Source organism: Desmodus rotundus, chromosome 3, assembly GCF_022682495.2.
Source record: "Desmodus rotundus isolate HL8 chromosome 3, HLdesRot8A.1, whole genome shotgun sequence".
Classification (NCBI taxonomy): Eukaryota; Metazoa; Chordata; class Mammalia; order Chiroptera; family Phyllostomidae; genus Desmodus; species Desmodus rotundus.
In genome coordinates this window covers 94,115,433-94,187,521 of record NC_071389.1, presented here as the reverse complement: position 1 = coordinate 94,187,521, position 72,089 = coordinate 94,115,433, and the positions used below count along the sequence as shown (strand labels likewise).

The following is a 72,089-nucleotide window of genomic DNA, read 5'->3' as shown; positions in this document are numbered from 1 at the left end:
AACCCACACCCCTGGTACATTGGAACAATGCTCCAACCAATTAAGCTACCTGGCCATGGCCAACAGGCAGTCTTTTAATTGAAATTTTTATTGATACAACTGTGAATTCAGGTACAGTTGTAAAAAATAATGCAGGGAAATGCATGAACCATTTTTGCAGTTTACCCCAGTGATAACATCTTGCAAAACTATAGTACATAATCTTATGATTAGGATATTTACATTGACACAACAAACTAATCTTATTCAGCTTTCCTCATTTTTACTTATATTTATTTGTGTATATGTGTGTATTTAATTTTATGAAATGTTATCACATGTGAACGTTTATGTATCTACCAATAAAATAAAGGGAAAAAAAGCCTACCTTTCTCCTTCAACCCTCAATTCAGCCAACTCCCTACCCTAAACTATAGCAACTTTTCTAATCTGTTCTCTATTTCTAAAATTCTGACACTGAAAAATGTTACAAAAATTAAATTATACCACATGTAATCTTTAATGAGTAGCTTTTTTCACTCCACACATTTTCTGGGGATTTATTCAACTTTGAGTTGCATATATTGATAGTTTATTCCTTGTTATTATTTAATAAATATCATGTGGTATTGATATAAAACAGTTGGCTTATGCATTTGTATGTTTAAAGGAATCTGGGCTATTTTCAGATTTTGATTATTTTGAATACAATAATAATAAAAATATCTGTATGGGGTTTGAGTTAACTGAAGTTTTTATTACTCTGTGATAAATTTCCAAGAGTGCAAATGTTGGGGTGTATGATAATTGCTACTTTTATGGGCCTTTTTGATTTCATCTTGATTGATACCCTCTGTGTTTCCTGGACTTACGTGACTTTTTCTCTCATCTAGTTAAGGAAGTTTTCTGTCATTACTTTTCTTTTTTTTTTTTTTTTTTAATTTATTTATTGTTATTTAATTACAGTTGTATGCCTTTTCCCCCATCCCTTCACCCCACCCCAGGTGAACCCACTTCCCTCCCCCCTCTCCACCCTCCCCCTTGGATTTGTTCATGTGTCCTTTATAGTAGTTCCTGTAATCCCCTCTACCCACTGTCCCCGCCCCCACCCCCCACCCCCGCCGTTGCTATTGTTACATTGTTCTTAACTTCAATGTCTCTGGTTATATTTTGTTTGCTTTTTCCTTCTATTGCTTATGTTCCAGTTAAAGGTGAGATCATATGGTATTTGTCCCTCACTTCCTGGCTTATTTCACTTAGCATAATGCTCTCCAGTTTCATCCATGCTGTTGCAAAGGGTATAAGCTCCTTCTTTCTCTCTGCTGCGTAGAATTCCATTGTGTAAATATACCACAGTTTTTGGATCCACTCGTTTGCTGATGGGCACTTCGGTTGCTTCCAGTATTTGGCTATTGTAAATTGTGCTGCTATGAACATTGGGGTGCACAGATTCTTTTGGATTGGTGTTTCAGTGTTCTTAGGGTATAATCCCAGCAGCGGAATTACTGGGTCAAAGGGCAGTTCCATTTTTAGTTTTCTGAGGAAATTCCATATTGTTTTCCACAGTGGCCTCACCAGTCTGCATTCCCACCAACAGTGCACGAGGGTTCCCTTTTCTCCGCATCCTCTCCAACATTTGTTTGTGGATTTGTTTATGTTGGCCATTCTGACTGGTGTGAGATGATACCTCATTGTGGTTTTAATTTGCATCTCTCTGATGGCTAGTGATGCTGAGCATCTTTTCATATGTCTCTGGGCCTTCTGTATGTCTTCCTTGGAGAAGTGTCTGTTCAAGTCCTTTGCCCATTTTTTAATTGGGTTGTTTGTCTTCCTGGAGTGGAGTCCTGTGAGTTCTTTATATATTTTGGAGATCAGGCCCTTGTCTGAGGTATCATTGGCAAATATGCTTTCCCATATTGTTGGTTCTCTTTGTAATTTGGTGCTGTTTTCTTTAGCCATGCAGAAGCTTTTTATTTTGATGAGGTCCCATTTGTTTATTCTTTCCTTTATGTCCCTTGCTTTAGGGGATGTGTCTGTGAGGATGTTGCTGCGTGGAATGTCTGAGATTTTCCTGCCAATGTTTTCCTCAAGGACTTTTATGGTGTTACGGCTTATATTTAAGTCTTTTATCCATCTTGAGTTTATTTTCGTGTATGGTGTAAGTTGGTGATCGAGTTTCATTTTTTTGCACGTAGCTGTCCAGATCTCCCAACACCATCTGTTGAAGAGACTGTTTTTGCTCCATTTTATGCTCCTGCCTCCTTTGTGGAATATTAATTGATCGTATAGATTTGAGTTTATTTCTGGGCTCTCTATCCTGTTCCATTGGTCTATGTGCCTGTTTTTATGCCAGTACCAGGCTGTTTTGATTACCGTGGCCTTGTAATACAGTTTGATATCAGGTATTGTGATACCTCCTGCTTTGTCCTTCTTTCTCAAAATTGCTGCTGCTATTCGAGGTCGTTTATGGTTCCATATGAATTTCTGCAATGTTTGTTCTATATCTGTGAAATATGTCATGGGTACTCTAATAGGGATTGCATTGAATCTATAAATTGCTTTGGGTAGTATGGCCATTTTGATGATGTTAATTCTTCCAATCCATGAACATGGTACATGCTTCCATTTGTTTGTATCTTCCTTAATTTCTTTCTTCAGTGTTGTGTAGTTTTCTGAGTACAGGTCTTTTACCTCCTTGGTTAGGTTTATTCCTAGGTACTTTATTTTTCTTGTTGCTATATCGAATGGGATTTTTTTCCTGATTTGTGTTTCTGCAGTTTCGTTGTTGGTGTACAGGAATGCCTTTGATTTCTGGGTATTGACTCTGTATCCAGCTATTTTGCCAAATTCATTTATTAGGTCGAGTAGTTTTTGAGTGGAGTCTATAGGGTTTTCCATGTACACTATCATGTCATCTGCAAACAGTGACAGTTTCATTTCCTCCTTTCCAATTTGGATGCCTTTTATTGCTTTTTCTTGTCTGATTGCTGTGGCTAGGACTTCCAATACTATGTTGAATAGGAGTGGTGAGAGAGGGCATCCTTGTCTTGTTCCTGATCTTAGTGGGAAAGCTCTAAGTTTTTGTCCATTGAATGTGATGTTGGCTGTAGGTCTCTCATATATGGCCTTAATTATGTTGAGGACTGCTCCCTTTATTCCCACTTTGCTGAGTGTTTTTATCAGAAATGGGTGCTGTATCTTATCGAATGCTTTTTCCACATCTATTGATATGATCATGTGATTTTTGTCTTTGCTGTTGTTGATGTGATGTATTATGTTTATTGATTTGCGAATATTGTACCATCCTTGCATCCCTGGGATGAATCCCACTTGGTCATGGTGGATGATCTTTTTAATATATTGCTGGATGCGGTTTGCTAATATTTTGTTGAGAATTTTAGCGTCTATGTTCATCATCGATATTGGCCTGAAGTTTTCTTTCTTCGTTGTGTCTTTATCTGGTTTTGGGATTAGGATGATGTTGGCTTCATCAAAAGAGTTTGGGAGTCTTCCATCAGTTTGGATTTTTTCGAATAGTCTGTGAAGGATAGGGGTTAGTTCTTCCTTAAATGCTTTGTAGAAATCTCCTGTGAAACCATCTGGTCCAGGGCTTTTGTGTGATGGGAGTTTCTTGATGACTGCTTCAATTTCCTTTGCTGATATTGGTCTGTTCAGGTTTTCTGTTTCTTCTTCAGTCAGTTTTGGAAGATTATATTTTTCTAGAAATGTGTCCATTTCATCTAGGTTTTCAAATTTCTTAGCATATAGGTCTTCATAGTAATTTCTTACGATCCTTTGTATTTCTGTGGTATCAGTTGTAATCTCTCCACTTTCATTTCTAATTCTGTTTATTTGGATCCTCTCTCTTTTCTTCTTGATAAGCCTACTTAAAGGCTTGTCGATTTTGTTTATCTTTTCAAAGAACCAGCTCCTGGATTCATTGATCCTTACAATTGTGCTTTTAGTCTCTATGTCATTTAGTTCTGCTCTGATCTTGGTTATTTCCTTCCTTCTGCTTGCTCTGGGCTGTCTTTGTTGTTGTTCCTCCAGTTCTTGTAGGCGTAGGGTTAGGTTGTTTGTGTGAACTGTTTCTAACTTCTTAAGGTAGGCCTGTATTGCTATGAACTTCCCTCTCAGGACTGCCTTTGCTGTGTCCCATAGGTTTTGGGTTGTTGTGAGTTCGTTTTCATTTGTTTCCAGGAAGTTTTTGATTTCTTCCCTAATCTCGTTCTTGACCCATTCATTGTTTAATAGCATGCTATTCAGTCTCCATGATTTTGAGTGTTTTGGGTTTTTACCCTTGGGGTTGGTTTCTAGTTTCAGACCCTTGTGGTCAGAGAAGATGCTTGATATGATTTCAATTTTCTTGAATTTGTTGAGGGTTGCTTTGTGTCCTATCATGTGGTCTATCTTTGAAAAAGTTCCATGGACACTTGAAAAGAATGTGTATTTTGCTTCTTTGGGATGAAAAGCTCTGTATATATCAATTAAGTCCATTTCCTCTAGGGTATTGTTAAGTGACACAATATCTTTGTTAATCTTTTGTTTGGAAGACCTGTCCATTTTTGATAGTGGGGTGTTAAAATCCCCTACTATAATTGTGTTGCTGTCAATATCTTTCTTGAACTCCTCCAAGATTTTCTTTATGTATTTGGGTGCTCCTATGTTGGGTGCATATATATTTATAATGTTTATGTCTTCTTGGTGGATTCTTCCTTTGAGTATTATGAAGTGACCTTCTGGGTCTCTCTTTATGGCCCTTCTTTGGAAGTCTATTTTGTCTGATATGAGTATTGCTACCCCTGCTTTTTTTTCCTGTCCGTTTGCTTGGAAAATTTGTTTCCAGCCCTTCACTTTCAGTCTGTGTAAGTCTTTTGTCCTGAGATGGGTTTCTTGTAGGCAGCATATTTGTGGGTCATGTTTTCTTATCCATTCAGCTGTTCTATGTCTTTTGATTGGAGCATTTAATCCATTTACATTTAAGGTTATTATCGATAGGTAGTTATTCATTGCCATTATTTCCTACCTGTGTTCCTCTGTCTTTCTCTTTTCCTTCCTTTCCTTAAAGCAGTCCCTTTAGCATCTCTTGCAGAGCTGGTTTGGTGGAGCTGTATTCTTTTAGACTTCTTTTGTCTGGGAAGCTCTTTATTTGGTCTTCTATCTTGATTGAGAGCCTTGCTGGGTAAAGTAGTCTTGGTTGGAGGCCTCTGGTTCTCATTACTTGGAATATTTTTTGCCATTCTCTTCTGGCTTGGAGCGTTTCCATTGAGAAGTCAGTTGCTAACCTTATTGGGGCTCCCTGTTATGTTACTTCCTTTTTCTCCCTTGCTGCCTTTAAGATCCTCTCTTTGTCTTGGAATTTTGCCATTTTAATTATGATGTGTCTTGCAGTGGGCCTCTTTCGGTTCCTCTTGCTTGGGACTGTCTGTGATTCCTGGATTTGGGTGACTTTTTCTCTCCTCAGATTAGGGAAATTTTCCATCATTACTTTTTCAAACAGGTTTTCTATCCCTTGCTCTTCTTCTTCTCCTTCTGGTATTCCTATTATACGGATATTGTTACGTTTCATGTTGTCCTGCATTTCCCTTATTGCCTCTTCATTCTTTCTGAGCCTCTTTTCCTTTTCTTGCTCCTTCTGGGTGTTTTTTTCTACTTTATCCTCCAGCTCGCTGATCCGATCCTCTGCTTCATCAAGTCTGCTTTTAATTCCTTCTACTGTGTTCTTCAATTCAGAAATTGTATTCTTCATTTCCTCTTGGCTCTTGTTGATATTTTCTATTTCCTTTTTCATGTTGATATAGTTTGCAGTGAGTTCATTGTAGTTTCCTTGTAGTTTCTGGTAGTTCTCTTTGAGCTCAGAGAGCTCCGTGAGCTTCCTGATGACAATTGCTTTGAACTCAGTATCTGATAGTTGACTTGCCTCTTTTTCGGTTAGTATTCTTTCTGAGACTTCCTCCTTTCCTTTCATTTGGGAATTGTTTCTTTGTCTTCCCATTGTTTGTGAGGCTCTTCTTGTTGGCCTCTGCTTCTTAAATTGCTTTGTTCTGAATCCCTGGGCTTATGATATGAACTTCTATGGTAGAATGCCAATGGGATTCGGTGGTGCTGTCTCCTTACTCTCCTGTGCTCACTGGTCTTGAGCTGACGTTTATGTGTTTAACACGGTCTAACTCTAGTCTTTTCAGCACTCCAGGTTTTGTTGTCGCACCGTCAGATCTTTCAATGTCCTCTATCTTTGGTCTCTAATCTTCGTATATGCTGGAGTACTGTTGGCTGTTCGCTCTGCTCCTCAGATCAGCTAGGTATTTCCCTGGCGCTGAGGGGAAGTGGATTCCGCTCCCACCTATGTTGCCGCCATCTTCCACTCTAGTCGTTGACCAAAAATCCTGTCATTACTTTTCAAACAGGTTTTCTATCCCTCGCTCCTCTTCTTCTCCTTCTGGTATCCCTGTGGTGTGAATATTATTATGTTTTGTATTGTCCTGCAGCTCTTATGAACTCCTTGTTCTTTTTATGTTTTTTTTTTTTTTGCTCTGTCTGGAATTTTTTCCTACCTTGTCCTCCAGCTCAGTGATTTGACCCTCTGCTTCATCTAGCCTGCTTTTAATTCCTTCTAATGAATTCTTCATGTCAGATATTGTATTCTTCATTTTCTTTTGATTCTGGTGATAGTTTATATGTCCTTTTTCATGTTGGTGTAGTTTTCAGTAAGTTTCTTGTACCTTCTTTGGAGTTCCTTGGAGTTGTCACTGAGTTCCTTGAACATCCTTATAACCATTATTTTGAACTCAATTGCTGATAGTTTGCTGGCCTCAATTTCATTAATACTCTTTCTGGGGATTGGGTTTGGTTGGGTGTTGTTTCTTTGTCTCCTCATTTTAGGTGACTCTTATTGTTGGTTTCTGCTTCTTAGATTGTTCATCTTTGACTCCCTGTCTTTGTGGTGCGTCCTTCTGTGGTAGAAAACTTGTGGGACTCAGTGGTGCCGTCTACTTGATCACCTGAACTTGATGATCTCCAAATGTTCTTTATGCTGTTTCTGTGGGCTCTCTAGTTGTAATTAGGTTTTGTTTTTTTTTAACTCTTTTCTTTGGTGGATCCTTCCTTTTGTTTGGCTGACTGACAGTCACATCATCCACCAAGTCTTCTATGCTGTTGTACAGGTGTTTCTAGGATAAAACCAAACAACCAGGGAATAAACCCATTCCTGTAAAAAAATCTACAACCACACTATCAACAGCTAATGAACAAATATTAATAGAGGTGTAAATAGATGAAGACTATTATAAGAAAGGAAAATTAACATGAGATGACTAAATGAAAGAAAAACAATTTTGAGAGGTAGATGGAGATATAATAAGAGTAAGGAATAGAAACAAGGTGAAGAAAGAAAGAAAAGGAAATTTACATCATAAAAAAGGGAGGAAAGAAGTCAGAGTGGAATAAGAGATGGGAAGCATATAGTATTAGATTTAAGCTAAAATTTTTAAAACATTATAGTGAAAAAGAAAAAATATAGGAACCACATTGAAGAAAAAGATCCACCACAGCAACATCAACAACAAATGATCCAACATTAATAGAGATGGGATGGGAATAAGAAGGAAAAATGAAAGAATGAAAGCTTAAGAGATGTCTAGAGGAAAGAAAAGTGATTTTAAAGGATAGAGGGAGAAGGAACATTAAGAGTGAGGAATGAAAACCAGAGTTAGACAGGGAAAAATTAAAATTTAAAATGAAGAAAAGGGCCAGAGGAAGGCAAAATGGAGTAGGAGAGGGCAGTGGTAAAAATTTGAACTTTGAAGTACAAAAATATTAAAGATCTAGAAATAAAATTGGAGAAATGCAACAACAAGCACCACATCCACAACCAATGAACAAAGACTGATTGAGGTGGAAAGAGAATAAAGGTATTTTAAGAAAGGGGAAAAATGTGAAATGACTAATGACAACAAAATTGGTTTTAAGAGGCTGGAGGGAGAAGAAATAGTAAGACTGCAGAATAGAAACAAGTCATAGCAAGAAAAAATATAATTTAAAACAAAAATAAGAAGAAGAAAAAAGAGGATGGAATAGAGTAAGAAAACAGGAGCAAAATATGAGATTTGAAATAAACTAAAATATAAAAAGTAGTGACATAATATGCACAAAATGAAAGGAAAAGAAATGAATGTTAAAAAGCTATGTAGGAGAGAAAATAATGCAAATCATGAAGAATACTGTGGTGGAATTCATCTTCATAGAATTCAGTGTTTACCATTGTATTTTCTTTCTGGGTCTGCCCCTGGTAATATCAGATGGTGTCCTAGTCTGGACCTAGGCATCCTGTTCAAAACTACAAGTGATCCACAATCTGGCAGTTTCTTTCAAATTTGGATGGACCCACTCTTCTGCCCTGCCCTGTTTGCATCAGCCCTGGGAGCAGAAGTGGTTCATTTAATGACCTGAGAGGAGTGACAGTACCTTCTCCACCTGCCTCCAGCATGGGGCTCTAGTACAATAGGAAAGGTGGGAACCCTGGGTCACCTCCAGGGGGCACTATTAAGTCTTTAGGGAAGATGGTGCGAGTGTTTCCCTAAGCCCTCACCACAAGTCTTGGTCTGTCCCAGATTCTTTCCAATAATGTATGGTTTCTGGATAATTAGCTCTCTATTTCCTGTGAGGGTCCAATCTGTGTAAAAGTGATAGCTGTTTCCTGCTTGGTTCAGATAGCAGCTTTGTCTAGATGCTGAGGATGGGTGGGGCCCCAAAACCCCAGTGTTGCACCTATTTCTAATCTCTCTGCTCTAATAGATTTAGTGGATCAGAGTACGAGGAACAGTGTAGCACATATTGTCTGGTGAAGGGCCCTTTCAGGGATTTTTCCTCTTTCCCCTTTGGAAATGTGCCTTGCACATTTGGGCTCCTGAACCTGGCCTCACTGATCTGCAGAGCCTGTAATCCCACAGATTGGTGTTGGGCTTGCCTGTCTCTGAGGAATCTGCCTGACTGCCGCAAATCTCAGGCATTCAGGTCCTTGCGGTCCAGTCCCCAGCTTTCCATTCTCTTGCAGAAGGCTCAGCCCAAATTCTCCACTCTGAAAAGTACTCTGCTTGCCAGCCATACTGGGTTGGGGCCCACAGTCCTTTAAGTGTTACTCTATCCCTCTGAGTTCTTGGTTCAAGTCTTGTCATTTCAATTATGACATGTCTCAATGTAGGCCTCTTTGGGTCCAATTTGTTGGGGACTCTCTGAGCTTCTTGGACTTGTGTGTCTTTATCTTTCACCAGATTAGGGAAGATTTTGGTCATTATTTTCTCAAATATGTTCTCAATCCTTTGCTTACTCTCTAGTCCTTCTGGTATTCCTCTGATGTGGATGTTGTTATGTTTCATGTTGTCCAAAATGTTTCTTAAGCTCTTCTCATTTTTTTAAATTCTTTTTTCTTTTTCTTGCTCTGCCTGGGTGTTTTTTTCTACCTTGTCTTTCACTAATTTGATCCTCTGCTACATCTATCCTCCTTTTTATTCCTTCCAGTGTATCATTTATTTCAGATATTGCATTCTTAATTTCTGACTGGTTGTTTTTTATAGTTTCTATCTCTTTTTTCATGCTGTTGAGTATCCTTACAATCATTACACTAAACTATCTGATAAATTACTTGCTTCCATTTCATTTAGTTCTTATTTTGGAGGATTCTCTTGTTCTTTCATTTTGGGTTTGTTTCTTTGTCTTTCCATTTTGTCTGCTTTTTTGCATTTTCCACCTTAGTTATTTAAAAAATCAGCTTTCAAACTGCTCCATCATTAAACTAATCAAGCTGTGATTAGCAGCCTGGCTTAAGCACCACAGGGTGGGACAGAGTAGTTCCTGCAGGTGGAGCTATTGCTTCCCCTCAGGCTGATGCCACTTTGAGGGGAGTGCTCTGCCTGAGAATGATGGGTTCTGCAGTATGGGGAATGACTCAACACAGGGATCCTGACAGCTGTTCTTCAATTCTCTCCCTAGAGCCACCAACCCCAGACTCTCCTTAAGTGTCTCTCATCAGCTCTGTCCTCCCTCTGCTGGACTCCAGGGTAAGTGGCAGTGTTGTTGCAGTGAAGTGTTTTCTTCTGTCTGTCTATGGTTGTAAGGCTTCTCTGCAGCTAGTGTTCAGTTGGCTATTCAGGATGAATCTTTACAATTTCCTCTTTTATCCTTTTAAATTGAAGTAGAACTCCAGCATCTTTTGGAACTAGATCAAGGCATTAATCTCCTTCCATTTACCAATTTCTAGAGTCCATAAACACCAACATCCAGCCCACAGCAGTTCCAATCAAATAGGAGCCATTCCTTCCCTCTCTTCTGTCCTTTCTCCCAGGGCTCCAAACCAAGAGACATGTAGTGAGAAGCACATAGCCAACATTCAATAAATTCCTCAGATTTTCCAATTGCCTTCTGAGAGGAGCACCTTTTTTTTCTTTTTTGATGTTGAGTTTTTTTTAAGTTCTTATAAATGGTGGATATTAACCCCTTGTCAGAGGTATTGGCAAATATGTTCTCCAATTCTGTGGGGTATCTTTTTATTTTATTGATGTTTTCCTTTGCTGTGCAAAAAAATTAATTCGATAGAGTCCCATTTGTATACTTTTTTAAAAATTTTCTTTCCCTTGCCTGGTGAGATACACCTGATAAAATATTGTTAGCATTTAAATGTTTAATCCATATTAAGTTTATTCTTGTGTGTAGGTTAAGAAGGTGGTCTAGTTTCTTTTTTTTTTTTTTGCATGTATCAGTCCAGTTTTCCCAACACCATTTAATGAATATATAAACTTATCCCATTTTATATTTTTGCCCCCTTTCTGAAATATTAATTGACTATAAAGGCATGGGTTTATTTCTGGGTTTTCTATTCTCTGTGGTTGATCCATATGTCTGCTTTTATGCCAGTACCATGTTGTTTTGATGACTATGGACTTATAGCATAGTTTGATATTAGGAAGCACGATTCCTCCAACTGTGTTCTTCTTTATCATGATTGCTGTTGCTCATTGGGATCTTTTATGGCTCCATGTAAATTTTTGATAAATTTGTTCTAGTTCTGTAAAATACATCATTGATATCTTGATAGGAATTGCACTGAATCTATAGATCACTTTAGCTAGTATGGACATATTAATTATGTTAAATTTTCCTGTCCATGAACATGGCATATGTTTCTACTTACATGTAACCCCTTCAATTTCTTCATTGTTTTATAATTTTTCAAGTACAGGTGTTTTACATTCTTGGTTAAATTTATTCCTAAGTATTATTCTTTTTGAAGCAATTGTGAATGGGATCATTTTCTTGATTTCCCCTTCTGATAGTTTATTTTTATGATATAAAGTGCAACTGATTTCTGGATTAATTTTGTAATCTGCTACATCACTGAATTTATTTATCAGTTCTAGTAGTTTCTTGGTGAAATCTTTAGTGTTCTCTATAAGGAGTATCATGTCATCAGAAACTTATGAGAGTTTTACTTCTTCTTTTGCAATTTGGATGCTTTTTATTTTTATTTCTTATCTGATTGCTTTGGCTAGAACTGTCAGTACTATGTTGAATAAGACTGGTGAAAAGAGACATCCTGTTTTGTTCCTAATCTTAAGGGGATAGCTTGTAGTTTTTGCCTATTGAGTATGATACTGGCAGTGCATTTGTCATGTATGGCCTTTATTATATTTAGGTATGTTCCCTCTACTTCCAATTTGCTGTAAGTTTTTATCATAAATGGTTGTTGGATTTTATCAAATGATTGTCTATTGATCTGATCATGTAGTTTTTATCCTTTATTTTGTTTATATAATGTTTATTGGTTTATAGATATTTTACCAACCTTGCATCCACAGAAAAAAAATCCCACTAGAATATATTGCATTAACTTTTTAACGTATTGCTGGTTCTGGTTTCATAATATTTTGTTGAGTATTTTAGCATCTATATCCATCAGAGTTATTGGCCTATTTTATCTCTGTAGTATTTTATCTGGTTTTTGAATTAAGATATTGCTGGTCTTTAAAATGAACTTGGGATTGTTGACTCCTTTTGCATTTTTTGAAAGAGTTTGCAAAGGAGAGGCATTAGATCTTCTTGGAATGTTTGGTAAAATTCACCTGGGGAGCCATCCTACTTGTTGAGAGTCTATTTGTTGGGAGTTTTTTTTTTTTTTTTTTTTTTATTACTGCTTCAAAATCACTATTGTAATCTGTCCATCTAGATCTCTGATTTTACTTGATCTAGTTTTGGAAGATTGTATGTTTCTAAAACTATGTCCACTTTGACCAGGTTGTCCAGGTTTCTCCCATATAGTTATTCATAATATTTTCTTACAATCCTTTGTAGTTCTTTGGTGTCAGTTGTTAGTTCTCTTCTTCCATTTCTAATTTTATTTATTTGGATCCTTTCTGTTTTTATCTTGATAAGTCTGGTTTAAGTTTTGTTAATATTGTTTATCTTTCAAGGAACCAGCTTAGACTCACTGATCTTTTGTATTGTTTTCTTAGATTCTATTTATTTATGCTCTGATCATTATTATTTCCTTCACTACTCAATTTAGGCTTTATTTGTTGGTCTTTTTCAAGTTCCTTTAAGTTTATAAGTAGATTGGATTGTTTTTGTTAGCTTTTTCTTGTTTCTCAAGATAGGACTATAATGGTATAAATTTCCCTCTTAGGAGAGCTTTCCCTGTGTTCCACAGTCTGGGTTGTTGTGTTTTCATTTTCATTTTTCAAGGTATATTTCAATTTCTTCCTTGAATTTATTGTTGACTCATTCACTGTTTAATAAAATGTTACTTATCTTCAATTTCTTTGTGTATTTTAGTTCTTTGTGATTGATATCTATTTCATAACATTATGGAGAAAATATTGGAGAAAATGCTTGATATGATTTTAATCTTTTTAACTTTATTGAGACTTGTTTTGTGTCCTAACATATGGCTTATCCAAGAACACTTTCCATGTGCAATTAAAAAGTTTGTATATTTTGCCACTTTGTGGTAAAATGCTTTGAAGACATCAATTAAATTGAGTTGCTCTGATGTGTAATTTAAGGCTGCTTTCTCCTTGTTGATTTTCCGTCTAGAAAATCTATCAAATGATGTCAGTGTGGTAAATCTACCACTCTGGCTGTATTTCTGTAAATCTTTCCATTTATGTTCATCATGATTTGTTTACATATTTTGGTGCTCCTATGGTGGGTATATAAATGTTTACTAAGCTATATTCTCTTGTTTAATGATTCCCATAGTCATTATGTAGTGTTCTTCTTTGTCTCTTACTCTAGTCTTGGTTTTAAAGTCAATTTTGTCAAATATAAGTATTGCTTTCCTAGGTTTTCTTTTCCTTTCCATTTACATGAAATATCTTTTCACATCCTTTTATTTTTAGTTGGTGTGTATCTTTTATTCTGAAGTGGATCTTTAGAAGGACCACATATATATGGATCTTGTTTTCTTGTTCATTCAGCCACCCCATATCATTGATTGGAGTGTTTGAGCCATTTACATTTAAAGTGATTATTGGTAGATATGTTTCATTGCCATTTTATTTTTAACTATGTTCTGTTGTCGTTTTCTTCTTCTTCTCTTCCTTCTCTTCCTCCTCCTCCACCTGTTCCTTTTCCCTCAAGCAAGCCCCTTAACATTTGTTTTAATACTGGTTGGTGTTAACAAACTCTTCTATCTTTTTCTTGTTTGAGAAGCTCTTTATTTTTCCTTAAATTTTAAATGATAGACTTCTGGGTAAAATAGCCTTTATTTAGGTCCTCACTTTTCATCACTTTGAATATTTCATGCTAATTCCTTCTGGCCTGAAATGTTTCTGTTGATAATTCAGATGAGAGTCTTATGGGAGCTCCCATGTACTGCCTTTTTCTTGCAACTTTTAAGATTCTCTCTTTCTCTTTAAGCTTTACTATTTTAACGATGATGTGTTTTATTGTGGGGCTCTTTGAATACAGCTTGTTTGGGACTCTCTGCATTTCCAGGACTTCTGTGTCTTTTTCCTTCACTAGGTTAGGGAAGTTTTTGCTCATTATTTCTTCATATAGGATCTCAGTCCCTTGTTCTCTCTCTTCTCCTTCTGGTACATCTATAATGCAGATTTTTTAGCTTCATGTTGTCACATATGTCCCTTAAACTATACTTTTTTCCTGCTTTTATTGCGTGTCTTTTTTCTATATTTTCTTCCACATCACTGATTCAACCTTATGCTTCATCTAACCTACTTGTTTATTCCTTCCAGTGTCTTTTTTATTTGACATATTGCATTCTTTATTTATGATTGGTCCTTTGTTATGCTTTCTATATAATTTTCATTCTATTGGGCATCCTTATAATCATTACTTTAAACTGTATATTTGATAAATTGCTTACCTCTACTTCATTTAGCTCTTCTGGAGAGTTCTTTTATTTTTTCAATTGGGGGTTGCTTCTTTGTCTTCCCATTTTGACTGCCTTTTTTGTGTTATTTTCTATATATTATGTAGATCTGCAAAGACTCCAGTGCAGGCTTATGCCAGACCTAACATACTGCTTGATACTTGTCCTGAGAAACTTGTTTGGAGCCTTCAATGATCTGCAGCCTGTGGCTCCCTCTGCTGGGTCTGTGTGGATGAGGAACAGACCAAGCTGTGTACCATGGCTGGCATTTACCAGTGCTAGGTCCAGGAGAGTGTCAGTTAAAGTCTCAGAGCAACCAAAGATCTGCCTCTGGCTAAAGGCTGCCTGTTAGTTTCAGTAACTGAAAGGGCCTCCTGCTGTACTCATTAGTAGAGTTAAGCTCCACAGGATGGGGCAAGTGTGCTATTGCATATGTCCTATTGCTTCCCCCCGGTTGAAGCCACATGGAGGGGAGTGCTCAGCCCAAGAAAGATGGCTTCTGAATTACGGGGAATGGTTGAGTACAGGGATCATAGCAGGTGACCCTTCAGCTCTCTCCCCAAAGTCACCAATTTCAGAATCTACTCATGTAGCTGTAGTCCACTCTGCCCTCCCTTCACTGGAGTCTTTTGTAAGAGGATGCAAATAAAATTTTGTGTGTTATCCTTTTAAGAAGATGGCTGCATCTGTAGTCATCCCTCCCTGGAGGACAAAAACTCCACTGCTTTTCACAGACAGATGTTATTTGGGAGAATTTCCTGGTTCTGGTGCTCCTGACTGGGGAGCCTGGCTTGGGGCTTAGAACCCACTTTTCTCATGAGGAACCCACCTGGTTGTTGAAATGTCCCTTTGGAACTTCAATTGCCACACTTGGTACCTCAGCCAGGCCTCTTGTACTTCCATCCTTCCTACCAGTCTTGATGTAGCAACATTGTTTCTTCTGTAAGTCCTTGGTCATAAGGCTTCTCTCCAACCTATCTTCAGTTGGTTATTTAGGATAATCTTTCTATAACTTAGTTGTAATTCAGTTTGGTCCTGGGAAAAAGTTAGCATAGCTTCCATTTACTCTGCCACCATCTTGATTCTTATGTTGTAGTTCATACAACATAATTCATTATGTTGTGTTGTTTTCAGCACAGTTAACCCTGAAACAACACAGTTTAAACTAAAACTTTTTTTTTTTTTTTTTTTTTTTTTTTTAGAATTCTCCTCAAAACTCTTTCAGCTTCTGCCTGTTACTCAGGTCCAAAACCCTTTCCACAGTTTTAGGTATTTGTTTCTGCAGTACCCCGGTAGTGTACCAAAATTAGTCAACTTGTGCTGCAATAACAGAACCACAGACTGGGTGGTTTAAACAACAGATATTTATTTTATTAAAGTTTGGGGTTATGTAAATATACAATTCAAGCAAGGTTGGTTTCTGATGAGGTCTTTATTCCTGGCTGGTAGATGGCCAACCTTTCACTGTGTCCTCACATGACCTTTCATCTGTGTACTCTCAGAGAGAAAACCGATCTCTTCTCCTTTTATTGTAAGGACACCAGTCCTGTTATATTAGAATTTCACCCTCATTATCTCATTTAATCTTAATTATCTCCTTCAGGTTCTGTCTCCAAATACAGTAATTGGTATTTAAGTATTCAATTTATAAATTTTGGTGGGACAAAATTCAGTCTCTAAGAGAAAGGAATCAAACATGCATTACAAATTTTTGTGATAAAATATTTTTTCACCAAACCAAAAAAGGCCAATAATACAAGAAATGAGAAACAAAAATGTTGTAAGTCAAGACATACACAGAACAAATGACAAAATTATGGAAAATTCTCAAATAATAATTGGAGACATTAATAATTGCATTCAATAATTGATAAAATAACCAGCAGAAGATCAAAAAGAAAACAGAGGAGTGGAATAACACTGTAACTCAATTTCCCCTAACAGAGATATAGAGAATATTCCACTCAACAACAGCACAACAAACATTTTTCTAAACATACATGGAATATTTTCCAGGGAAGGACATATGCTAGGGAAGAAAGCAAATCTTAATAAGGTTTAAAATATTTAAATTACACAGTTATTAATATTTTTGTAATCACAAGGTAATGAAACTAGAAATCTATACCACAAGAAAAACTGGAAAATTCAGAAATATATGGAAATTAAACAATACAACACTATAACACTATAACAATATAACACTAGGTCCCAGAATAAAACACAAAAGAAATTAAAAATAATTTGAGATGAATAAAAATGAAAAGCAAACATACCAATATTTGTGGAATACAGTGTTCAGAGAGAAATTTATAGCCATAAATGCTTATATTAAAAAGAAATACTTCACATCAATAACTTAACTTCATACCTGAAGAAATTAGGAAAAGAACAGCGAACTAGACCCAACAATAGAAGGAAGGAAATAATAAATGTTAGAGTGCCTAAACATAAAAAATTGTAAAAAAAAAATACATAAAATCAAAGAAACTTAAAGTTGGTTCTTTGAAAATATCAACAAATGTGACTAGATTTACTATGAAAAATAGATTAAAGACTCAACTTACTAAAATCATAAATGAAGATGGAGACATTACTACTGATTACATACAATAAACTAGATTATACCAGAAACAATGTATGCAGATTAATTGGATAGATAAATTGGACAAATATCTAGAAACACACAATCTAGCAAAACTGAATAATGAAGAAATGAAAAATCTAAAAAGATCTGCAACTACTAAGCAAATTGAATCAGCAATCAAAAAATTGTTTAATATGATGGGCCTTAAACCAAGTGACTTCACTGATAATTTATACCAAACATATAAAAAATAACACCAATTCTACTCATACACTTCCAACTAATTGAAGAGAGAGAACACTTCCCTATTAATTCTATGAGGCTACCATTATCTTGATACTAAGACCAGAAAAAACACTACAATAAATAAAACTACAGACTAAAATTACTTAATAACATTAATGCAGAAACTTCAACAAAATATTAGCAAGCAGGATAAAACACTTTGTTAAAAGAATTTTACACTATGAACAAATATGACTTAATCTCATAATGCAAAGATCATTCAACACGAGAAATAAATCAATGTACCACATTATTAGGATGAAATGAGAAAGACCTACATGATCATTATAATTGATGCATAAAAGCATTTCACAAATTTAACACCCTTATATGATAAAAAACTAAAAAGCTGAGAATATAAAGAAAAGTTCTCAACATTATATAAAACCATATAAAAAATTGTAATTTTCATCATCTTCCTAATGAAGACTTAAAGCTTTCCTGCTAAGATCAAGAATGAGGCAATGATATTTGAATTAACCATTGTTATTCAATGTAGTATTGTAATTTTAGCCAGAGTAATAAGACAAGAAAATAAATAAAAGAAATAAAAAATGAAATTGAAGAAGTAAAATGATCTCTATTTTCAATGAACATATCTTTTCTAAAAGATTTTTATTTATTTTTAGAGTGAGGGGAAGGGAGGAAGAGAAGGCGAGAAATATCAATGTGTAGTTGCCTCAAACAGTCACCCGCCTCGGACATCTGGTCCACAACCCAGGCATATGCCCTGACTGGGAATTGAACAGGTGATCCTTTGGTTCACAGGCCAGCACTCAATCCAATGAGACACACCCCCCGGGCCCAATGAATATATCTTATAGGCAAAAATTCCCAAAGAATACACACACACACACACACACACACATACTTAGAGTTAATAAATAAATTCAGTAAAGTAACAGGGTACAAGATGAATACACAAAAAATAATTGTATTTTGCTTTGTTTCTATACACCAATAGTAAACAATCTAAAGAAGAAAGTAATAATAGTATCTAAACCAATAAAAACTTAGAAATAAATTTAAGTGAGGACATGTTCAGGGGTTGAAATACTTAATATTCTAACATATCAATTTTACCTGAAACAACCTAAAGATACAATTTCTATAAAAATTTCAATGCTCTTTTCTTGCAGAAATAGAAAAGATAATGATCAAATTATCATGAAATTACAAGGGGCCCCAAATAGTCAAAACAATTTTGAAAATAAACAAAGTTGCAGAACTGACATTTTTCAATTTCAAAACTTACTACAAAGCTACTATATCCAAACACTGTGATAGTAGCATAATGGTAGATACATAAGATAAATGAAATAAAATTAAGAGTCCAGAAATAAACTTACATATTCATAGTCAACTATATTTCACAAACTATGCCAGAACCACTCAATAAAGAAGTAATAATCTCTTTAACAAGATAACTAGATAACCACATGCCAAAAAAAAAATGAAGTTGGACCTCACACAATATACAAAATTAACTCAAACCATAAATCTTTTCAAAGAAACATGATAAACCATGAAGATCTTGGATTTGGCAATGTGCTTAAATATGACACCAAATGAATGAACAAAAGAAAAATACTTAAATTAGACATTTTAAAACTTTAGTGCATCAAAAAATATATATTCCCTCTCTGGCCTTTCCTCCAAAAGCAGCTCTGCAGCACAGCAAGGAGGGTTGCCCTGTCCAAGTGAATACTTAAGGCCCCACCCCATTACAACTTAACAGGTGCTTCTAACAAAGAAATAGAGCCAAAATGAAAGAACAGAGCAAAACTTCAGAAATAGAGCCAAGCAATAAGAAGATAGCCAACCTATATGATGGAGAATTTAAAGCCCTGGTAATCAAAATGCTCACAGAACTGATTGAGCTTGGTCAAAAAATGAAAGAACAAATGAAAAATACCCAAAATTAATAAAGCAAAATATTCAGGGAACCAACAGTAAGAGGAAGGAAACCAGGACTCAAATCAACAATTTGGAACAAAAGGAAGAAATAAAGATTCAACTGGAACAGAATGAAGAAACAAGAATTCAAAAAAGTGAAGAGAGACTTTTGAGCCTTTGGGACAACTTGAAATGTTCCAATATCTGAATTATAGGGGTGCCAGAAGGAGAAGAACAACAGCAAGAAATGGAAAACTTATTTGAACAAATAATGAAGGAAAACTTCCCCAATCTGGTGAAGGAAATAGACTTCCAGGAAGCCCAGGAAACCCAGAGAGTCTCAAAGAAGTTGGAATCAAAGAGGAACACACCAAGGCACATCATCATTAAGTTACCCAAGATTAAAGACAAAGAGAGAATCTTAAAAGCAGCAAAAGAGTGCCCATAAGGCTATTAGCTGATTTCTCAAAAGAAACCTTACAGGCAAGAAGGGGCTGTAAGAAGTATTCCAAGTCATGAAAGGCAAGGACCTACATCCAAGAATACTCTATCCAGCAAAGCTATCGTTTAGAATGGAAGGGCAGATAAAGTGCTTCCCAGATAAGGTCAAGTTAAAGGAGTTCATCATCACCAAGCCATTGTTATATGAAATGTTAAAGGGACTTATCTAAGAAAAAAGAGATAAAAATATGAATGGTAAAATGACCACAAACTTACAACTATCAACAATGAACCTAAAAGAAAAGAAAAACAACAAAAACAAAAACTAAGCAAACAACTATAACAGGAACAGAATCAGAGAAGTGGACCCTATCATAGAGGGTTTTCATTGGGGAGTGGGAAGGGAGGAATAGTAGGGAAAAGGTAGAGGGAATAAGAAGCATAATTGGTAGGTGTTAAGTAAACAGGGAGAGGTCAAAAATGGTATAGGAAACAGAGAACTCAAAGAACTTCTATGTACAACCCATGGACATGAACTAAGGGAGGGGAACACTGGAGGGTTGGGGGGGGTGCAGGGTGGAGGAGGGATAGAGGGGGAAAATTGGGGAACACTGTAATAGAAAAATCAATAAAATATAATTTAAAAATATATATTCAAGAAAAACAACCAACAGATAAGAATTATTTGCAAATCATATATCTGATGAGAATCTTTATCTAGAATATATAACTTTTAAAGGTCGAAAACAAAAAAAAACAAATTATCCAATTAAAAATGTGCTAGAAGCTTGAAAGGACATATTTTCAAAGAAGATGCAAAGGGCCAAAAAAAAAAAAAAAGAAAAGAAAAGAAAAAGATGTTCAACACCATCAGTCTTTAGGAAAATGCAAATCAAAAGAACATGGAGGTACCACTTCACATACCTACTATTATGTCTTAAGTAAGAAAAATAAATAGGTGTTGATATTTGAACAAATTGAAACCCTTGTCCACTGTTGGTGTAAATGTAAAATGGCCCAGCTCCTTGGAAAACAGTTTTGTGGCTCCTCAGAATGTTAAACATATAATAACCATATAAGCATACAATTCAATCCCAATATACCAAAAGAATTGATAACAGAGACTCAAACAGGTACATGAATGTGCATGTTCATAAAAAGCACTATTCAAAGTAGCCAAAAATGTGATGAACAATGCAAATGTTCATCAACAAATGAATGGACAAATAAATTGTCTTATATACATATGATTACAATAGAATGTTGTTTAGCCATAAAAAGGAATAAATTACTGATACATGCTACAATATGGATTATATATTATTAAAACATTAGATGAAAGAAGCCAGATACAAGAAGTCACATTTTATATTATTCCACTTACATGAAGTATCCAGAATAGTTAAATTCATACAGACAGAATGCAGATTGGTGGTTGTCAGAGGCTGGGAGGAGTGTGGAAGTGGGGAGAACTGCTTAGTGGGTAAGGGTTTTACTTTTGAAATGTTTTGGAACTAGATAGAGGTGGTTGCAAACATTGTGAATGTAGTAAATATCACTGAATTTTCCACTTTAAAATGGTTAATTTTATGTTATGCAAATTTTACCTCAATCAATTACTTAAAAAAAAACAGAGCCAATATTTGCATATGACACCACCACAGAGGAGAATTATTGACCCTAAAATACATTATTCATCACTGTTGTACTTTTAAAAAATAATGATGGAGATATACAATTGGATAATTCCTGCATCACTTCTTGTTCTAAAAGTACAAGGATTTAGTCATCACATACCATTTATCATAAGACAAGAAAAAAACTTGGCATTTGCTGGGCAATTGCATTTGATTCTAATTGATTAGTAACCAAGTGATTAATTCTAGTGTTATTGTCATTGTCAGTACATGGAGGTCTATTCTATAAGGTCTGCTCTTTATTCATTTTGAGTCTTAATTTTTATCTTTTATAAAATGATAAAGCAGTTCAATTCAAATAAATTTTTGATTAGTAGTATTCCAGGCATAGAGATAAGTATAGGGTATATAAAGGTGAATGGCATATGATCTTCTTCGGGCTAAAAGAGAAATAAACATGATCTGTAGACAATTGATAGTTGTAGCAAGTACTGTGGGAGAACAGCTTCAAAGAGGAACATATTACCCACTCTGGGCATGTATAGATATCATGAAAGCTCTCTTGAATCTATGTCTGAGCTGAGTCTAAAGGAATAAAAAAGAATTAGCTTCATACATTGTGAAGAGGATTCATTGAAAAGTTGCTGGGGACTGTGGGTAAGGCTGAGTGTCAGGCAAAAGAAGCTGGATCTCTTCCACATACATCTCTCTGAAAGTGTATTATTGCCACTCCTCCCAGCCCTACCTACAAAGTCATATGTTAAAAAATTGGTCAAGAGCCCTGGCTGGGTGGCTCAGTTGGAGCATAGTCCCAAACACCAAAAATGGGTTTGATTCCCCATCAGGGCACATACCTAACATACCTAGGTTGCAGTTTCGATCTCCAGCTCTCCCCCCTTCCTTTCTCTATAAAATCAATGATTTAAAAAATCCTCAGGTGAGGATTTTTTTTTAATTGTCAAGAATTGGAATATAGGCCTTTGTCCATGACGTGGTTCACAGAACATGTGATCTCCCGAAGCACATCTGAGGTTTGTTGCAAAACATTTCTTTACCATTAGATAACAATAGGCAGGGATATTTACTCACCCACTAATTGTGAAATTAACCACCACCAGAGGCTGTAAAATCAGCAGCCTTCTGCAGTGAATCAAAGCAACTATAGGCTCTGTTGCAACAGCAGTTGTTTATCATATATGGAGTACTTAGTGTTTTAACATTTACCATCTCAGTATATCATCACATTCCCATGAGATCAACACTAACATTGCACATTTCACCTTTCCACTTTAGAGAAAGGAAAATTAAAACTAAAAGAAGACAAAATAGATTCCATAACTAGCAAATATAAACTAGAGCTGTCTGTTTTGAATTCAAAACTCTTTCCACTCTGAAACACAGCAGGGATCCCCAGACCGAGCTGACCATCAGGATCAATGGGGAAAGTTAAAAACAATTGTGAGGAAACAAGTTAAAAATACATCAACATGTACATGAGCACCCAAATAAATGAAACGAGAATAAATCTAACAAAATACATATAAGATCTAACTGAGGAAAACTATATAACCCTGATGAAAGGAATAAAAAAAAAACCCTAAATAAATAGATATTCCAAGTTCATGGATAGGCTAGGATGAGTCAATACTGTCAAAATATCAGTTCTTCCCAACTTGATCTATAGATTCAATGAAATTCTGACCAAAATCCCAGAAAATTATTTTGTGAATACTGAAAAACGGGTTCTAAAGGTTATATGGAAAAGCAGAAGACCCAGAATAGCCAACATGATATTAAAGGAGAAAAACAGAGTTGGAGGACTGATGTTACTTGACTTCAAGCCTTGCTATACAACTCAGCAATGAAGAATGTGGCACTGGTGAAACAGGCAAACAGATCAATGTGAAAGAACAGACAGCCTGGAAAAAGAGACACATAAATGTAGTCTCCTGACCTTTGCAAAGGTGTAAAGGTGATATAATTAAGAAAAGACAGCCTTTCAAAAAATTGTGCTGTAACAACTGGAAATACACATGCAAAAATACATCTAGACATAGGCCTTTTACCCTTAATAAAAATAAATACAAAATGAATTACCTAAGTATAAAATACAAAACTACAAAACTAGATGATAACATAGGAGATAGATAATATAGATTACCTGAGGCACAAATATCACTTTTTAGATACAACACCAAACACACAATCCATAAAAGAAATAGTTGATATGCTGGAATTAAATGAAAAAAGAAGACATTGTCAAAGGATGAAAAGACAAGCCACAGACTGCGAGGAAATACTTTCAAAATACTTATCTGATAAAGAAATTTTATCCAAAAGATTAAAAAGAACTCTTAAAACTTAATAAGAAACAAACAACCTGATTAAAAAATAGGCCAAAGGCCTTAAAGACACCTCACCGAAGAAGGTAAACTGGTGGTGAGTAAGTATATGAAAAGATGTTCCCTCAACATTATATACCATTGGGAAGTGCAAATTAAGATAAAAATGCAATGTCATTACACATCTACTAGAAGTGCCAAACTTTAGAACACAGACAACACTAAATACCATTAAGAATCTGGAATAATAGGGACTCTTTTTCATTGTTGGTAAGAATGCAAAATGGTGCTCCCTCTTTGGAAGATAGGTTGACACTTTCTTTAAAAAACTAAATATACTCTTACCATACAATCAAACTATCACATTTTTTGATATTTCCCCCAAAGGAATCAAAAACGTATGTCCAAACAAAAACCTGCACACAGATGTCTATGGTGCTTTATTCATAATTGGCCAAACTTCGAAGCAACCAAAATGTTCTTTAGTAAACTGGTACGTCCAGACAATTAAATATTATTCAGCAATAAAAAATGAGCTATCAAACCATGAAAAAACATGAAGGAGATTTTAATGCTATTTCTAATTGAGAGAAGATTAATTAGAAAAGGTTACTTTCTGTTTGATTCCAAATATATGACATTCTGGAAAAGGAAAAACTATGAAGACAGTAAAAGGATCAGTGATTGTTACAGGTTAGTGGGGAGGAAGGGATGAACTGATGAAGCACAGAGGATTTTTAGGGTAGCAAAACTCATCTATGTGATACCATTGTGGTAGATACATGTTATTATACATTTGTGCAAACCCGTTGAAAGTACAACAAAAATGAACACTAATGGGAACTGTGGGCTCTAGGTGCTGATATTTCAGTGTAGGTTCATCCCTCTCCCCTCTGGTGGGGGATGCCAATGATAGATGTTAATGAGGCTATGCGTGTGTGGGTGAAGTGAGTATATTAAGAATAAATTTGGCTCAAGTTTGTTATGAACCTAAAACTGCTCTTCAGAAATGAGTCTACTAAAAAAAAGGATTTTTGAAAACTTTCCCAAGATTTACTGAATCAGAATCCTTGTTATGGAGCCCTAGAATCTGCAATTTATAAAACACTTTATGATTCTGATGATCACTCTGGTTTTGAAATGACAGGCCAAAATTGCAATTGAAGCTAAATGTAATCAATTAAAGTTATGAAATGTTCAAGTAAAAATTGTATGAGGAAACTGAGACATTATGAAAGATGAGGGCTTAAAGAAAATAGATCCCCAAAATCTCATTATTCATTTACATTTGTATCTGAGTCCTGTTCAATATGTACATGCCAAATGACATCCTTCTCAAATAACCAGTGTTATTTAAAAGCAAGAAAAGATGATGCTGATGCTGTTGCTCCAGGGACCACACTTTCAGTAGCAAGGTTGTGGACTGTCAGCTCATTGAGGACAATATTCTTTTTGTTTCAGTTGCTTGGGTATATATCTAGTACATATCACAATTTCTGAAACACAGTGGGTGCTCATCATGTGTTTGTTGAATGAATAAAATCTCCCCTGTCTCTAGTCTGATGAAGGTCTTTTGTTTGCACTTTTCCTGACTTCTGTGACATGATACATTTTTCCTGGCATTTATCATTGCCTACTGAAGTAGAGCTTTTGCTTTTTTATTCCTTCTTTCTCTAAAGATGAATTGTTTAAGAGTAGGGTCTACATAATTTTCTACATGTTTCTCAGTACTTAAGATAGTACTTGGAACATAAAAGACACTTAAAAATGTATCTCAAATAAATAAATGATTTGCAAGCTGCAACTGATTTTCTATTGAACTGTATAACTTTAAGCATGATCACACATACTCAGGAGACTGGAGGAAGAGGTGTATACTAAAGGCAAAAGAGGAACGGGTGTCTGGGAGGATAGTCTGGAACAGAAATTCACATGTAGTATTATCATCCTTAAATCAGACAGAGGAGCTCAAAGGATTTGGCAAATGAGGAAATGTCTGTATAGAAGTAGACTCAGTACATTATCAGTTGTTATTTTCAATTGGTGCTTTTTGTCATGAAAACAGCTAATCTGCCACGTCAGAATATTTTAGGCCACCATCAAGGTCAATACACCTTCCCAGAACTGGCACTGAATATCGTCTGGCAAGTCTGGCTTCTTAAAGTGAATTAGGTGGGCTCCAAAGAGAGACTGGTGTCCTGGCTGTATTCCCGATTCTTATACCTAAAGCCTTGGTGATATTTCTCTGAAGACAGCCACCTCTTTTGTTCCTCTGGATTTGAGTCCAGCTTCCTGACCTAAGTCTTTTGCACTATTTCATATACTGCCATTGCCCATGCCTGTCCTGCTACAACCATTAGCTATTTATCATCATCACCTTAACTATATTCTGCTTGGTATGACATAAATTAAACCTGTGGCCAAAGTCAAGGATCAATTACTTAAGATTACTTGAATTCATAACCCTTCCCTATAAAAATGGGTTTGTGTTGACAGGCTATCTCAGCCTTTTCCAGAAACTCAGAAGGAGATAGCTGTCCATGCAGTCCTTTCTCCTCCCCTCCCCACCCCCTGCTGTTCTCTCTGAACTACTGTAGCCTTCCTCATCTCACACATGGTGGGTGGACACAGCTATTGTTCTTACAAGGACGAAGAAAAAGAGTAGTGATATAAATTTGAAGGTTCATTTTCATATCCAGTGTAAAAAATGGGTGATGGTCTGAAATTTTGCCTGGAAAGATGTAGACAAGAGTTAAAAAATACTCTTTCTTCTTCTACCAGAGCTTCACATTTTAATGTTTAATACACTGGTAGCTATATGAACTATAGGTATGTAATTATATCCATGAATATATAAATAATCTAGGTAGTACATAAATCTCTGTATCTAGGTGTAGATAGATATTTTAAACTTATATAGAAAATTCTTTGTAACACTGGGATAAGATATTTCTGTGGGTAATCAACTTAGTTGCTCTACAAGGAAAGCTGTCTTCCCTGGCTTATGTGCTAACTTCACTTGTTTTGGACACCTCCTAGAGTCTTTCATTTGATCCCATTTAAGAATGAAAGGGGGCTTTTGAAATGACTTTTGAAATGTTCCTGAAATGTCTCCTAGCCAGGGGTGTCCAACCCGTGGCCCATGGGCCACATGAAGCCCAAGGTGGCTATGAATAGAGCACAACACAAAATCGTAAATTTGCTTAAAACTTTTTTCATTAGTGTTTGTGTATTTAATGTGTGGCCCAGGACAACCATCTTCTTCCAGTGTGACCCAAAGATGCCAAAAGGTTGGTAACCCCTTAACCCATCCCTAGGGAAGCCAGAACCAGGCTACCTCCAGGCCCACCTGGAGGCAGTGGAAGAGTATCTCTTTGCTCTCAGAGAAAGGCTTCTCAAGAAAGCATTCCAACAAAGTCTGTGAAGCCAAGAACACCCGACCCCTCCTCTCTTTAGGACTTCCAGCTGCTCCATCTGAAAATATAATTGTCTGAGACCCTCCCAGTGGCCCCCTTCACTGCTTCCATCGTGAGTCAAAGAAGTTAGAATTGAAAATGACCCTAAGGGAATCACTCCCTTTTTCCTGGGGGAAGGAAGTGGGAGCGGCAAGACTCGCTGCAACTGACAGAGACCTTGATGTCGCGGCAGCACTGGCAGCGAGCCCAGGCTGGGCCCCAGTTCCTCAGGCCCCGGTTCCTGCACACCCATTCTGCTCGCGAGGGCACTAGCGGCAGCACGCGCCCCAACACCACTTTCCTCTGACGTCCACTCCTGGGATCGCCCCCTCCCGCCGCCCTTATAAAGGGGACTTTTGTCAATAGTGAGTTCGATCACCGCCTCCACGAGTTCCAGCCTCCCTCCGCCCTGGCCCACACCTGTGAACTCCGAGAGCGCCCAGGTTCTTGGAGAAGCTACGAAGGAGCTGCGCAGAGATCCTTACCCCAGTGCCTAGCCCTGCCCCCGCCCCATTGCACCCCGCCCACACCTTCCCACCGCACCCTTGCGCACACACGCTCGCTCTCGCGTGCTCTCTCTTTCTCTCTTTCTCTCTCTCTCTCTCTTTCTCTCTCTCTCTCTCTCTCTCTCTCTCTCTCTCTCTCTCTCTCTCTCACACACACACACACACACACACACCACTGCACCTTTGCAGCCCCCAGCCACCGCAGGGGTGGCGGTCCCAGGAGCAGACAAACCAGCGGAGTGCTCCGTTGCGACCACCCCAGGTAGGAGCAGAGCGGGGGAATCCCTGGTGTGTTGGGGCTGCACTCTCAGATGTTGTGGGCGCGGAATGGGGTATTTTTCAGAGCAGACGGACGCGTCTCTCTTGCCTCTTCGTAGGGATGCGCGGGCTATCCACTCCTGGCACTCATGGTTCTGTGGCGCGAGGGGCTGGAAAGTCTGGTTACAGGAGAGACAAAGTCCCTTGCACTGGAGAAATGGGCAGGGGAGCCCCCGGGTGAGGCCCGAGAAAGAACTTCCCGGTTCTGTTGCTCACAAAGGCAGAGCCCATCAAGCCCACCGGGATTTCTTTTGCTTACCCCAGAATCCAAGGGAGGCTAGCTAGCTCTTTTGCCTAAGGGCTCAATAACCACCTGCTTACCCAAATATTAGTTTCCCAAAAAAACCTGCTTATGGGCCTGTGTACATGAAATAGCCGAGATCTCAAGGTGAGTGGCGGGGTAAAGAAAAAAGTGAAGGCGTTAGAACTTGACATGTCTCTTCTAAGAGTCTTGATTTTAATACTTTGACCCTGTTATGTTTTTAAGGACTTGTGTATTTTTAAATCGTTTTCTTGTATATACCATTGAGGGGGTGGGGGAGAAATGAGAGGAACAAAGGACAGTGGATGGGGAAGAAGGTTGATCAAGATGTTAAACTGCAGACAACTATAACTGAATAACAATAAAAATTTTTAAAAAACATGTTAAACATGACATCTCTAGTTGCTACAGAAACGTGAACTACAGGCACTTGTTGAAAATTGCAGTTGATGTGTTTTTGGAATGGATTTTTCTAAAGTTTTTGTTTTGTTTGTTTTGTGTGTGTTTTATAGATATTTTCACTGCAACGTATTTTTGAAACATTTCCTGAAACCGTTTGAAAGAACGGCTAAAAAAATGAATGAATAAATTAATCTGTTAGAATTCTCAGAGTAGCCTTTTATGATACACTTACTTTACTGAATAATTCTAGACTGACTAGTGTTAGTTCCAAAAAAACAAATACAGACATATTCTTTATAAGCAGTTTTTGACTGAATTGCTGAGTTAAGATACAAGAAAAAGTTAGTTTTATATTGAAAGAATTTATCAAACACAAAATGATTATGATTATATTTGTTACAAAGCATTTTAGTATTTTGAATTATCAAAACAACGTTGTATTGTTAAATAGAATAATATAATAGACACTTGTTGGTAACTGCAAGTTTAATATGTGATTTTGATGTACTTTTCCAAGTTGCAAATGATTTCTCATGAGCCAGCTGGTGTATTCCTCACCATCTATGTGTGCTTGGCTGGTTTATATTGCATTACTGTATTTTCTTCAGAAATCTTAATGAAGTAGCCAGCTGTGGAAGATTCCAGACCCCCAGATAAAAATGGCTTTCCATGTGGAAGGACTGATAGCTATCATCGTGTTCTACCTTTTAATATTGCTGGTGGGAATATGGGCTGCCTGGAGAACCAAGAACAGTGGCAGCACAGAAGAGCGCAGTGAGGCCATAATAGTTGGTGGTCGAGACATTGGTCTGCTGGTGGGTGGATTTACCATGACAGGTAGGTTCAGAGCTCAGCTCCATGCTTCCCTCCCTCTCTGACTTCACAAAGTGACAAAGCAAATGCTACTCTTTGTCCTTTGAGGATTCTTTGTGTTCATTATACACCCACACACACACATATGTGTGTATATATTTATATGTATATTCATTATATACATATAATTTTACATTTGTTTAAAACAAAACTAAATAGTTCAATTCTGTAGTATCTGAACAAAGCAACTTTGTAATTAATTAAACAGAATATTAATGAAACAAACTTGGGCTATCTGGGCTGTTTAGTGGGTGGAACCAGTAAAAACAAAGAGGTAGAGAAAAATGCAAAAGGGTCTTAGTCTTACAGGTTTTGTATCAATGGGATAAAGTCAGCATCTCATCTCATTTATTAATAGGAATGAAGTTATGACTTTGCACTAAGTGATGAGTATCAGTGAACACAAACTAGTGATGGTTTTAAACAATAAATCAATATGGGGGCAACACAATCCCAAATTGATTGGTGCCCTGCTTAGAAACCTAATTCTCCCATTTCATAAACTAATTTCCTTATAGGAACACAATCACATGTTAGTAATCCACAGCACTGAAAGAAAAAATTTCCAGGAACTTTGATATAAAAGGAAAAAAAATCTATGGCATGCCTTGTCAAGGAATCCCCAGCCACCATCTGCAGCTCTCTCCCATTTGAGCTTTCTCTGTGTCAGGAGGGGCTGATATTCTATCTTCCTTTGTCCAGAGGTGGCTCTGTTTAAGAGGTGACTTATTTTTCTTTATAATTTTTAGTCATTGAAAATATTTCTGAAAACCAATTTAAATTATATTTGTAATATTTAATACATATTTACTAACAAAATATATTTCACTTTAAGGTCTTATTAAGTTTTTAAACATCAGCAATATAACCCATACTGAAAGGAACTCTGAGTGTTCATTGGAAAATATCCCATTAGAAATCATATCCAAATAATGCTGTTTTAGTCCTGAAGTGTTATTTTAAAATGATTTGCTCTCTGTGTGAAGTACCTTACCAAACCGATGTGTGAAGACTACGTCCCTGTGTGGCCATTTGAAATCTACGGTGTTCTAGAATAATTTGTGGACTATAGATTTCTCTTTTAGATACTCATATTTTTGTTAACTCTTATACAAGTGTACATGGTTTCATTTGGTCTTTATGAATATCTTTATCTTTATATTTAAACCCTGTAATTAAGTGAGCACACAGAGTTCATAGTTAACAAGGACCAGACTCAGGGCCAAACCCCAGACTTCCGGGAGCCACGCCCAGGGCCTCTCCACAGTGTTAGCACACTCAGTCCTCTAGCTGGTTTGTCTTCATCTCTTTACAAATGTACACAGTTGTGAAGAGGTCTTTTTTCTTTACCCTCTGTATCTATTTTTTCCATTCACACATATGGAACAATTGTGCAAAATATTTTCTATGATGCCTAATATGCAAAATCAGATAAATACAAAAAAACAAAGAATAAAATTCACTCATTGAAATTTTAGCATGGCTTTTCAGATGTTTTTTCTCTTAGTATCTACCTACTGATGGACAGTGAGCACAACTCTGTGTCTTTGTTTTCATTTCTCATTTTAGTATTTCTTTTTTCCCCTAAAGATTCAAATCTGATACTGATATTTGAAGCAGATTAAAACATTGTGATTATATTTCCCATAAGTTTCTTCTATTACAAAGAAAATGGGAAAACAAAGCAAAACAAAGCTGGTTGATTTCACTCAAAAAAATGTTGAAAATAATAAGCTGTTGTATATCAAAGTAATTTGTTCATTGTAAATTATTATAATGTTCTATTACTCTAATGTAACCTTCTATTTATTTTGTCCATCAAGATAATATTTTAGATTTGTTCTTTTATCACTTAGAGTGATGTTTTCAATATAATAGACTTTTTAATAATCTATTCCATTTATTTCTCCTTTTTTCATTTTTATTGAATTTATTGGGTTGACATTGGTTAATAAAATTATATAGCTTTCAAGTGTACAATTCTATAATGCATCATCTGTGTATTGTATTGTGTGTTCACCACCCAAAGTTAAGTCTCCTTTCATCACCATTTATCCCCCCCTTTACCTTCTCCTACCTTCCCCCAACCCCATATTCTTATCTGTGTCTGTGAGGATTTTTTCAATTTTTTCCTTAGTCCCTTCACCTTTTTCATCCAGACCTCAAACCCCTCCCAACAGCTGTCAGTCTGTTCTCTGTATCTATAAATCTGTTTCTGTTTTGTTTTCTAGTTTATTTTGCTGATTAGACTCCACATATAAGGGAAATCATATGATATTTGTCTTTCTCTTATTGGTTTGTTACACTTACTGGCTGTTAAACGATATAGAAAAAAATTGAATTATAATGTTTTTTGTAATGAGTCATGGTCCAGCTTAGTTTTAAAATTTTTTAATCTCTCAGAACTGAAAATAATCTTGATCAATATCATATTTCATTTAAAATCTGAACCATATTATCTAACCCTTGTCAGATCATTGATTTTATATTTTTGATAGAGAATAAAAATTGAAAATAAAAATACATATAGTTTAAAAGCATTTTTTTCTCTTTTATGAATCTGATAGGAAATATACAAACATGCAGAGCAAATTCTGTCCTATAAGGTACTAACTTGATAACGGAGGGACCGTAACCATAACAGGTACCTAAGTCTCCACTTCTATATTACAATATTTGTTATCATTCAGGCATCAATTTTCTTTTTGGACTAGGGAGAAGAGACCTACACAATGAAAGATGATCACTAATAAACTTTGTGTTTATTAGCCATCAGACCATTTACTTGTATGCAGTGAAACACTGCAGTTCCAGTTGCTAGCAGAAACAGGGAAGATGAAGTCTCAGGTCCAGTGCCTGTGAGGATTTGTTTCTTCAGGTCCTAGTTACATACCCAGTGAGGCTGGGGTAGGGAAACCCTTTTTAAAATTTTAGCAGGGGCTTAGTGAGTCAAAAAAAGACAAATACCATGTGTTCTCACTCATATGTGGAATGTAATGAACAGAATAAACTGATGGACACAATAAAACCAGAGACATGGATACATGGAACAGACTGACAGATCTTAGAGGGAAGTGGTAGGGGATATGGGAAGAGATTATCCAGAGAACATGTATGCTTATATGCATAGCCCATGGACACAGAATAATGTGGTGAAGCCCAGGATGGGGGGTGGAGCCGGGTGGAGGGAGCAAAGGGAGGGAATGGAGAATACCTGTAACAGTGTCAACAGTATGGTATTTGTCCCTCACCATCTGGCTTATTTCACTTAGCATAATGCTCTCCAGTTCCATCCATGCTGTTGCAAAGGGTATAAGCTCCTTCTTTATCTCCATATGATCTCACCTTTAACTGGAACATAATCAACAGAAGAAAATAGGAAACAAAATATAGCCAGAGACATTGAAGTTAAGAACAATCTAACAATAGTCAGGGGGGAGTGGGGAGGGGACAGTGAGGAGAGGGGATTACAGGAACTACTATAAAGGACACAAGGACAAAATCAAGGGGGAGGGTGGAGGTGGGGACGGGAGGTGGGTTCAGCTGGGGTGGGGTGGAGGGATGGGGAGAAAAGGCATACAACTGTAATTGAATAACAATAAAAAATTTTTTTTAAATAAAAATAATAATGTCAACAATAAAAAACAAAAAAAAGTAAAATTTCAGCAGGGCTTAGAGTGAAAAAGACAAATGATAGCATTTATTTGTTAACACCCACGCAAAAGCTCCTATGAAGATGACAATGGCTCCTAATTATGTACTTGCCCACATTAGGATTTTGTACAGAAACTTTCCATCTAAATATAGTTAAAATTACTTTGTAAAGAGGTTGTTTGATGTTAACTCTTTGTAGAGAGGTGTTTTGAAGTTAATACTTCAAAATATTCTCTCTTCTTTGCTTTTAATTTTTTTAAACAGATTTTTGGTGTGAACACAACAGAAAAGCTTGTTTTGTATTGTTTTATGTATTTATATATTCTGAAATTTCACTTATATTCTGTGATATTGTAGAAAAGTTTTTAGAGTCAAATTGAATAATGTAGCTTAGAATTCAGTCACATTCACATATGATCAGCTTCTTACAAATCTACATGTCTTATAATTTTACACAGATTCTACATAGGAATTATTTCAAATATTTTGATTATTAAAATATATGAACTACAGAAATGTAAGTGTTCCATTAACTTTAGTTCTTCATCAAGAATCAATATTACATTGTAATATCAAAAAAATGGTAAAGTTTGTGTATCATCTTCAATTCTATTTAACCAAAATGTGGGTTTTAGGGGATTCCTTTACCTGTCCTTCAGCTGTTATGCTACAGAAATTTTGTTAAATAACATCTAAAACATTTATTATTCTCTTGAAATGTCAAATAGCTTACTAGAAGAGCCAGATTAGAACAAAGAATTACAAGTGGAAATGCATTCAGCATGTTCAGTTTTTCTGAATGCTAGTCTAGGTCCTAAGTGTATGCTGGGTACTTAGGAAGAGAGTGAGAAAAAGTAATTTAAACTCACTTGAGTTAACCTTGGAGTGTCATCTCCCCCCTTCCTTCACTCTTTTAACAACTTAAAGTAGTAAATAATGTAGGTATGATTTAAAGTTATTCTATTAATAAAAAGTACACACACACGCAACTATCCATTTGCATGCATGTTCATGCGCACACACACACACAATCTCTTTAAGGACAATAGTCATGATCAACATGATTGATCAATACAATTAAAACAGAAGAACCTCAGAATAAAGACACTCAAGCCATGTTATGGAGGTTGGGGGCAAAGTTGTAGTTTTACTGAAAATGTAAATAGTCACATACTGTATTGCATATGACCTCAGACTTTATGATGTAATAATGTCATTTAAAAGTGTCGATAAGTGTTGATGACTAAATGGATTTAGAAGACATCTGGGACAATCCTGTCCAAAAGAAATATAATGAGAGCCACAAATGTAATATTATATTTTCTAGACACTACTTTAGAAAACATAAAAAATAGTTGAATTGATGTAAACAATGGAATGTATTTAACTCAATATGCTGCAAATGTTTTCATTTCACCATGTAATCAATACAGAAAAATTATTGAGACATCTGACATTTAGTTTTCCAAACTAAGTCTTTTTAAAAAAGTTTTTAACATACTACATCTTTGAAATCCAGTGTGTAATTTACACTCATAGAACAGCTTATCCAGACCAGCCACATTTCAGGTACTCAAATAGCCACATGAGACTAATTAGCCACTGTGTTAGAATGAGCAGGTCTAAGGTATTACAAGTATGAGAGTGTCTTTCCCTCACTTTTCATTCTATTTCAGCAACCTGGGTTGGAGGAGGTTACATCAACGGGACAGCTGAAGCAGTGTATGTACCAGATTATGGTCTAGCTTGGGCTCAGGCACCAATTGGATATTCTCTTAGTCTGATTTTAGGTAAGTGAAAGTTCAAATTTCAGTGACTGACTCAGTAGTAAATCAAAAAGAAAGGGAATACAAATAAGAAGTGAAATAACAAGTCAAACAATGTAAATAACTATTGTAGAAAAGTGTTACCTAGAATCTTTAGTAGCTGCTACCAGAAATTGGTAATACATGCTTAGAATATTTGATCTCTTGAAAATGGCTATCAGAACAGCAATTTTTTAACATTATGATTTTTTTCTTTAAAAAAGGGCATGGATGTATCATTAAAAATGAATCAACTTGAAGTGTATCTGAATTTCTTTTTGTAAATCAAACTGATAAAAGGTCAAAAATTATATATAATAGAGTGTTCCTAACTTATTTTTGCATTTAAAAATACTTTTATTAAATCCTGTGCTTACTCAAACTATCTAAATACTTGCTATGCTGGGTGATGCATGAAGGCATTTTAGTGAATACTGTGCTGGTCCATGTTTTTCAATCTACATGCCTCAGATACACCATTCAATTGTTCTTTGGATGCATACAATGACAAATGTATTAAGAAATATGCCTTTGGTTGCTAAACACTTCTTGGTTCTATATTCACATGATACTATTTCAGACTGGTTCCTCAACATATTTAAGTGTTCTTAAAATTTTATTTCCCTTGGGAAATTATAGCATAATAAAGAATATTACATTATGAATTTGTTATTTTCTCATAAACACTTGTTTCATTCCTTTTAGGTGGTCTGTTTTTTGCAAAACCTATGCGTTCCAAGGGATATGTGACCATGTTAGACCCATTTCAGCAGATCTATGGAAAACGCATGGGAGGCCTCCTCTTTATTCCTGCATTAATGGGAGAAATGTTCTGGGCAGCAGCCATCTTCTCAGCCTTAGGTAAGAACTAATAAAATATTGCTCTTCCTGAATCTCTGGCTAACTGAACATCAGATACACAACTTCACTTCCTTTGGTCACAGGTCAGACCTCCTTAGCCTCTTTCTCTAAGATTAATGCATCTCCCTGCTTACAGTTCTGCATGACTCCTATAGTCTCCGTGTGGTAACCACACTCGCCCTTCTAAAATGCAAATCTTATTATGTCGCTTTCCTGTTTAAAACCAAACTTTTTAACCAGGCTCATAGGCTTCTCATGACTTAGCCTCTGATCCTCTCTTTATCATTCATCTCTCCTCATTCCTTCTTTCATAACTGTAGTCCCTCTCTCTTGCCTCTGACACTTCCCAGGCCCTCTGCTTTCTCCTCTTTCTCATGTCTGCCTAGCTAACCAAGAACTGTCCACTTCTCATAGATGTCACTTTCTCAAGAGCAGTCATCCTGAACTTGCTGATGCCTTTCCTATGGGCACCAGGAATTTTCTTTTCAATGACTTATCACTTTGTGTGATTATGTATCTATTTCATGACAAATTTTCAATCTCACAAAAAATATTATAAATCTCTTGAAGGCAGGACTTGTGCCTTGTTACCAGTTGTAATCCTATCACAAATGAATGAGTAAACCATCTATGGCTATGTTTTCTTCAAAAGAGAGAAAGAAAACGAATGTAACATCCTTTCTTGATGTGTTCACATTGCACAGCAAAGTATTGGGTTGTAGACATGTTTAAGAGCTAGAAAATGAAATTAGACTCTTTAGGATCTAACTCATTACCAAGATCAATTAATGCTAGGGACAACCTGTTATTGGCCCTTGAGTTCTTAGCCCACTTACAAGATTTAGAAAACAAGAGATTTCAGTGGGATCATGGGAAATCATGGGAATTCAGGGTGAATGCCCTCCCTTTTGATCAAGGGGAAATCTAAGTCATTCTACTGAGTGTTGAGTTCCTCCTGGAATATGGATAGAGTTGGAAGTTCCATGACTTTCCTCAGTAAGCTGTATCAGTGTTTGACATCCAGGCATTCACTTTGTTTCTCTTCATATCTTCTTACAATTGGACATAAAGGGATTAAATCTACAGCTGGACATCCAGTGGTCAAAACAAAAGTAAGATATGATGAATTTCTTTCTATGTTATATGTTGTAGACTACAAATTTGTCTTCTGGTTTCAGTATTATCATCAGATTCGTCTCTACAATATCAGATATTAGTTTATACTACCTTTAACTCCTTCCTCTCTCAAAGTCCTATATAAGTTTATCTCATTTTCTTGGTCTCCAATTATAAAATAGAGGAATGATTTGATGTAATAAAGAAAATAATTTGATAGTTATAAAATACTGTAATAACTCAGTGAAAAATGTTGCACTTGCATGGTGCTAGGTAACAATACTCCACAAACACCACTGCACTTATGTTCTAATGAAAATATGTGTGAAAATGCACCTCCTTTGCTACCTGGCTCTCATTAGCTAAGAAGCAATTGTAGTTTATTTATCATTGTTTTCAACACTGGAAATTTTTGGTTTTAAGACAAGCTGCCTGCTGATATATCCAAAAGGAGTGGGATGAATATCTGACAGAATATAAAATATTTATTCTCACTGAATAAAGATCAATTTATATAACAGAGCCCTTAAGAGAGAATAGAATTAATAAGGTAACATTTTAAAATATTTTGGAAATATAAAACATAATAACTAAACACTAAACTTTGCTGCAGTTAATTATTTTGGATATGTGTGTCTACTTCGGTGTGTGTCTGCTTCGGTGTGTGTATGTCAGTCTATGTAAAACATGTTAATGTTTCTCTCTCTCTAAACATACACACATATCAACAATATATATGTAAAATAAATGTAAAACATATATGTAAAATATATGTAAAACAAAATATATGTAAAATAGCAGTCTCTACTGCTATTGGTTGAAATGCATGCTCTGATAAAGATAATGTGTGTCTACTTTTAACACCTGTGTTTTTTCAAAAATAATAGTTGGATATAATTCAAAGTTAATGTTTATTAGAAACAGCTTGGGATACTTAAGAATAGACAGGTAGAAGATCAAGTACCACCTTACCCTGAGTGCACATAGCTCATCACTGAAACTTAAGAGAATCTTAAACTATCTTCTTGGTATAAATGGGCATCTTAAAACTTTTTAAAGAAATGTATAGTGTTTACATTTCTGACAACTCAAATTCAGTGAATTTTTATAACTTTACTTATAATATATTTATTTTTATGTTTGAGCAAACTAATATTTGACAGCAAATCTAGAAGTATAACTTTGATTTTACTCACTACAAATGATGGAATTATTTAGAAAATATGTTAGAGAAATATTCATCCCAAACTTAGTAATGATAGAAAAGTAGGTGACTTCTTTACAACCACTGAGTTAAAACCAAATGGCAGCACCTACTAGAATTCCAAATCTTCAGGATTCTAATCTAGTGATTTTATTACTATTAATATATAGGCAGTATTAAAAAGGGGTAGGGTAATAATTACACTATAAGTCATGAACTATGTAACTTTGAAATGTTGTTATTAAAGGAGAGAACTAGACAAAAAGAAAAATGGCCAACTAAAGTTTCAACATGAAGTAAATAATTTTAGAAAAAATAATTTATTCAATATCTCTACAAGAACTCAGTCAGTTATCCATAGTTACTTATAATAAATTCATCATCATCCTTGAGTTCCTTACCAGACTTTTCCTTTTATTAATTTGGTTTTCACTCAAGAAAGAAAATGTAATATTGTTACCAAAGACAAAGCATTGAGAAAAATTTGTTTGAAAAGTATTTTGTATTTTAATGGATTTTCATCTCTGGTGGGTTGCGTACACTATTAGCCTGCAATTGAAGAGGGATAATAGAACTAAATTTGCAACTAAAAATTCACAGATTTGTTACAATAGCTGGTAGAATTAATATAAGTTCTTTTAGAATTAAATTGTATGTATTTCATGGAATTCTGAAATCATATCATAAATTGCAGGTGGCCTTACATAAATAAGTTAGCAAAGCACTATTTTTTTTAAATTAGAAAGAATTTTTAAATGTATGCATGTATATGCATAGTCAATTTACTGAAATTTAGATTTTCAATATGAAAACTAACTTTATCTGTTATATTTTACATGACACTGGGACAAATATATGCTGTCATTGAACTTGCATATGCCTTTGCCTAAAACATGGAGTCCATTTGAGTACCTTGACCATAGCACTCTCTTGTTTGCATTCTTCTAGGAGCCACTATCAGTGTGATCATTGACATCAATGTGCATGCTTCTGTCATCGTCTCTGCGCTCATTGCCACTCTGTACACCCTGGTGGGTGGTCTCTACTCTGTGGCCTACACGGATGTTGTTCAGCTCTTTTGTATTTTCATAGGCCTGGTAAGTGGGGCCATTCACAGACTTTCTCTCCCTCCCCCTCTCCCTTTTTCTCTCCCTTTTTCCTTCTCTCCCTCTGTTCCTTTCTTTCTTTCTTTCTCCCTCCCTACCTTTCTCCTTTTTTTTCTATTTTTCATTCTTTCCTTACTTCTTTCCTTCCTCCCTCTCTCCCTCCCTTCCCCTACCTCCCCATTCACTCCTCCCTCCCTTCCTTCCTTCTTTTACTTTCTTCTTTTGTAAAAGATAATGTGGCATTTTATACTAACTCAGCAAAAACTAATAGAAACATTATTTTAATCCCAAATAATATATAGTAAGTTGTATACCATGAAATACTAAATTTCTTAATGAATTAATTAAATGAAAAATTCTAATTTTGTTATATTTTGCCAGAAAAGTGTTCCCTCAGTTTAATTCCTAAAAAAGTCTGTGTTCCTTTCCTTCAAGTGCACATCGATGGAAACTTAATGTGTAATCTTCTTTGCGGTGTGAAGACAGCACCCTTTCCTCTATGTTAAAATTTAAACCTTGATGCTAACCTGCGTTATGCCCTTATCCTCTTTTTATATTAGTGTCATCTCTATGATTGCTCAAAAGTCATAGAAATTCTCCCCTTGGAAATATTGTCTGTAGGGCACTAAAAGGATTTATTATGTACTGCATATACACCCCAGGTTAAATTAGGTAATATATTTTCACTTTATTAAATAAAAGGTACTGTATACTTATGAGACATGAAATTATTAGTATTAAACTAAAAGCACTTTTGGGTGTTATGCACACATTTTAGTCAATGTTTAGCTTTTACAAATTAACACCTTAAAATGTGACCATTGTAATTATGCATATAATAATATCTAACACCTAACACAACACCTAAGAGAGTATAAAGAAAATAGAATGCTCACTCTGTGCTGGCAGATGCGAGGGGTTCGTACATGTACACGATCTCTGTGCAAGGGCCATGGACAGAGTGAGCTAAGACCGCACATCATGGCTCAGGTGATCAAAGCAGCTTTGCTTCTCCTTGTTTGTTTGTTTGCTTGCTTTGGTATCATGAAAAGCTTTGGATTCTTTTAGTGTTTACACTAGACATTTAAAAAGGAAAAATGAAGAATGAATTTCATACTCATTTTTGTTTGTTTTGTTCTTTACTTTCTAGATTCTCTAATATACAAGAGGAAAATTCAAAAGAACTAATTACAGTCAGAATTAACAGTTTAGCCATTTTTTTTTTTGCATTTGACTGAATTTTACTCCCTTGCATTTTAGTCAAATCCAAAAATATTTAACTTTCTCAAGGAAGTCTACTTTTTTATTTTTAAATATCCAAAAGAAAGTGGACAGTTGCTGAAATTCAGAATTTTCTTAGCATCATCATATACTTCCAGAAATAAACATCTGTTCAGAATATCAGAGGTCAGGTTAGTTAGACAATGACGGCTCTCATAAAGAATGCACTTGGTATTCTAAGAGACACACTTCCAGGGGTTGAATCTATTTATTTGTGATGTATTGCTTTGTATGAGACCAGAACTTAAAACACACAGGTGCATAGATTGAATGTGCTAGTATGGACATGACAGGGCAAATTATGTAAGAATACATATTAGAGAGGTTTTCTGCTGCGAAATGTAACTAAATTGATAAGGAATAAAGTTCTGTTTGTTACTACTTGAGGTCCTATTAAATTGGAATAAAAGTCCAAATACAGTTTGTTCTTTAAGCTTCAAATCTTATACATACATATGAGGGAAACCTCTCTCCTAAAAAATGGGAATTATCTTGTGGAGGGTGAGTCCTTTGCAGTACAGGCTTCCCCTGCTAGGTGAGTGTTCTAGGAACCATCTGTATCAGTGTACAAGCTGGCGTTGTTGTGAGAGGCTGCATTTGGCTTTAGTGAATTTTCTTTTGAAGATTCTTTAGTGAGTTTGCCCATTTCATGTTGGGTGATTTATGAGAGTACCTGCCTACACCACACTGAGTGTTCAGCAGTTTTTGTCCAAAAGCAGCATGACCCTCTTGGCCTGCCCTCCCTGTTCACCTGATCTTGCCCCAAGAGACTGTTTATGGTTTCCCTGAATGAAAAAAGTCCTCAAAGGAAAACATTGTGCCCGTGTGGAAGAGATGAAACAAAAAAACACAGACGCACTACAAGGCATCAAAATTGACAAGTTCAAAAACTGTTCTGAGCAGTGGAAAAAGCATCTTGAAAGGTGTATTGCGTCAAAGTACATGAAGAGTACTTTGAATGTGACTGAAGTTTCAACATGTAAGAATAAATACACAGTTTTTATTAATAAATTCTGGGTTTTTTGGGTCCCCCTCATATATAATTAATCAATTTATGGAATAAACCATCTCCTCTTTTCAAATTCTGTGATTCTGTAGATTTTATAATCATCCTACAACTGTAAACCCGAGGTTCACATGTTAGTTTTTTCTTTCTTCTGACCTCATTCTTACTGCTGTAACTAGAGACTGTTGAATCTGTCTTCATGGGTTTTTGTTTTTTGTACCAATATCTTTTCATTTCCAATATCATTACTCAGCCTCAGGACTTTATCTGGTTTATATCAGTGCCACCTGACTACTCTTCCTGACTCCTCCCTTTTTCTTAACTGACTGTTCACCTCTATGATATTAAGATGAAAAAGAATTTCTACTAAAATATTTTTAAAACCCAGAGGAAATTCCTCTAGCTTCTAGTTGCCAACAAAACAAAATACAAATCTTTTAGCTTACAATTCAAGGCTCTCTCCACATATCTATCTTTATTTCTGCTACTTCACAGAATCACCTCCCTGCAAGCAAACCTTCTAACCCAACAGATGTGCACACACACGGGTGCATGCGCACACAAACACACGCCATATGTTCTACTCTTGGCCTTGCTCCATAGACTATCTGTCCCTTCTTTTTTCTTCTACCAATTAGGTACTGGACTCACCCTTGAAGCTTTGTTTCACCCAACCATTTCTCAATCAAATCTTTCCTTTTCACTTTAATGAGTGGATAACTTTTTCTAATTTAAAGAAAACATAAAAAGTTTATATAAGTATTTATGTTCTCAAATTTAATGTTTTCTTCCCAAAGGTCTAGTGACTGCTCCTATAGTTGATATTATTGGTATAATTGAACACAGAAATAGAAAATATGTTACTTTAACTTTTCTTTTTAATCCTCACTTGAGGACATTATTTTCATTGCCTTTTAGAGAGAAAAGGAGGTGGGGGACAGAGAAAGAGAAACATTGATGTGAGAGAGAGAATTGGTTGCCTCTGATAGGCTCGCAGACCAGGGATTGAACTGGCAACAAACCTAGGCATGTGCCCTGACTGCAGCCTTTTGGTGTTCAGGATGATGCTCCAACTGAGCCACACCTGCCAAGGCAGTTTCTTTAACTTTTTTTCTAAGTCAGTATTTCATGGTGTTCCACAGAGAACACGATTCCAGGTTCTTCTCTGTCTGAACAAGAGGAACTACTGAAATATACAGTCTATCAGAATTAAAGAAACAAAAACTATAAATGTCATATAAATGTCTTATATATGTTAAACAATTAAAAATCATTGCCTAATACTCTAATGTCACTCTTTGGTTACAGTGGATCAGCGTCCCTTTTGCACTGTCACACCCTGCAGTTACCAACATTGGGTTCACTGCTATGCACACCAAATACCAGGCTCCTTGGCTCGGGACCATTGAATCATTTGAAGTCTACACTTGGCTTGACAGTTTTCTGTTGCTGGTAAGTGGTGTGTTACCTGAGGAATGCAATTTAATTTTTCCTAAAATCAAATGCATTTTCAAGATTTTAATGTTTATATGTAAATTTCACCTACTGGCTCATGTCCATTTCTGAACCTACTACTTCTATTGGAAAGATGGAGCGATTTACAGTGTCAAAGTGGAGAGAGCAAATGAGGCTTTAAAGGGATACCACCCATGCTATTATGTGTGGTGTGTATACATTTCCATTGTGCTGTAAATGAAGGAACACCTTGTCCTGTCTCCAGATACCTTCCCCAGCCTGAAAGCCAAGCCATCTAAAAGGCTTTTTTTTTTGTATTTTGAATTTGGCATTAAAAGCCAAATTCTTCTGAAGTAATTAACTCAATCTCTACACAGAAAGTAAATTAGTAGTGCCCTAGGCCATAAGTGTATGAGATGAATTAGGAAAGGCATCCTCAAGGAAAGAAGCCCTGGGCAGCCAGAGGTGGCTTGAGAATGAGCAGAACCTCAGGGCAGAGGTGCTGGCAGTGGGAGGTAGGCATAGGAGAAATAAAGGCAGATTGCAGGTTGAGGAAAGAGTGAAAAACCTGAAGAACCTGCCACATTTTGTGATTTTGCTAATTATATAGATTTTTATAATTTTGCTAATTATATAGATTTGCTAATTATATTGATCAAAACATCGCCCTGGCCTGGGTGGTTCAGTAGGTTGAAGATTCTTCCTGTAACTGAAAGGTTGCAAATTCGATTTGAGGTGGAGGCAGGTGCCTAGGTTATAGGTTCAGTCCCCCTAACAGGCATGTAGAATCCCTGGTCCAGGAATGTTTGGGAAGAAGCAATCAATCTATGCTTCTCTCTCTATTTGATATTTCTCTCTCTCCCTTCCTTTGTCTCTCCCTCTGTAAAAACAATAGGAAAAACAGTCCTCAGGTGAGGATAAAAAATAAATGAATAAATAAATAAATTAATTAAACACTTAATTTTTATATAAAATTAATGGAAACTTGTTTATTTTTTTCCTCTTAAGAGGGTTCACAATATGTTGTGATTATTATACTTTGTGTTTGTGGCACTCTGCTAAGTTTTTGCACTGAAATTAGATGTTTCTATCTCACTAAAGAATTTCCTGGTTAAGAATGTAGGAAAACCACAAAAAAAAAATTTCCTGTGGTGGTAAGGGGTCTTCTTTCCCAAGGATTGTTAAGAAATGTATCAGCTGAAATTATTCTTGAATGGTTTGCGATTTTGAATTTAATGGAAAAAGGGATCAAACATTATGTGTGTGTGATTGTACCTGCATGGCAGGAATATTTATGGTTATATAGAGAAGATGAAGGACTTAGAATAAGTTAGGTAATTTGTTAATAATCACACAATTACCTGAGCAAGACACTGAATTAGAGAAGAATCAAAATCCCAAAGTCATTTCTTCTACACCACATGTTAGTCCTCAGATTTACTAATTTTCAAGATAAAGCATAATATCCAATGATGGCTAAAGTTGTTACATCTCATGGAGTTATATGACTAAATCATGTTCATTTTGTAAATTATAGAATAAGTTGAAATAACAGATGTTGAGTGAATGAATGAATAACTATAGAAGTAAACTTTGAAATATTTCACTAATGGTTTCTGATCTTCCAGTTATCTTTCTGATCTCCCAATTGTCATATAAATGACTTGTCAAGTGCCTTCAAGGTATCACTCAATCCCATCCTGAACCTTCCCACTGTCCCTGTATTAGCACTAAATTAGGCTGACAGCTTTCCTCACCTGGCCTATTGTGATAGGCCATCAGCAATCTCCCTGAAGTCAGTGCACGGACCTCCCTCACCTCCAGACCATTTTCCATCTTGCCATCAGAGTTTCTGTTTGTCAGTGGAAGTCAGAGTTTACCCAACTTGTGACCTAAATGTCCAGAAAGATTGGTATGCAAATTATTATGTATCAATTCATATACAGGATCTGGCACAAATAGTGCCCCTTTTTCTTACAAAATCATAAGCATACAATTCTGTAACATAACAACATGACACTTAACTATACCTTATGATATCTTAGGTGGAATGTTCAAATTAAACCTACAAATTATTATACCCATATTATTACTCTACCAACCACACTCAAGCAATACATACTTCTGCCAGACCCTATAGTCATTGATATTATTGAGCAATACTCATTTTCATGGAAGAGGTTAATGATATATTGATTTACCAATTGAAAGACAAAAGGAAAAGCTTGGGAAAAATATAGACTTGAGGCATGAGATAATAAATTTTAGAATTTTTTAATTTTTTTTTACTTCTGGCATCTATGGCTTTTTAAAATATATTTTATTGATTATGCTATTACAGTTGTCCCATTTTTCTCCCCTTTATTCCCCTCCACCCTGCACCCCCTTTCCACCTGCATTCCCCATCCCCTTAGTTCGTGTTCATGGGTCGTACATATAAGTTCTTTGCCTTCTCCATTTCCTATACTATTCTTTACCTCCCCCCATGTACTTTGTACCTACCATTTCATTTATGATTCTTTTCCCCCATTCTTCCTCCTCCTCCTCCCCACTGATAACCCTCCATGTGATCTCCATTTCTGTCTCTGTTCTAGTAATTAATTTAGTTTGGTTTTGTTTTTGCTTTTTTTAGGTTTGCTTGTTGATAGTTGTGAGTTTGTTGTTATTTTACTGTTCATATTTTTATCTTCTTTTTCTGAGATAAGTCCCTTTAACATTTCATATAATAAGGGCTTGGTGATGATGAACTCCTTCAACTTGACCTTATCTGGGAAGCACTTTATCTTCCCTTCCATTCTAAATGATAGCTTTGCTGGATAAAGCAATCTTGGATGTAGGTCCTTGCCTTTCATGACTTGGAATACTTCTTTCCAGCCCCTTCTTGCCTGCAAGTTTTCTTTTGAGAAATCAGCTGATAGTCTTATGGCAATGCCTTTGTAGGTAACTGTTTCCTTTTCTCTTGCTGCTTTTAAATTTTTCTCCTTACCTTTAATCTTGAGTAGTGTAATTATGATGTACCTTAGTGTGTGCTTTCTTGGGTCCAACTTCCTTGGGACTCTCTGAGCTTCCTGGACTTCCTGGAAGTCTATTTCCTTTGTCAGATTAGGGAAGTTCTCCTTCATTATTTTTTCAAATGAGTTTTCAATTTTTTGTTCTTCCTCTTCTCCTTCTGGCACCCTTATGATTCAGATGTTGGAATGTTTAAAGTAATCCTAGAGGTTCCTAATACTCTTCATTTTTTTGAATTCTCATTTCTTCATTCTGTTCTGGTTGAATATTTACTTCTTCCTTATCCTCCAAATTGTTGACTTGCATCCCGGTTTCCTTCCGGTCACTGTTGGTTCCCTTTATTTCACTTCTCATAGCCTTCACTTCTTTCTTCCTCTATTTTGTGACCATACTCAACCATTTCTGTGAGCATCCTGATTACCAGTGTTTTGAATTCTGTATCTGGTAGGGTGGCTATCTCTTCATCACTTACTTGTATTTTTTCGGTTCCTCCATTTGGGCCACATTTTTTTTTTGTCTCTGCAGGCCTGTTACATTCTAAGGAGTGGAGCAGCCCAGGTAGCCTTCATTGTGGCACTGTATGTGGGGATTGGGGTCCAAAAGGGAACAGTGCTGCTTGCTCAACTCTCAGCTGTCTTTCAGTCACTTCCTCTGCTTCCCACAATCAAATTGGGCCCTCTGGTGCTGAATCCCAGGTGGGTGGTTTTTGTGTATGCTCTCAGACCCTGTGGGTTTCTCCAGTGAGCTCTCCTGTGTGGCCAGGAGTTTCTCCCACTGACACAATTCCCACAACTTTTTACAACCAGAGGTTTTGAGGCTATTTCCCCAGAGGTTATTTCCCCACGCTGGAACCTTGGGTTTCGCAGTCTGCCTTGCTCCCCATTTGTTCCTCCCAGTTTATCCACCCAGTCTGCTAGCCACTGCCTTGCCTACTCAGTCCTCCAGCCACTGCCTTGCCACACTACACATCTCCGCCCCTCCTACCAATCTGAATGAATATTTCTTCTTTAACTCTTTGATTGTTGGAGTTCCATACAGTTCAATTTTCTGGCAGTTCTGGCTGTTTTTTGTTTCTAAATTTGTTGTCCTTTTGGTTGCTCAAGGAGGAAAAGTGTATGCACCAACACTTCCATCTTGGCCGGATGGCCAGGTATGTCTTTTTTAAGAAGAAAATTGTTCTGGAATCAATATGTGGCAGGCATTCTGAATGGCATAAATGTGACAATGATAAACAAAATAGACATCCTAGGATTTAGAGCCTAGTGAGAGGGACTGGCTATTAAAGAATCAACTTCAATACATTGTGATATGGGAAGCTCATTCATCAGTTCGCTCATTCATACAATATATTTATTGAACACCAACTCTATGCCAGTCAGAGGAATGTGGCAGTTATGAAGAGGAAGGTATTTTCCCAGCCTCCTCTCTTACCATTCCCACACACCGACTTCTAGTTATACAAAATACATTGTGTTCTCATAGCTGCTTTGTTGTTCTTTTTCTATTGAATTCTCTGCTGGATACTCTCTTCTCTCTTCATCTCCATCTAGTATACCCTCTCAGTGCTTAAGGATTTTTTCAAATATCATTTCTGCAAGTTTTCCTGATTACTAAGCAGTGTCCTTCCTCACACCATTCCACCCCTCTGTTACCCCCACATGATTCATTGTTTCTCACTTTTGTTACCATAAGTATCTTTTTATAGCATGCAATATATTATGCAATAGTTAAACATCTCCAAACGTATTTGACTGTATATCCTCAATATGAATTTTAAGTACATTCCCAATATAGGTACATGTAATTATAAGTTATATATGTATGTATATATATATACCTTACTAATATACTATGTAAATAATTTAATAAAACAACCATATAACATTCAAGTATGAAGTAAAATGACTATAAGTAGAAATCCTGATATTACTGTTGATGCCCTACTGTGTTCTCTTAAGCACTCTGCACACACCACTTTGGAAAACACTGTGATGCACTGACTCTCCCAGGGGACAGTGAAGCCTAAGCAAGAACCAGTCCTTATTCATCTTTGTGCTCTGACATCCATTACCTTCCCCGGCACACATTATAGTCCAGAAATATTCATTGGGTTATATGGATCAGATTTAAAAACTCCATATTTTCAGAATCTTAATTTTTGCAATAATTTTGTGATGATTAAGATGGACATCTACTTAAGAAAAAATAGGCTTTGTGGTAATTGTAATGCAGCTTCAAGTAGGTAAATTTAGGAAAAGAAAAGATCTCATGTAATTATGAAGGAAAACAACTTGAGGAAAGTCTGCATAATTATAAATATGACAATAACAGAAGGAAAACAATTGAGATGTAGGGCCATTTTCTACACTTCAGAGATGTACACATGACTATTCTGAAGGTGATTATAAAAAATATCATGTTAAAATATCTAATACATGTTACTTGCCTCCAATTCATTCTGAGTCCCTGTGGTTCTCATGCAGATGCTGGGTGGAATCCCATGGCAAGCCTACTTTCAGAGGGTCCTCTCCTCATCCTCAGCCACGTATGCTCAGGTGCTGTCCTTCCTGGCAGCCTTTGGATGCCTGGTGATGGCTCTACCAGCCATACTAATTGGGGCCATTGGAGCATCAACAGGTAACTCTCTTGCAGCTTCACTAATCAACCCACACAGGTTTCACCAAATTTAACAATTACCACAAATGCTTTCCCTCTCCCACTCTCCCCCCAAAAAACCCTGGAATTTATTTATTAAAAGCCATGTATTTATTCTCACATATTTAAACTTCAGTCACCATCAAAGTACTCTCCATTTCATGCGATACACCTACTGAGATTTTTTTTTCACTGCTAAAAACAGTTTTTGAACTCATTGATTTTGATGCCTTTTAGTGCTTCTGCCATTGTTTGTTTCACCTCTTCCACATGAGCAAAACATTTCCCTTTGAGGAATTTTTCATTAAGAGAAACCAAAAAAGTCACTCAAGGTGAGATGGGGTAAATAGGAAGGGTGTGGCATGAAGGTCATGCCATTTTCAGTCAGAAAGTGCTGAACTCAGCATGATGTGGGCAGGTGCACCCATGAATCACCCATCATGAAATGGGCAGATGTGTTGAAGGAGTCTTCAAAAAAAAATCACTGAAGCCAAATGCAGCCTCTCACAACAACGCCAGCTGGTACACTGCTAGAGATGGGTTCCTAGAACAGGGTAAGCCTGTACTACAAGAAGCCCACCCTCCAGAAGATAATTCCATATTTTGGGGGTTCCCCCTCATATATATACCTTTGCTATAGTGTTTAAATTCTATCTTACATTTATGCTCTCCAAAGATTTTTCCAGAGCTCACCCCACCAATAAAATATTTATCAGCATCCCCTCTCCCAATGTTGTTATATTTATCAACAGTATATTTGTAATCCTGTCAGTGGTGGTTCTTAACCAAGGAGCACATTGACCTCACCCACAGAGAAGAAAGACTCCTTAAAAAATAGCTACTTCTCTCTTAGTCCATAAGGACCAATACTTAGCCAGTGGCCAATACTTTTTAGAAATCCCCTTGATGAGTCAAAGTGCAGCCAGAGTCAAGGGTTACTGGCTTAAAAGAAGTTTACCTGCCATTATGACCACTTTAAACTTGAGATTCCTGCTTTACCTTTTCAATGGTTTGTTAAGTTTTCCTCTGTGGAGAAGTTGATCAATAACTATGTAGATAAAGATAAATTAAGGCACTAAGTCACCTAGGAATAACTTATTCAAAATTGGTACAAAGAACATTAAAAATGCTCACCTCACCATTAGTTTCTATCTAGAACATTTTTTAATTCTCACCTTTGATTGGGTTTATTGATTACTCCTGAACCTTATGTTCCCATGTTATACAGCTTTTGAGTATTTCATGCAAATGTGTTACATTAGCCCAAATTTAAAGAAACCCTCTAGGTTTAACTAATTAAAACAGATTTAAGAAGGCTACCTTTCACTCTGTTGTGTTTTGTAAAGATTATCCAGGATGATGCTCAATGCCTATTTTGATTTTCAATTAGTAGAGCTATTTATTGGATTATTTAATTTTGAAAAGAGCAGTTATGGTTCTTTTCATATTGTATACTCTCTATTTCAGTTCACCCATGATTAATAACTAAACACTTAAAAAGATGTCTGACAAAGGTGGTTGTGTGGCTTTAAATAAAAGAGAGCACGTATGTCACAGTCAAAAGACAGATCTGGCCATTAGTGTGTGTATGTGTGTGTTGTAGGACAATAGACTGAAAAACGTGTAAAACATTTTTTCCTGGATTAAGTACACATTTTGGTTGTGGTTATTTCTGGTATCTCAGTTAATGCTATAAAATTTTCCTTATCTAATCATGATTTGAACAATTATAAAAAAAATGGGGGGAGAAAAAATGGTAAGATCCAAGGGAAAAGACTCCTATTTGGTTCTTTAATCATGACATTACAAAAGTTCAATGAACAAAAATGGAGCTATACTAATGTACACACAAAGAATCTGCTGTATTTTTTTAGCAGGTATTAGTACAAGTCACCCCCTCATCCATGGGCGATGCAGTCCAAGACCTCTAACACATGCCTGAAATTGCAGATAGTACCAAAATTAATACAGTGGGTCCTCACTTAATGCCACTGATAGGTTCTGCAACTTTAAGCAAATCAACATATAATGAAGTCAGTTTTACCATAGTCTAATTGATAACAAGCAAGAGTTAGGTTCCTGTGATATCTTATCAACAATATAACAAAATGACATTACTTGATGATCTGCTATATATACTATGTTTTATTCTATTCTTACATAACTATGGTAATGTTTAACTTATAAATTAGGCACAGTGATATATTAACAATAACTAATAATAAAATAGAACAATTACAACAATATACTGTAATAAAAGTTATGTGAATGTGGTCTTTCTCTCAAAATATCTTACTTTACAGTATTCATCCTTTGTTTTTGGTGATGATGGGTGGTGATACAATGCCTACAATAACGAGATGAAGTGAGATGAATGGTGTAGGTATTGTGACGTATACAGGTTACTTAAACACAATCACTGTGATACCATGACAGCTACTAAGTGACTAACGGGTGAGGAGCATATGCAGCATCGATAGATACATCGCTGGCCAGATGGGGCAGGACAGTGCAAGGCTGCATCACACTACTCAAAACGAGGTGCAATTTTAAACTTAAAAATTGTTTATTTGGGGAATTTTCTATTTTCAGACCATGGTTGACCACGTGTAACTGAAAAGCAAAAACCACAAGTAATGGAAAGCAAAAACACAGATGGAGGACTGCTGTATAACTAAATATTAAAGGAGCTATCCAAAGATAAACTTATATTTCAAATCTGTATACCGTGGAATCCAAATACATTCTGAAAATGTCAGCCTCATTCCTGCACATTTTACTCAATAAAAAGAGACTTTCCTTTATCTATCCTAGTTCCTATTTCCAGTAAGGGAAAGTTGATGCAAGAAGGGATTTAATGGGGAAGAAGTAATGTTGATGAAGCTCCAAAACCAACTTTTTATCCAGGAAGGGTATGAGTGAGAACAGACCCAGTATTGTCCTCATCCATCTATGCGTATGTAACTGAGGACTCAGGAATGAAATGTTAAGTTACTTCTCATGTCTTCAAATAGTTGAAGAAATAATATATGGTTCAGTTTAATATTTTTCTATGACTCTGTACAGTGGAATGCCACCACTGCAGAAGATATAGGTTGATAGATGATAGACAGATAGATGGATAGACAGATCACCACCATATTCTTTTCAGGTGTTGTGAATAAGATTAAGTGTAACTAAAACCCATAAGAGGCCAGGACCTATAAGAAAATTTCACTTGACCAGTATGGACTTCCCCATGTACTAGGCTATTAGGCTAACATGCCTTGTCAGAATAATTAGACTTCCCAGCTAATAAGGTTAATTCATACATTCTGAATTTCTTTTAAAAACTCCCTAATAAATAGGATGACCTCAGACTGATAAAGAAGATATGACTCTGGTGGTTGTTAATGTTTTTTGTTTGTATTCAACAGACTGGAACCAGACAGCATATGGGATTCCAGATCCCAAAAGTAATGAAGAAGCAGACATGATTTTACCAATTGTTCTGCAGTATCTCTGCCCTGTATACATTTCCTTCTTTGGTCTTGGTGCAGTTTCTGCTGCTGTCATGTCATCAGCAGATTCTTCTATCCTGTCAGCAAGTTCAATGTTTGCTCGCAACATCTACCAGCTTTCATTCAGACAAAATGTAAGAAGTTTTTTTAAAATGTTACATTATTGTTATTGTCTTTGTCAGTGTAATTATTTTGTATGTAGTATTATATACTTATTAATGTCTATATTAAATTTGACACTATTTTGATTAAGCACACAAGGTTAAATAATGAATTTTACTTACGCTATATATGAATGTTTTAATGCATGTTATCATTCATGTTAATACAGAAGAAAAAAAGCAATATAACAATTTTCCAAGAGGTACATTATATTGCTATAATTTACTCTCATCTCTCTAATGAAAGAGTAATGAAATCTAAAATATCTTAGAAAAATTTTGAGTTTAATTAAATATAATAAGAAACTTGAGAACCCTAGTGGAAGCAGAACATGGTAAGTGAGTTATTTCATGGATATTTGTGTTAACATCTGTCCTACTCTTCACTTGACTCTCAAGTCCACCTTAGTCTGAAAATAGCCTCCCAGTTTGATTTTCCTATTGCGTTAAGTAGGTACAGAACAGCGTGCTGTTGTGGGCTACTGAAGGCCCAGCATCCTTCTCTGCCTTCTTCCTTTGACTAAGGCTTTGTCTTTCTCTAGATTTTCTAGATCAGAGTTAACAAAATGGTCCCACTTGTTTTTTAAGGTGTTGAGCCTCAAATTTGGTAGGGCTCCTATGGAGAGAGACGGCATGGTTTATTCTTGCTTTCTCTGCCACATAAGAACTATTTCTTTAAATGAAAAGTAAGCAAAACCCCCCTTTGCATTATTATTCTTCTATGACAACACAGGTCATCTCACCTCTGCCCTGCACAGTCAGGGAAAGGTGCAGGTTGTCTGTTGTTTCCCGCATAAGGTACTAAGAAACCCTTCCAAAAGACCCACCAGGGAGGCCACCTAGATTGCTTGCTTCATATGCTGTGGTTTAGGTTGGTTTTGCCCATAAATGGAGCCATTTGAAACCAGGAAATTCTTTTGACCAGCTTTAAAGCACAGAAATGCATCTCATTCTTGACATGCATGAGCCAACACATTGTGTGAAAAGCTGACGCTGTGGCAATTTCTTGCAGGCATCAGACAAGGAAATCGTTTGGGTTATGCGAATCACGGTTTTTGTGTTTGGAGCATCTGCAACAGCTATGGCATTGCTAACAAAGACTGTGTACGGGCTCTGGTACCTCAGCTCAGACCTCGTTTACATCATCATTTTTCCGCAACTGCTTTGTGTGCTGTTTGTCAAGGGGACCAATACCTATGGAGCCGTGGCAGGTTATGTTTCTGGCCTTTTCCTGAGAATAACTGGTGGGGAGCCATATCTGTATCTGCAGCCCTTGATCTTTTACCCTGGTTATTACTCTGATAAGAATGGCATATACAATCAGAGGTTCCCATTTAAAACTCTTGCCATGGTTACCTCATTCTTATCCAACATCGGCATTTCTTATCTAGCCAAATACCTATTTGAAAGTGGAACCATGCCACCAAAATTAGATGTATTTGATGCTGTTGTTGCAAGGCACAGTGAAGAAAACATGGATAAGACAATTCTGGTCAAAAATGAAAATATTAAATTAGATGAACTTGCACCCGTGAAGCCCCGACAGAGCATAACTCTCAGCTCAACGTTTACCAATAAAGAGGCCTTCCTTGACATGGACTCCAGCCCAGAAGGGTCTGGGACTGAAGATAATTTATAATAACCCATCCAAATAAAATAGTGCTTTCTCAAACAGCTCTAGAGCAGGCTAGTGCTGGAAGGGTGGTGTGTAGCATATAAAAATATATTTAAAAATAACATTCAGGAGGACAAAAGTCCATATAAAAAGTGCAACTGTACAAATACAAGCCAAGCTAGAAGGAGTACCTAGGAGAGCAACAGCTCTCTTTCTCATTGCTATTCTCATCCTCATTTGGTTTGACGCTAGACAGCTTTACAAAGTATTCAAAAATCAGTTAAAGCCCCACCCAGAGAACAGAGAGCCAAACAGAGTATCTTTATTGTGAAAAAGAAAGTAGATATGAAGGAGCCGAGAAAATTATGTAATCTTGACCCAGACCTTGTTTGCTAGTGCGCTGGTGAGTGCAGCTTAATCACTACCCTGAAGCTGTGAGAATAACTCAACATTACACCGAATGGTGCAATGAATTAACCAGCTGATTTTCTTGATGTGATAATGTACCCCTTAACTTGTGTTCTTAACTATAACACATGTTGAATATGCATTTTTCTTTTAGTAGTGGCATGCATAATTCTGAGCATAGCAAAGCAAACACACAAAAATGTTATATAGTGAATTCTTTGTGTGCCAGGTGATAGGAAAATACACTCCATCTTTGTGGAGGAGCACTGGGTTTCTCTGGCTTAGTCTCCAACTACCACATGCATTGAGAAGAGTACCTGGAGCATGGAAGACATGATTATTGGGCAACCTTACAGCAATATGTTAACAAGGTCATTAAGATGAAATAATAGGAAAAACAGTGCATTTTTCCCTTCATCTGAAGTTTATAAAATTCTGATTCATGATTAAAGAAGTAATGTCTTTGCTTACTATCTAAATTACTATTGGAGGTGAAATTGAGCCATATGTAAAATGAAATAGCACCATAGCACCAGTTAAGGTTAATGAGACATGCACTGCATGTCTTTAGATATTTATTTATTTGTTTTTAATTTAATGTAATGTTTAATTTAATATTTATTTTAATTACAGTTTATGTTCAATATTATTTTGTATTATTTTCATGTATATAGCATACTATTTACACAATCATTTACTTTTACAAGTGAGCCCCACGATATTTCAAGTACCCACTTGGCACCATACATAGTTACTACAATATTATTGACTTCATTCTCTATAAAGTCAATAATATTCACTCTACACAATACTGTAACATTGTACTTTACATCCACCTCACTTTCTGTAACTACCAATTTGTACTTTGTAATCCCTTTGCCTTTATTAAAGAGGGTGATTTACTGTTAAGAGGGTCATAGCTGTGGTGGGGGTGTGGTTGGGGGCTACGTGGAAGAGGTGAAAGGATTAAGCAAAAAACAAACAGACAAACAAAGAAGCTCATAGGTACAGAAATCAGTAAGGTCATTACCAGAGGGAAATGAGAGTAGGAGCAGATAAAAGAGTGTAAAGGGGGGATAAATGGTGACAGAAGGGACTAGATTTTGGGTGGTGAACACACAATACAATACAAATGATGTATAATAGAATTCTACATTTGAAAACTATATAACTTTATTAACCAATGTCACCCCAATAAATTCAATAAAAATATATTTTAAAAAGCTGTTCTTTGGCACTTCTACATATAAGCCATTCTTAGGCACTGGACAAGTCACCACTACAAAAAGTATACAATGAATTTTAAAATGCAGAAGAAAGCATAAAGTAAATATAAGTTCTAGAGAGAGGAAGCTATCAATTTTAACATTTGGTGTCCACATAACTTTCATAAGATGAGTCATTAAATAGTATTTTGCTCCTTTTCTAGAGTTAAAAAATATGTGAGTATATATATAGATATGTAATGGCTTGTATTCATTTTTGAATTTTAAATGCTTTCCCACCAGTCACAAAATAAAAATAACTGGAGCTGTGTTTAAAAAAGCAGAATAAACTGATGAACTAAATATTCATCTGAGCATTTGATCTAATAAAGAAGGGCAACCTAAATTATTCAAAAGCAATTTTTCTAAAAGAATTTTTGTGTGTGTGTGATTTGTAGACAAAGTGAAGTTAATGCAGTGTTTAACATTATATATAAAAGTTGTGATTGAAAAGTTAAATTTCCTTTTTTTAATTGTACTTCCCCAAAACATCAAATATTATATTTTTGTTATTAAACATGAATTAAATTTTCAGGGTAAATTTTAAGATACAAAATTAAATAATTTTACATGTCATAACATCCCATATTTTTAATGTTTTATCAAAACTTGAGGGTGAGCCGTGGCTGGTATGGTTCAGTAGACTGAGCACCAACCTGCAAACCAAAGGGTCACCAGTTCAAATCCTAGTCAGGGCACATGCCTGGATTGCAGGCCAGGTCCCCAGTATGGGGCACACGAGAGGCGACCACACATTGACGTTTCTCTCCCTCTCATTCTCCCTCCCTTACCCTCTCTCTAAAAATACATATATAAATAAATCTTTTCAAAAAACTTGAGGGTGAATATGACATTGCACTCAGAATCTTTACAGAACATTGTCTACACCTAAGTGAAAATATTTTTTTTTTATTTTTACTCATCTATTTGTTCAGAATTCTACTGTATGCCCAATGCCCTCTGGAGCACTTGAAGGAGAACATTTTTGGAATCGATAAAGGTGGATGTCCCAAGATTATCAGACGTGGATTGAGAGAAGAGCCAGGGAAAGGAAACACTTTAAAGAAAAACTACAGACATTAAATCATTTGACATGTAAAAGTGATTAATTGATGGAGACTACCATTTCTGGCAAACATGATACTTCAGGTGTAACATGCTTTCTAGCACACTACCTTAATCATATTTTTTATCCACTCCATCACTATAGGTTTTTGTTTAAACCTATTTAGGCTGTACATTTACAGAAAAAGCATAACAGACTATAGCAGAGGAGTTTACTTTCTTTACAGACATTGTATTTTACAGTATTGTTAGGCAACAATTGTTCAAGCAAATAACCATATTAAATCCAATGAAAAAGAATAAATATCACTAGTGAAAATTTTGTTCATTGCACTCATTTTGTAATAACAAAGATGGAGGGAAATAGTTTACTTTATCTAAAATATTAAAAACTAGGTAACTTATTTTAGTTAAAAATAATGTTCTATTTTTATTAAACCCATTATTTTTTACCTATTCTCAAACTAGATATATATTTAAAAAAACTGGACCCTGGCCGGTGTGGCTCAGTGTATTGGCCTGTGAACCAAAGGGTTGCTGGTTCGATTCCCAGTCAGGGCACATGCCTGTGTTGCGGGCCAGGTCCCAACCACGCATTGCTGTTTCTCTCCCTCTCTTTCTCCCTCCCTTCCCTTCTGTCTAAAAATAAACAAATAAAATCTTTTAATAAAAACTGGATTAGTAGAAAATCCACTAATAAATAAGCTAAATATTAGCCAGACAATTTTTAAAGGACAATAGTAGTTGAAGATCAAAAGGAATGAAACAATGATTGCAGGGTCTTTATTTAGATACCTTCACACACAAATTTCTCCACGTTCCGAGGAAGGAACGGAGTTGTGAAGTGTAGAAGATGAGACTTTATGCTCACACTTGCAGGGTTTTGACATCAGGCAAACAGCTTTGTATCCTTCCATCTCTATTCAGTGGACCTAATTTTCAAAAACTCATTCTCAATATCAGGGGGAGGGTGGAGGAGGAGGAGGGAGGTGGGTTTGGCTGGGGTGGAGGGATGGGGAGAAAATGCAGACAACTGTAATTGAATAACAATAAAATTTTTAAAAGTAAAAGTAAAAATAGAGCAACAGAAAAATTTTAGATACTGGCTACATTAACCTTTCAAGGCAATATGTGTGCAATAGAGCAGTAGAATAAAACACTTTATTTTCATACTTTTGCAATAATTATAGTATGTTTATTGGGTAATTTTAGTGTATATTCACATTTTTTAAAACATCAAATCTGTAGTAGTCTGTAGCGTCAATGACAAGCTTTCAAACATTCAGTGTCAAAATCCAACTTCTTTGCTACACTTGTAAGTAATGAATTTTATGCAACTATCAAACGAATGTGAGCTTAAATAAGTGAATCTAATGTAATGACTGTTAGCTTTTTTATTTTAAAATAATATAAATTAGTATTGTATCTTAAAGATAAAGGAAGGCTTTTCAGTCATCAAAAAAATGTACTCTGATATAATGTGTCATTTATTGTAAGTTTGCTACTGAACCAGATACATATAATGATTCTAAACATATATTTTTGTCTGTCAACATATATAAATTATGCTGAAAATAAGTAAATTTGGAACTAGGCATGTAAATGTTTTAAATGTGATGGCTCTGTATTAAATTGTGCTGTTGCAATTCAGGATATCCTGGTCTAGGTTTGGCTTTTTGGGGCCCTTTTATAAAACAAATATAAGTGATGCTTCAAGACAATTATACAGTGGAATTGAAATAAATCATCTAATTAACAGAACTTATGCAAATGTTAAATGGCAATGCTGCACCTGCATAAATTTTGGAGAAATATATGATATCTCAAAAAATGTGAATTATTTTTCTTGGAAAAAAAGTTTAACCACTATACACAGGCCATTCTTTGAATCAAAGAAGTCAATAAATGCAGTATCTATTGAAGAAGATGTGGTGTTAAAAACCAAATAGCTGTCCAATAATTGTTGATTTAGTATATATAATCACTAAATGACAAACTGGTTCTCATTATACTCTAAGTATGTACTTCATATCTCTTACCAAACTCTCAAGATGTTCTTAAAAGTGTAATTATATATACTCTCAGATGAGCTTTACCCTCTTACACCTTAATCATAAACATTTGTGCCTTTGGATGTATATAGGGAGTGGAGATGTAGAGTAAACTTAAGTTTGAATGAAGAAAAGAATAAGTAGTTGTGGCCAAAAAGTGTCACACCAATTTGTCTGCCATTATGAACAAATTTCTGGAGAGCACATATTTTTGCTTCATCACAAAGCTGTACTATTGGGGAAATTATTAGGAGCTAGAAAAGGAATGTATAAAATATAGATTTTAATGTATAAATGTATATTTAGACTTTAGACATTTGGACAATGTATAAATAGACATTGGAGCCTGGGTATGCTTTCCTTATTTTAACCACTGTATTTATAGTGTTTAATTTGATCATTAGCACTCTCCTAAGACAGACATTCTAAGGGAGATCTAGGGAGCTACAGGATAATGGTAAATGATTATATTTCATTTTTTATACAATTACCCAAAAAAGAGCTCAAAAACAGTAAAAACAGCCATCAAATATTATTTACATTTTCTTAAATGAAAGAGTATATGGTTATTTGTTTTGATTTTTAGTTGAAAACTATGATTAACTATTTAAAAGAAGTATTACATTACATATTTTGAAGTCAAAATGCTGTGTTGGTTGATTAATTTTTGACGTAGAAGCAGTTAAAAACATGAAACTTAAGGGTTAATGATAGAGTTAGAGTAAAGGGAACTAATAGCAGGAATAATGGCAAACAGCCCCTGATAGTGCTACAGAAAGCAGATGATGAATGCTGCCATAGAACAAGAATGGCTCTAGGAGTCAGACTTACAGGCTTCTGTCCTGAAATGGTTGTAGCTGGGACAATTATTAACCCTTTCTGGATTTCTGTTTTATTGATATAAACTTATGATTTAGAGCATCTTTAAGGTCCCTCACATGTCTAAATTTTGATTATGCCCTTAGTTGGAAATTTATTTAGAGAATTGTAGCATAATTTGCTAGACAATAGATAAAAGTGGTGTTGCAGAGTAAGAGACATATGGATCCAAATAACACTGCCTCAAATTAAGGGTCTCAACAGTCATATGATCTTACCCAAGTCACTTAACATCTGGGGCCTCAGTTTTCCAAATGAGGATTGCAGTTACCTGTTATTAGGCTGAAATTATATGATACATGAAAGGCTAGATGATACAACACACTTAAGTGTAAAGATACAGAGCTATAAATACATAACTTTATAACTGGGAAAATTATGACTAAACATATCTAACTATTTTGAGAAACAATTTTGACTTTAAATCTTGTCACATTAAACTAGTATTAATCATGGATTCCAAATCAGGGATAAAGAAAAAGAAGTCATGCTTTAAAGTATATTTAGCTATAGATCATATTTTCTTTATTTGGCTTTTCAAAGACCTAATTTAACAGAATTTTATTGCTGCTCCTCATGCACCCAAACTGTGGTCTGTACATGAATATCAGTATAACTGGAGTGGCTTTGTCTACAGAAAAGTTTGTCACATTATCCATAGTGGAATATTCAGGAAATACCACCTACTCAGGAAGAGTACTTTGTGCTAAAAGTAAGGAACAGAAAGTATATGGGAGGTTTCCAGGTTTGGAAAGGTTAGTAAAATATTCTTTAGTTGTTTTGTAGATTTCTGATCATTCCACTAAAAAGTATCATATGATTCAAACAATTTTTAAAGGTAATAAAAAGTATAGAAGATTGAAAAATCAAAGTTTATTTGAAAATGACCCAAAGCTGGTCTTCAAAGCCCATAATTGTGTACATTGGGGTGAGAGTGGGGAACAAGTGCTGATGAATGCAAATAAAAATTAAAATAAAATTTAAAAACATCAAGAAATCATTGCAAACCATATTACTCTATATAGGTTAAAATGTCCCAGGCATAGTTGGCCATAGGCATAAAATACAAACTATGATTTAAGTGCAGGGAACAATCTGGGTTGAATCCATGCAAAACAATTGCAGTCCCCACCGCATTTGTTTGTGTTCACAGAGCTTGAATAACCTCGATGGACGTCACCTGATCTATTTTCTGTTAATCAACATTAAGTTGAAATTTAGCCCTCAGAAAAAACCTAACCTATATATGGTTGCATTTTATAACAACATCCTTTTCATTTTGCTTTAGTTTTTATATTTAGTTTCTATTAAATAAATGAAACTATGCTTAGGAAATATTTTTCATATTTTGTTTTTTAGAAAGAACTATATAATGCTCCAGAAAGGCAGTTTATATGAGTTTTTAAAACATAGTATAAAATAAAAATATCTTGTTATGGCATCATATATATTAGTTTCAGTGTTTTAATTTTTACCCCTATTATTTACAAAGCAATTCTGAGATCACTGTTATTTAGATATATGGTTAAAAATTAAAATTAATTTTAGTTGACTCTACTTTCTAATTTAACAAAAAATTAGAGACTTAAGCAATGAAGTCTGAAGTAAAAGCAAGTTATCAACATTCATGTTGGTGACCCAGTAGGGATTCTACTTTCTTAACTTCATCACCTCCTAAAGGGAGGAGTTAGAAGATGTTACATTTATTCCTGGTTTTGCTCCTATTACACCTTAAGTGAGCTAATTGACCTTCTTGGTCACGAGTCATTTTTTGTGAAGGATGATGTTTAGGGCATCTCTCTGGCTCGGAATTTAACAACTGCATGAGTCTACATCTGCCTATCATATCAATCAAGGCATACTTCATTATTCACTCTGGAACTATTCAAATTATTGGGTTTCCAAGACCTCAAAGTTAGTGTTTGCTGTAAACTGAAGTATTATGGGAATGGACCTAGAACTTGTGCAGATGTATCTACATATCTGATACAATTATGTAGAATGATTGGGAAACAAATTTACCTGTATCAGTTCTTGTGAGAGCTCAAGTTTTCTGGGACTCTAAATATCAGGAGAATTAACTCTGTAGCCATTTTTTCAAAATCTTCACCCAAGGATACGTTTATTCAAATTTAGAGAGAGAGGAAGGGAGAGAGAGAAAGAGAGACAGGGAGAGAGAGAGAGAGACACTATTTGATTGTCTCCTATATGAGCCCAGTCCAAGAATAGAACCCACAACCTAGGTCTGTGCTATGTATTCTGACCAGGAACTGAACCTGCAACCTTTTGGAATTCGGTATGATGCTCCAACCAACTGAGCCACCTGGGCAGGGCAACTCTGTAGCCATTATTTTTAGTTAAGTGATATGATCCAAAAGTGTAAAAAAACTTCTCTTATACCAAATAAATACAGCCCAGAGTAGGCCTCTTAGTCACCCCCTCAAGGGTGTAAGGAAGACTATAATGTTTCATTATTATATATTTATATTTCAGGGGGGATGAAGCCTAGAACTTGAAGTCTCCAAGTCACAAAAGCCACATCACACAGGGCTATCTGAATTTTGAACAGATTTTATTTAAATAGTAAAGGGTGGCATTTAAGATCCACGTCCATTATCTTTTCAAGGAGACTCAGGATGGTAGGGGGCAGATGCCTCCTTCCCCTGTGCAATATCCAGTGCCCAGGAACACTGTGTGTCCTAAACCATCTCCATACCTTTCTGTGAGCTGATCCCCTTCATGACTGGCCAATCTTGCTGCTTATTACAATAATTTTTCCTATGCCTTCTGATAGTTAAGCACCTCCTCTTGAGCGCTGTTGTTTGGAGTCCCATCTCCTATCATCCTAACTGCTATCAGTGAGCCTGCTATCATTGCTTTGGCCTGCAGAGGAAAGCACCACTGAATGTATTTCCAACGCTATTTACTATATCCACTCCAGTAAGCCCACTTCACTGACAGAATGTTGTAACCCATTGCTCTGTTGTCTCACATGGCAGTTCTGCTATTTCAACTTCATTGAGCTAGGCCAAAGTTTCTCATGTTTCTAGGAACCATCCTAAAAGTGAGTTCTTACCATCTCCACTGGGCCTTGCCAGGGTGTTAAATTCTGTCTCTCAGATGAGTTCTCCTATCTGAAAGTTTGTACTCTGGAAGAGACACTAATGATCAAGTATACAAGATACCAGCCATCCCTTGTCATCAGTCATTTCAGTGCTCACACAGTGAGCACATGAATGAAGAGGCCATGTGGGCAGAGACAGAAGCTATAGATGAGACTGACAACACAAGCTCCTTCTCACTGAGATCAATACACATACTACTGCCACAGAATCTAGTCTGCTGATAACACAGTCCAACATTGAGTCCTTATACATCATCATTCTTTAAGGAAACCAACAGGCCACATAGTGGCAAGTTATTTCATAAGGCTTCTTTCACTGTGGAAGAGGAAGCAATTAGTTCTGACAAAATAGACTACACATGCTGACTCTCTTGACAGCACCACTATGTAAGGGTTTATTCTGTGTTGCTTCACCACACTGAATTCCTCTTCACCTCACATCAAACCATGAGAACAGCTTGACAGCAAAGAATGTGTGGGAGTAAGCCTATGACAATGTGATACATAGGCCATATTTGATAACATATTACCCAGAAGCTGCCTGCTGTCAAAATGTGAAAACAGTCTACTTAAAGTACAGCTGAGACACTGCTTCAGAACAAACAATTAACACTAATAGTGGGCCATCCTCCAGGATGCAGTGCATATCTTAACAGCAGATCTAGCCCCTTCTGGCAGTCAAGGTGCCCACTGGCATGATGACTTCTCTTTTTTCCTGCTAGTGTATAATTTTTGAGTCAGCCTACTCAAATATTGGTAAGTTCCTACTATTTAATGCATTTATTTTATTGAGTGTAATCTGTATTTTTTTAACTTGAAACAAAAAAACTATCTAACAAAGTTCAAAATTAACCTCTCTTTTCCACAAATTTGATTGAAAAATGTGACAGAAGTACACCACTCCTTGTCACTCAAACAGGTACTGATACTATCCTTATGTGGAGTAACAAATAATCTAATTACAATAGTGCAATCTTTTGTATTCATTTTTTCAAAAATGTAGCTAAGGTAGTAGGGAGTTGGCTAACTGATAAAATAGCAATTCAGAATGAAAAGTCTTTGTCATACTGTATTTAGTTTGAGTATTCCCATTACTGAATATTATTCCATTCTGAAGAAATGTAAATTCAAGTCTAAGAGGTAGCAGAGGAAAACTTCCACCACTTTACATATAGTCCAACTTTATCCAAATAAGTCTGCAAAATCCCACAGTACCTGGTCCTATCTTATGTCCTTTCTGTCTCCATGTTCAGAAGTTTCTGGCCAGTGTCTCTCCATGACCCTCTCTTGGCTTTCTTCCTTATATAGAAAGAAGTCAGCCATGTCTGTCTTTCTCAGTCCCAATTCTTCATTCTGTACCTGGATGGACAGAACAAAGGTAGTAAACCTACAAAAGCCCTTCTGTAAAAGTATGAGGAAGGAAAAAGCTATACACACTTCCATTTTTAAAAGAATGCATACTCCTAATATTTGAGCATATCAACTCTGCTAATATTCTAAGAGCATACTTTTTCATGGTTTCTAAAACTATAAGCAACTCTACAAAATCTAGGGCTAAAATAAACTAAAACAACAATGAAAATAAGAACACTTAATTTTACAAGCCAAGTGTGCTGCTTATCAAAGACTGTTGTCATTATGCAAGTGGTTATAAGATTCTGTATTCTGTGTATTAGTCTCTCCATCTCCACTGAAGGAAAAGCCTCCAGGAGAGCATGAACTCATCCATCATTTATGTGCAGTCTACTTACCTTGTATGGCCTCTTGCCAATAGAAAAATGTTGTTTTCAGACACATCTTATAAAGGGCTTCAAATAATTCAAGGAAAGCATCCTGATTTGTGAACCTTATAAATATGTCAAAAATTGAATTGAGTAGAGAAATAGAAGTAAAGCATAGAATGTCTTGCCCACTGTAGTTCCCTTACTAGAGGTATTTCATCTAATTAAGGATACAGAAGAAACACAACTTCTTCTGTAACAATACATCTTCCATTCTGGATCTTGCTCACAGGGAGACAGATGTGAAGAGAAGTCAATTCCTATTCCCTAAAACACTGTTTTGTCCATATCAATACGATGATTGTGCAAAGAAAACTTAGAAATACTTACAGACTTGTGGACCTCAGATTTTCCTCAGTGGGATATTAGTAAGTCCACAGATCAGAATATTTCAGATATTACTAAGCACACATATACCATGATTGTTTAGCCAAGAAAAAAGGCTTTGAGGGCTTAAAAGTATTTCTGGATTGGAAATAGAACTATTTATTCAATTTTATGAGCTTAGGCAGCAATTTTACTGTTTCTAGTAGAAATCAAAGATCAAGCAATAGTAACACTTCTAACTGTATTTACTGTGAAACAGAGCACTCATAGTTTTAGGAAACACTTTCTGATTTTATTTAATAAACCATATTAAAAAAAAAACCCTCAAAGTTATCACCAACATGACACAGTAGAAAATCAAAGCCTCCATCCCCCTCAACAAATATCAATAGTTAGGGAGATCTCCCTTTCCAAAAACACCCTTGTGAGAGCTCAGAAGTCCCCTTAAGAAACTTGAGGAACATGACGGAGACACCTGAGAATAACTGCACAAAAAGGGATGGAAAAAACAACTTTATTTTTGCCTACATCATCCCATCCCCGAGGCCACACTGCTGAGCACCATGTAACAACTGCACAGCTGGAAAAAGTTCCCCTCCTTGGAAAAGGAAGAGCAGGAGGAGCAACCAGCCTTCCCAGCCTACTGGGGCACGACATGAAGGACCCTCTTGGAATTCCCCCACTCAGAGACTGGCACCAGGCTGGTGACTGGAGATAAGCCCAAAAGCATCTATGTGCAAGACTGGTAAAGTTGAGATAAATAAAAACAGATAGCAACAAGCAAGAAAAGCAGGATCTGCTGGAATCAACCACATAGTAAGAGTGACTAAGGATTCCAGTAATCCATTTTGCAAAGAATCACAGCAGCTTTCACCTCTGGAGCACAGCAGCCATAGACCCCCAGCATATTTTACTGGGTTTTCACTTCACAAGTTTATGCATTCACAGATGCCAGCCACCTGAGTCACTCTCCACTCCTTTCCACTTCCCCCGTGCAGAGCCCAGGAACTGTACCAACAACTAGGCCAGACTTCTGCCTACCACGGCATAAATATAAAACACCAGCCTAGACCCTCGTGGCTGACTTCATATCTGTGCACATACTTAGGATTAGCCTTGTCAGCTGTGCATGTGCATACAGCCAGCCTGATTTCCATCACTGGCCTCTATGGCCTTGTATGGGCCTCTAGCAAGATGCTACCGATACAAGAGCACACCCCAGAAGCCAAGGCCTGCATAGATGCTTTTGGGCTTGTCTCCAGTCACCAACCTGGACCACTGGGCTCATCTCTAGCTAGTTCTCACAGTTGCTGGTGGGCCTGGCTTAAGCCCTGGCTTCTGTCACTGGCCTGCACCAGTGGGCTGTCCTGTAGTAAGTTCCTCCACTGTATATCTTCATGGCCCTGGTTCAACTCCCTTCACTGTCCCCCACTGCTATGCATGCACTCATGAGGAGACATCACAGCCAGAAAACTACATACTGACGGCAGGACCCCACAGCTGCCAATGCACCCACAGTTGGCCCATATTCTTGATGACAGCCCTGGTCCCCATCACTAAGTGATTGCAACCAGCCCCTATTACTATATAAATACTTATAGCTGACCCCTTCAACAAAGTATGTATACCTCACTGACTCAAGGTGCCAATACCATCTACCATGGTTCCTAGCCACTGGAATGAAGGTATCACTGAGAATCCCCATAGACACTGCAGCCATGCAGACAGACCCCAAAGCAATAGGCAAGGGATATACAGTTGTTGATACAGGGGACTCCAGAGACCTGAGCCAGTGAAATATCAGACTCTGTAGCTACCAAATGTCCCTGAACTTCATGCCCTATGTGGCTAAGCCCATTGTTGCAGCATAATCCAACATTCTTCCTCTCGTAGCTGAAGGCATTTCCTTATGCAAGTCAGTACCTAAACTCTGGAAGAGTTTATGGCTTCTTCAAATGTGCAAACACTTACACAAGGTTATGGGAAATATGAACAATCAGCACAACATAAATGCAATAAACATCCAGTAACTGACCCCCGCAAATGGAGATAGATAAAGGTGTTCTGAAAGCTGAAAGAGAATACAGATAATCAACTTAACAAAATCAGAAAAATAATGCAAAAATAAATAAGTTCAACAAACATATAAAAATATAAAAAAAGAATCAAACAGAATTTTAAACCTGAAGAATGCAATGACTACACCAAGGAATTCAATAAAGAGTTCCAACAGCCAACTAGACCAAGTGGAAGAAAGAATCAGTGAGCCAATTTTAGATAGATCATTTGAAGCTATCCAGTTAGAGGAGCAAAAGGAAAGAAGAATGAAAAGAAATAAAGTAGCTTATGGGTCTTATGGGAATAACAACAATTAAGACAAGTAAGAAAAATAATGTATATGCCCTGGGAGTCCCAAAAAAAAGAAGAAAGAAAAGAACAGAAAGCTTACTTAAGAAATGACTTACAACTTCCTAAATCTGAAGAGAGGAATGGACATTCAAGTTTATTAACCTAATATATCACCGATAATTTCAATCCAAAATGATCGTCTCCAACATACATTATAATAAAACTATCTAAAATCAAAAACACAAGAGACACACAGCCAGCGGCAAATCTCAGCTGGGACTCTGATCACCAGCTAGGACAGTACCAGAGAAATTGGGGAGCCAGGTAACACCTGGAGATGGGATAAGAGAAGGGCCACAACTGGCCATGACACAAATAGACTGTGGACTGGTCAGAGAGTTGGCCTGTGTGGAAAGATGTGCTCTTGTTAAGAATGGCTGTTTGCAACTACGGAGAATTTGCCAATAAAAGGCTCTGAGCCTTTTATTGCAAGGATCTGTGCAAGGATCTCTCTCAGGAAGTGGCTGGGCTATCAAAAAGGGAGGAGAGGGGTTGCAATTTGCTCCTACTCAGCGTCTACTCAGGGCACCTCATGGATTGATCAAAGGAGGGCAGCAGGGGCTCAGAGAGGCAGCAACACCCAGAGAAACTTAATTCAATAGCTGAACTAAACTGCCCGGAAGGAACTTTGCTTGTGCAGTGCCCAGGCCAATAAAGAGGGAGGAGGAAGGGTGTGATTTGCTCCCACTCAGTGCACCTCACAGACTAACAAAGGGTGGCAAAAGGAAGTAGATTATAGGCATCAGCCTGGCACATGTGCTCAGAGTGGATAGTGTGGGCAGAACGGTGCTCTGAGGGCGTGGGCTGGAAACTGGGTACCTGTGAATATTGTAGCCCAGACCAAGCCCCCATCCTCTCAGAACCACAGGAAAGATAAAAAATAGAGCTCTGTCCCTCTCTGCTGCAGCATCTAGGAAGACCACAAAAACCTGCTAGGCAGGTTTAAAGTCAGCAGGAGGCTTTTTTGTCCCCCACCTCCCCCACCCCCAGTGTAAGACAATAAGACCAGGAGCTGTGAGAAGACCCAAAACAGATCCAGAAAAAAAGTCAGAAGGCTAACACTGACAGCTGAGACAAATTTCACTTTACTATCTTTCAGAACTTGCATTTTACTTTTTTATTATTTTTATATTTTAGTTCTTATTTTGTATTTATCTTCCTCCCATTTAGTTTTCTGTTTTGTTTGTTTGATTTCATTGTTTGATCAGTTTTCTCTATACTCCCTTTCATATTGTTTTCATTTTTCTTTCTTCACTTCACTAGTATTCCAATAACATGCTATCCTTGGCCTTTTACTTTTTATTCTTTTTATTGAGATTATATATTCCTTATCACATTATCGGTATCCCCAATCCCCCATAGCACCCATCCCTGGTATTAATCTATTTCTCCATCTTCCTGAGCTTTATTACTATTATGGTAAATTTTATGCTCTCACACATTACGCCAAGTTCCTATCCCTTACTCTCACTATATCTCACCATCTAACCTCGCATAAGCACTCTGCTTTCTAAAGTCAGCTCACATTCTTTTTCCCTTCTAGTAAGTGTCTTATCTCTTTTTCACCTTTTATAAAAGTGGCTAGTTAGGTGAAATAGTACGGTTATTGCTGTACTTCTAAAAGGATCTCCTATCTGTTCTCTACTTGTTAGTACTTTAAATCCCATAGAATACTCTCCTGCTGTCTTACTCCATTTCACCTTCACCCTGACACTGATCACAAATAAGACAAAGTGGGAGTTGTCAATACCAGTAAACCCACTGGAGGGAAAAATCCAGCAACAAAGAAGCCACCAAGGTAAAGCCCAAGTACAACAAGAGAACCCACACAAACAGAAGAAAGGGCAATGTAGAGCATCCAGACAAAGAGATCAAAGAGACAATACCAGTGAGTCCCATAGAACTCCTACCATAGAAGTTAACCCCATGAACACAGCTAGCAAATCAGAACATCAGGAATCACAGAAATAAACAAATACAGTCACCTAAAATGGAAAGACAAAGAAAGCACCCACAATTGAAAGGAATGGAAGACTCCCCAGGAAAAGAGCTAAATAAAATGGAAGCAAGCAAACTATCATATACAGAATTCAAAAGAATGGTTATAAGGATGCTCAAGGCACTCACAGACAACTATAAGGAACTGAGTGGGAACTACAATAGTATGAAAAAGTAAATAGAAACTATAAACAAGAATCAGGAAGAAATGAATACAATTTCTGAAGTAAAAAATAATTACACTAGAGGGAATTACAAGCAGGTTGGATGAGGTAGAAGGCCATTTAGTCAGATGGAAGAGAGGGCAAAAATAAATATCCAGGTAGAGCAGCCATAAGAAAAAAAGACCTGAAAATATGAAGATAGTTTAAGGGAACTGCAAAACAACATGAAATGCAATAACATTCGAATCATAGGAATACCAGAAGGAGAAAAAAAAGGAGCAAGGGATAGAAACCCTGTTTGAAAAAAATGATGACAGAAAACTTCCTGAACCTAGAGAGGGAAAAAGTCACCCATGTTCAGGAAGCACAGAAGGTCCCAATCAAGATGAACCCCAAGAGGCCTACTCGAAGACTCATCATAATTAAAATGCCAAATCTTTAATGATAAAGAGAGTATCTTAGAAGCAGCAGTGGAGAAACAAGAAATAACATACAAGGAACTCCAGTAAGACTAGCAGCAAATTTCTCAACAGACACACTACAGGCCAGGAGAGAATAGCAAAAAGTATTCCAAGTAATAAAAAGCAAATGCCTGCAACCAAGACTACTCTACCCAATAAGACTCTCAATTAAAATAGAAGGCAAAATAAGGAGTTTCCCAGACAAAAGCAGACTGAATGAATACACCTCCACCAAATCAGCACTACAAGATTGTTAACTGCTTTAAGAAGAGAAAGAACAAGAGTGAAAGAGAAACACAAGTACAAAGGGGGAAAATGAATAAGTCTTATCAATAATAACCTTAAATATTAATGGATTAAATGCTTTAATCAAAGTACATAAGGTAGCTGAATGGATAAGAAAACATGACTCACACATATACTGCCTACAAGAGACCCACCTCAGTACAAAAGACCTACACAGACTGAAACTGAAGGGTGAAAAAATATTCCAAAAAAATGGGCAGGGGGAATAAGCTGTTGTAGCAATACTTATATCAGACAAAATACACTTCAAAACAGGGCCATAAAAGGGACACAGAAGGACACTTCATAATACTCAAGGGAAGAATTTAACAAGAAGACAAAAACATAGATATATATAAGCACAACATAAGAGCATTCAAGCATATAAGGAAAATCTTGGAGGACTTCAAGAAAGATATAGACAGCAACACACTTATCCTAGGGAATTTTAACACCCCACTATCAAAAATGGATAAATCTTCCAAACAAAGTATCAACAAGGATATTGCAACATTGAACAATACCCTAGATCAAATGGATTTAACTGATATCTATATAAAACCTTTCAGCCCAAAGAAGCAAAATATACATTCTTTTCAAATGCACATGGAACATTTTCAAAGATAGACCACATGATAGGACACAAAACAAGCCTCAACAAATTCAAGAAAATTATAATCATACCAAACATGTTCTTGGACCATGAGGGCCTGAAACTAGAAAGCAACCTCATGGGAAAAACTCAAAAACACTCAAATTCATAGACATTGAATAGCATGCTATTAAAAAAATAAATGGATTATTACTGAAATCAAGAAAGAAACCAAAAAGTTTCTAGAAGCAAGTGAAAATGAACACACAACAGCCCCAAACCTATGGGACACAGCAGAGTTGGTCCTGCAAGGGAAGTTCATAGTGATACTGGCCTACCTTACAAAGATAGAAACATTTCAAACAAACAATCTATGCTGCATCTACAGGAACTGGAGGAACAACAACAAACAAAGCCCAGAGTAAGTAGAAGGAAGGAAATAAGCAAGATCAGAGCAGAATTAAATGGCATAGAGATTAAAAGCACAATTCTAAGGATCAATAAATCCAGGAGCTGGTTCCTTTGAAAAGATAAAAAAAATTGACAAGCCTTTAAGTAGGCTCATCAAGAAAAAAAGAGGGAGGACTCAAATAAATAAAATCAGAAATGAAGGAGGAAAGATTACAACTGATACAACAGAAATACAAAGGATTGTAAAAATTTACTATGAACAACTATATGGCAAGAAATTTGAAAACTTGGGTGAAATGGACAAATTTCTAGAAACATATAATCTTCCCATTATGAATGAAGAGGAACCAGAAAGCCTCAACAGTCAGATAACAGCTAGTGAAATTGAAGCAGTAATCAAAATACCCCAGCATACAAAAGCCCTGGACTGGACTTTTTCACAGGAGAATTTTACAAAGCACTTAAGAAAGAGCTAACCCTTATTCTTCTCAAACTATTCCAAAAAACCAAGAAGGGGAAAGACTACCAAACTCTCTTTATGACACCAGCATCTTCCTAATCCCCAAACTAGATACACACACAACAAAGAAAGAATACTGTGGAAAATATAACTGATGTACATAGATGCTAAAATCCTCAACAAAATATTGGCAAACCACATCCAGCAGTACATTAGAGATATCACACAACATGATCAAGTGGGATTGATCCCAGGGTTGCAATGATGGTACAATATTGGCAAATAAATAAATGTAATGTATCACATAGGAATGAAGATGGTGGCATAGGTAGACACACTGCGCTTCCTTGCACAACCAGAACTGACAGAAAATTGAACAGAAAGGAAGCCCGACACCAAGGAGATAAAAAATAAACATTCATCCAGACCAGTAGGAGGGGCAGAGACGGGCAGCCAGCGTGGAAAGGACTCGTGTTGCCGTGGCGTACTGAGACTGGCGGAGTATGGGATGAACGGGGCAGGCAGTCTGACCACTAGCAGACCCTGCGGCCCCACATTTGTGCACAGATAAACCTAGAGGGCCGGACTCAGCGTGGTGGAGAATGGGGCAGGCAGAGC

At 36.4% G+C, this 72,089-nt stretch overlaps 1 protein-coding gene across 2 annotated transcripts; it reads left to right on the top strand.

Annotated features, from left to right (window-relative positions):
* The first annotated feature begins 27,631 nt into the window (after positions 1–27,631).
* On the top strand, positions 27,632–54,592 carry SLC5A7 (solute carrier family 5 member 7). 2 transcript variants are annotated; one of them, XM_024552407.4, is made up of 9 exons: positions 27,632–27,770; positions 29,099–29,327; positions 34,694–34,807; positions 35,528–35,683; positions 38,952–39,100; positions 42,705–42,848; positions 48,344–48,497; positions 51,932–52,149; positions 53,189–54,592. In XM_024552407.4, the coding sequence occupies exons 2-9, from the start codon at positions 29,150–29,152 to the stop codon at positions 53,813–53,815; spliced, it is 1,740 nt and encodes a 579-aa protein (XP_024408175.1). In that variant the 5' UTR covers positions 27,632–27,770; positions 29,099–29,149; the 3' UTR covers positions 53,816–54,592. The 2 variants fall into 2 exon arrangements, with proteins under 2 accessions (XP_024408175.1, XP_045045062.1); XM_045189127.2 differs by lacking the exons at positions 27,632–27,770; positions 29,099–29,327; positions 34,694–34,807; positions 35,528–35,683; positions 38,952–39,100 and adding an exon at positions 41,299–41,369.
* Positions 54,593–72,089: the final 17,497 nt, after the last annotated feature.

Coding starts and splice junctions, on each gene's coding strand:
- SLC5A7 (XM_024552407.4), top strand. CDS start 29,150: ATGGCTTTCCATGTGGAAGGACTGATAGCTATCATCGTGTTCTACCTT. Junction 35,684..38,951: donor AGCCATCTTCTCAGCCTTAG/GTAAGAACTAAT, acceptor GCATTCTTCTAG/GAGCCACTATCAGTGTGATC. Junction 48,498..51,931: donor GGCCATTGGAGCATCAACAG/GTAACTCTCTTG, acceptor TGTATTCAACAG/ACTGGAACCAGACAGCATAT.